Source organism: Rousettus aegyptiacus, unplaced genomic scaffold, assembly GCF_014176215.1.
Source record: "Rousettus aegyptiacus isolate mRouAeg1 unplaced genomic scaffold, mRouAeg1.p scaffold_m13_p_15, whole genome shotgun sequence".
NCBI classification, from domain to species: domain Eukaryota; kingdom Metazoa; phylum Chordata; class Mammalia; order Chiroptera; family Pteropodidae; genus Rousettus; species Rousettus aegyptiacus.
In genome coordinates this window covers 5,805,367-5,877,455 of record NW_023416290.1, presented here as the reverse complement: position 1 = coordinate 5,877,455, position 72,089 = coordinate 5,805,367, and the positions used below count along the sequence as shown (strand labels likewise).

General features: G+C 41.8%; 1 protein-coding gene across 1 annotated transcript; it reads left to right on the top strand.

Moving 5' to 3' along the window:
* The first annotated feature begins 40,502 nt into the window (after nt 1-40,502).
* PI15 (peptidase inhibitor 15) lies at nt 40,503-69,135 on the top strand. Its single transcript, XM_016153686.2, has 6 exons — nt 40,503-40,677; nt 41,270-41,579; nt 59,037-59,155; nt 60,064-60,196; nt 60,318-60,433; nt 63,470-69,135. Exons 2-6 carry the CDS (start codon nt 41,307-41,309, stop codon nt 63,603-63,605), a joined length of 777 nt encoding a protein of 258 aa, XP_016009172.1. The 5' UTR covers nt 40,503-40,677; nt 41,270-41,306; the 3' UTR covers nt 63,606-69,135.
* Nucleotides 69,136-72,089: the final 2,954 nt, after the last annotated feature.

Genomic DNA, 72,089 nt, shown 5'->3' with positions numbered 1-72,089 from the left:
AAGGAAGAAGTGTTTTAGATATTTCGTACTGTTTTGATGTGGTTACGAATTTGTTCCAACATTCCTTTTCTTTTTTCTTTCATGGCATTTTCTAGATTCTTAACTCAGTTTCTGATTGTGTTTAATATACTCATTGTCAAGCGCTTTTGATCTGCCAGTGCACATAGGACTGAGGTGAGCCTGCTGAATATATAAAATATTTTTTTTTCAATGCCTTTGACCAATTAAGTAGTAAAACACAATGGTGCTATTTTGTTTTCTTAGTGACCTGGGAATACGTTGTACATTTAAAAAAAATTGTTCTGAAGTGTCTTGAAATTTATTTCTACAATTGCTATGAGTAGTCTAACTTTTTCTTTTTAGGCCACTTCAAATTTTGACTTAAAAAAAAATAACCCCAAGCATGTTTCTTTCCCAGAAGCTGATCAGATTTTGCCGACTACAGGAGTAGTTCCGACGAAAGTTCAAGTCTCAGAATCAGATCTTGTCAAAACTACGATTTATAGTCCTAAGAACAATCATTCCATTTGATCCTCTTCTAAGAGACAAAGATCATTTGGGGGAGAACTAAGACATTTGAAATGCAAAAGAATTTACAAAATTAAGTTGCCTTTAGGTCAGCATAGAGGTCAAAGTTAATTTTCCCTCAGCAATGCTTATTTTTCTACTCATCTAACTCCTGGGAAAATTAAGTATTTTGATGTCTGAATTCCTTTAAACCTCCTCTCTCTCCAGGAAAATTGCCACACGTCAGAGAAATCAAGATGAATATTTCCCCATTTGACTTTTTTCCTTCTTGGAACTCTGTTCTTACAGTAGAAGTTGGATACTTCAACATTTACAATTTTGATTTCTTCTCAATCATTTAACTTGATTTTAAATTTCTTCTTTGTTCATATTTTTATTTTTTTATTCATTCATTCATTCATTCATTCATTCTTCATTTTTGCTTTGGACCCTACCTGTAGACTTTCTTATACTAGAAATTACGCATTCAATTAAATATTCAATTCAGTGGAACCCTTTATATTGATGAAGCCTTTATATTGATATTGGCTGTGTAGCTATTGACACTTCAGGAAAGCTAATGGAACCCAGATGACTGTGTAGCCAACCAATGATCGCTAAAAGGATGCTTTCTTTTAAAATTGCTATTATATTGTGGGAGATATTTTTGAAATAAGTACAGTACAGTACTGTATAAAATGCTACCTTATTTAAATGGTAGAAGTAATCATTTCATATACTTAATGATAGAAATGACCTTTTAAAGTATTATAACCAAGTTTGGCAGCACATTATAAAACTAAATGTGAAAAGGCTGGAATAAAAAAAGGATAAAAAAATTGATGGAAAACTAGGTGAAGTAACAGATGAAAGAACTGAGTTTCCGAGCCTGAGAAAGTTGTGCAACTTGGTGGTGCTGTGACCGACCAGAGGGGGAGTCGGGCAGAGGGGAGCCCTCCGTTTCGGTTGCTATGCAATTTTTCATCTCTATAGGTATTAAAAGAATAGTAATGTTAACATTTTATCATGAGAAAATTTACATATATATAAGAAATATCTTTGCGTGTCACCCAAGTGCATTGTTAAGGCACATCGCTGTAGGTACACTAATAATAAATCATAAAATGTGGTGAGAACCTTGGGCAGCTGGAGGGTTAGCCTAGCCATGGGGAGGGAGATGGTCCTAAAGAATCCCTATGTGCCCCTTCCAGCTCTGTATTCTGATAACCAATGAGCTGGAACAGAAGAGTTCCATGTCTTAAACATTGGAAATAGAACATATCGAAATCATATTAATTATATTGGTAACTTTAGATTCATTTTAAATTGTTGTATGCTGAATGTTCTGAAGTGGTTTACATGCATTATTTGTATTTTATTGTATCTTCACACTAACCTATGATGGAGGGTTATTTTGCAACAGTTCAAGTGAACCATGGCTTCTTGGGAAGAAACTCCAGACATATCTGTAGTAAGAGTGGACCGAATTCCCCTTTCATGTTGCCAAAGATAGAGAAGCGTATTGGAAGCGGGTGAGTGCACAGGAAGGAACGCTCTCTCTCACCTCCCTCGTGAGCATGTGGCTTCTGGTGACACCATTCGCGATGGCCGTCTCCTTCAGGACCCGAGGAGCCACGTTCCAGCTATACCACTGTCCTCTTACGGGGGTTTGGTCCAAGAACGATGCTTACGAACCCATATTTCTAAAATACTATTATCTCCACTTTGTATGTGACTGAATTCGAGTCTCGTGAGGGTGACTTTGTGAGGGCCACGGTCATGATGTGGTGTGAATCAGGAGCTGAGGCCGGCCCTGGACGCAGTGCCCGGGTACCTCACACACGGCAGCAGCACCGTATGCGACCGCAGGTTGCCGGTCGCCCAGGCATGAACTCGTGACGGAATCGAGCCACTGCTCAGTCCTGTTTCCTACCTCCGTCCACGCGTGGGGGCGCTCCTGTCTGAAAGCTCTGGCAGGCTTATAGTAGTGCTCTTGACACATTAGGTCATAAACATAACACCGACTAAGAAATAGCCATCAACCAGACCACAAACTGGTCCCGACACCTTTTCTCCCTTGCGGCTCTGGGCTGCAGACCCTTATTGGAAAAGGAAGTTCTATCAGTTTCTCTGTTTCCTCATTTGCACTTCTTGGCCTCCTCATCCTTTGTTTGCCCACCCCACCCCACCCCCCAAGATCCCACCGTGACTGAAACTAAGGGGGGGGGGGGGAGGAACGGGGATAAGCAACTCGTCCGGGCACGACAAAATCAGGGCTTGGCCCTGCCTGACTCCTCCCGTCCAACGACACTTCGCGGGTCTCCCAGAGGTCCCTCTGGGCACCCTCCTTTGCAGTCCCTTTATTTCGGGAGGCCACTGGCGGGTCAGCACGACCCTAGCCTCTCCCTGCCGAGGCCCTTCCGCCTGCAGATGGCCCGGCTGCACGGGTTCTAAGAGGGCTGCATTCGGGCGTCCTCGGCCCGCTCCGGGGGCCTGCCGCCTGTCCAGGGGGAGACGCGCGCCCACTCTGTGCTCTCCGCACTGGCGAGGAGGCCCTTCCCCAGACCGCCCCGCGGTCGCCTGTCCTCCCAGCTAGCTCTCCAGCTCTTCTGGGGTCTGACAGCGGTTCATCATGCCCCCAGGTGTGGGAGGCACGGAGCGAGCTCTCACTCGGTCCTGTGCGGGTCCCCTCCCTGTGTGTGAGAAGGGGAAAGCGGCCCGCAATTCCCTCTCGCCTTTGTGGTGTGAAGCGGGCTCATGGTACAGAAACTGCTCTCCCCAAATCCGGTTCCTTCTCACCGTGCGTGGCATTCTGGTCCATAAAGCTGCCACGACACCGAACTGCTGCTCCCGGGGGACAGACAGAAGTAGGCTCCTGCATCTCTGGTCACAGCATCGCCATCGACCCATCAATACACGAACAACTTTGTTTTACGCGTGTGTCTATTGAAAGACCCCCATTTAACATATGTCGCTGCTTCGTTAATTCAGCTCGTGGCCAACAGCGCTGAAGCTCGTGACAGAGCCGGGGTCACCTAACTCAGCTCCCGTCTCCTTACGGTGCTTCATGGCCTTGCTGCGCCTAGAACGCTGGACGGCACGGCCGCGCTAGGCTTTGGGCCATCTTGACAGTAAAGTCACGAAGGAAAAGCACCAGCCCGAGGAGGGCGAGGCGCTGACTTGTTGGCAGGGTGAGAGCCGCGGCGCGTGCTCGACCCCCACTGGGGGACTGACGGTTTTCGCTGCTCTGCGCATGTCCAGAAAGGACCACAAAAGTGCAGCAGGGGTTGTTTCCGGGGTTACAAACACATTTTAGAGAGCAGGCGAATTTACAGTTATGGGATCTGTGAGTAACGAGGACTGACTGAATATTTCAACAGCACCTTCACCAAGCCCTCTCCTGTCTCTGTTTTGTTTGTAAATCCTCGACCGGGAAGCAGCTCCCCCGAGTGGGGAAAGGACCCCGGGGCCTCGCCCTTGGGGGAACTGAACGTGGTGACAGCGAGGAGCCTTGATTTGGAATTTGACGTCCGTTGCCTTTCACTGCCTCATGGGAACATGGGTTTTAACGGGAGGTGAAATACACACTTGAGACTGTACCAGTCAGGGTCTGTCATTGCAAGGGACAAAACCAAATCTGGATGACTTCGGCTAAAGACGTGCTTATTAAAACAACATGGAGAAAAACCCGGACTCTGAGGGAGAGCTGCAGGACCCGGCTCAGAAAACAGGCAGGGGCAAGGGAGGCCGCAGAGGACAACAGGGCGCCACCTCTGCCCGCTGTTCACTGCCTCCGGATCTGAGGGAGCCGTCTGCTCCCAAAGGGGCGTCTTCGACCCCGAACGCTCACCGCACAGAGGCCAGAGCAGGTGCTGCTGCTGGACTGGCGTGAGATCATGAATTCCCTGTCCTCCATGCACAGGAGGCTGTAAAAATAATGATTTGACATTTTTCATTTCTCTAGAGGGAGAAAGGCTCCATCTCCCACTAAGACTCAGAAAGCGAGACATTTAATATGTGTAGAAAGAGGGTTCGGGTGTTTGGCGGCCAGGAAAACAAACGAGCACAAGGATTCGTGCTCGTGGACTTTAGTGGACTGTTAGCATCGGAAGAAAAAGCCAGACTCATCGTTTAGTTGAAGCTCCCTTCCAAGATCAAGAGGTCTCTTTAAGAGTGCTCTGGAAAATAACCTTATAGTCTCTGCTTGAATTTTTAAATGATGGGGAACTTTTCACAGTGCCAGATAAAATGTCCTAATCCTCTGTGATTCTTGTCTGTAAGATTTTATCATGATTTCCAGTTCATGAAATCATTTTCTTCTTGGTTTCCTCCACCAGAGTTTGTCTCTGTCTAGATGCACTGTAGTTTCTCAAGGTCCTGCTACTGGTACGGTACTTGGACATGACTATAACATCGCCACATGGGCTGGCAAACACACGGGCTGTCTATTTCATTAATTTAACCTGAACTTGCATTGGCTTCTTTATGAAACCATAGCGTAATGATGACTCATAGTAAGCCATAAAACATGTAGATAATTTCACAGGAACTGCTACCAAAGCCAGTCCTATAACTGGGACTCTACACTTAATTATTAAAATTAAAAGACAAAGTAGAGGTTTTCACATGTATCTCTTCGGCTTTCTTCTACTTAGTATTAGCTTAATGATTGATCTGGCTTCTTGAGATAATTTGGGGTTTTAAAGATTTTATTGTCTGCGATGGAAGATTCCTTCCAGGATCACGCCACCTATCCATTTGTTTGGCGCCTCTTTATTTTCGTCCAAGTTACTGATACATTACTGAATAGCGCAGGACTACACCAGAGCACGGTGACATTCCAGCAGTCTTTCTTCAAGGCTGATACTTGGTCACTGAGCGACACTTTTTGCATCCCACTGCTCAACTGTGTTCAACCTGATCTTGCAAGTTTCCTGCATAAAAACCATCAGCGGCTTGTCCTTATGTCCTCGTGGCTCCCAGGCGCGGCATCGTCTGCTCCGTGCTGCCTTCTGCTCCTTCCGGGGCCACTCCCGTGATCTGTGTTCGAGCCACCAGGCGCTGCCGATGGAACTCCCCTCCCCGCCCTGCATCGGCTCAGCCCTCAGCTCTCAGCTCCAGCACCATTTCCATGAGGAGCCTCCTCTAGCGCCATAAATTTTGTCAGTTTCCTATGTTGTCTTCTCATAGCATCAAATTCCATTTTTTTTTTAAGGCTCTTGTCTGCAGTTGCATATTCATTACTGCCATAATTTGATTCAACCTCCCCACCAGACTTAAACTTCTTAATGAGGGTGGACACGGTCTGCGCCTGCTCATCATTATGTGACCAGTGCCTGGCACGCTGTAGGTTCACTAAAACATCTTGTTGAATGAATGATGGAAACGCAGCAACTAGAGTGACCATAGATCCTGCTGAGACTGAGAGGTGCAAATGAGAGTAACAGCTTTAGGAAGCAAACCCTCGCCCACAACTTCTATTGTTTTCTAATACTTCCGACTCAGAGTTTCTGAATGCCAGGCCATTGCCACATGGGCTGGCGAACTCTTCGCTGACGGTGACTGGGAGGACAGGTCCTGTGCAGCATCCCTGGAGTCTACCCCCTAAATGACTGAACCACCACCCTTCACAGTTGTAAAAACCCAAAACGTCTTCAGACGGTGCGAATGTCTCGGGGTCGGTGGGGTAGGGAGTAGGGGAGAGCAATACCAGCCCAGCCAAGAGCCACTGCTCTAACTGTGAGAACCTCAATTCTCTCACCAAGGACATGCCAGTTACTTAGATGTAATTATAAAAATAGTATATAGGAAGGGCTCTCACAGGTGTAGAAATTAAATGATACATTTTACTACTGGACAGACAAATATGTGGCCAGAAGTGTTTACTCATATCATATTACGACGTGTAAATTTCCATAGATACTCCGGTCCAAAAGGCTCTCTCGCTTCAACCTCCTAGAAAATCACTTCATTCCACAGTTAATAGAGAAATGTTTTGCTTAAATCTCTTATCTGTACTTCATTAAATAAGCAGAATTTCCTGGGATGTTACAGGAATTTCAAGGGACCTTTCGAGGGTTAGATGACTGAGAGCCTGTTGGACACGGAGTTGCAGACTGTAGGTTGTGACAGGCAGTCTTCAAGACAGGCTCCAAGAGCCCACATTGACTCGTGTCATGAAAAACTAACCAGACCTCCTGGAATATGAGACGGCTCTTAATGTCCTTCGGACATCTTGTTTCCACTGAATGTGAAGAATGACCTGGTAAATGACACGGGGCATGGGAAAATCATCAACTAAGGAGGACGCTACGGGTTTTACAACATTCCCTCCCTTTCTCTCGCCACCGGCCCTGCTAACGCAGTCGTGAGCTAACGGACATTACGCTGGACACCAGGTCTGATATCGGGAGGCGTCAGATTTTAATCAAAACATTCCAAGTCCTCGTTACTACGAGGAGCAATATTTGTTGCCTACCAAACTTTAAGAAAGTGCGGCAAGAAATGTTAGCCTATGTTGTGCTATGTGACATACTAAATTCCCATAGAAAGAAAATGCTTCATATATTACGAAGGAACAAAAAGAGTTAATGGCATTACCCAGTTGAGCCAACTGAAAACCAGGAGCATATTAATTATTATTTTTTTTTCTGGCTATTCCTGGAAGTATTCCTCTTCAAGCTAGTGTTTTCTCACTGAAATAACAAGAGCAACAATGCTGGCTCGTTTGCTCAATTATGTCTAATGCATTTCCCATGTTTATTCTTCCAAGAAAAAGTAGGGAAGGTAGATAATTTAGTGCCACCATCAAGTATATCCCATTATGCTAACGTGAAAAAAATGTGACGTCTCAAGCTTTCACCTTTGTGTCGATTGGCAGGAGGCCATCAGAATAAACTACAGAGATGCATGTGATTTCTAGGTACAAGCTTTGGACTCATATACTGAATTTGAAGTGGAGAGATTAAAGAGAGAACAAAAGCAATCGCTTCAAAAATAATGAGAATTTTAGGTCTACAAAGCACAGATAAGAGATGGAGTGTTAAAAATCAGAGAGGCCTATAACACAAGGCAAACGTGGACATATCCATTGTCTGGACAAATATTTTACTTTGTTTATGGGCCAATCCTTATCAAACTGTTCCACAAGTCTAGAAAAGACCCATGCCAACATGTTCCTCTCAAATGTGAAAGGCTGAATGAAACCTTTAACCCCTTGTTATACAGTAAACTTGCAAGAGCTTTCACACTTCCTGGATGATGCATTCAGTGTTCTGTGGCTGAAACAGACCACGCCAGGTTCCTGGCAAGAAGGATGGTCCCCCAACGCCATCTGCACTGCTACTAGAAGGTGACGGTGAGCTCCTAACCTTCACCTGAGACTCACGCCTCAGCGATGTTACCAGAATAATTGCTTCAAATCAAGTCGCTGCTGTGAACACTTAAATCATGATTCCTTGTCACTAGGAAAACAAACTAATGAAGAAAATAGATCTTCATACTTATTAAATAAAAGAATAAAGTTTGTATTTTGACAGTAAATGGCAGAGACATGGACTGTAATGAGCCACACAAACTACATTATTATAACCTAATTGATTGGTCTGGTGGGAGAGAAAAAAAAAAAAGCCAACTCTATAAAGCAACAGAATTGATGGTTTTAAAAATGGAACTGACTTGCTCATTAACTGGATTGACAAAATGGACTATTTTTTTTTTCATAACGTGCATGATTTGTAAAATTGAAACCAGTCAATGGTATAGGGAGACACAGGAACAACACTTAGAAAGCAGCACCACTTAACCAATGAAATGACGCTTCTTCTCCTGGTGTCTCACTCTCCAATCGCCTTTTTGCTCAGAATTGTACGCGTGGTGAAAACACTGAAGTCATGCAGGGGGAGGGAAAGAAACAGAAACGCTCATGGGAAAATATACCAGGAAAGCTTTTGCAGACTTTCGGGTTGTTTTAACTGGGATAACCTTTACAGTTATCTTCTGGGGCAAATCGGGAACATTTACAAAAGCAACAGCACTAGTAATATCGAGCTCCTACTTTGAAACAAGTTTCCTGCTAGGTGATTTATATATGTTATTGAATTTTGAATCCTAATAACAAGAAGTAGGTGACTATCACTATCCAAATGTTACAGATAAGGAAGGTTAGACTCAGAAGGTTAAATAGCTTGCTCAAGGTCAATGATTACTGAGTAACAAAGCTAAGACTCAGTAGCAGATCTATTTTATACAAATGATACTGCCTTGAACAGCTGTTTAAATATATATGTATATACACATAAAACATAAATATATACATGAATATATATTTATTCATATATGCATGTATGCATATTTTATATAGGTTTTATGGCATGATGTACTAGACACATAAACACTAGCTCTGATGCTAACTTACCATATGATCTTTTTATATCTTTGGCTTTTGTTTTCTTCAAGTTTTCAAACTTGGAACAACTTGTCACCAAATAATACTTAAAACTATTTGAGACTGTTGGCTTAGAGTAGCTGTCAAATTACAGGACAAATCAAGGCCAAGGGAAAAACACACCCCAGGAGAGAGAAGAGATTCCAAAAGCTGAGAAAAGGGGTCGAGGAGGGCACGTGTATTTATTTCTCCGGCCACGGTAGAACGTTCGCACAGGGAGAGAAAGGCTAAGTGGCAATGTTTTACCTGCTTTGTTTGCTCTGCATTTTAAGTATTGACAGAGTGGAGTTTGAGGACAAAGGTCTTTCTGGCTGTACCCTTCTTCCCTTTCTCTGCCAAATTTTTGGAGGCATCAATATCTTGGAAACCGGTTTGTGAAGCTCAAAGGCCCTACTTCGAAATGAATAGACATAGTCATTAACCATATGCAAGGAGGGCCCTTGAATGTGTTTATTAACAACGATGCTCGCTACAGCTTTAGAACACGTTCTTTGCACTGAGACCACCACGGCCCTCTGCTTTCTAAATGCAAGCACACTTGACATTTCTCTTTATGTCCCTATTCTCAGTTGAGATGGGATCCAGACACCTGGGGGCTTGGGAAAATCCCACGTGTGTGTGGCTCCCACACATTCTCCTCCAGGATCCTGTCACACTGCCCCTTTCGCCCTCTACCTCCGCCCCCTCCCCGTGCACGCACCCCGTGGCCAGAGAGACAACAACTACGAGCCAAAAGTATTTTCAATAGAAATACCAGGAAAATGCTGTTTCTAGTGGCACGGAAAAGGCAAACAGAATGAGGGCCAAGTTTACAGTCATCTCAAACGCAGGCCTGTGAAGAAGGAAGGTGTGAGCGCAGCCGAAAACGGTGGGAAGAACACTCCTGCTTTCCAAGAGGAAACGTTCAAGGTAATGTCTCTTTTCATGTTTTAAAAATGAAATATGGCGCAGTTCGTATTTTTAAAACGCGTACCTCCCGAGTAGGTCATCAGAAACCGCACTGCCACGCATCATATGTACACGACTGTTTGAACCTCTTCGTTCAAAAACCAGTGACTAATTGCCTGGTTATACACGAGGTATTCGTGCAGGGGCAGAGGCACCACAGCTTGCTTTCTGTTCTGTAGAGTAATCACGTTATTTTGTCACTGTGTACACATGAGACTCTTCCATCAGGTAAGGTCTCATTCGAGCCAAGGGAGGGCCTGTTTCGCTTATTGTTTCTGCGACTCAAGGCATATTCACTGGTTTATGAAGCCTTGGATTCCAGGGGCTTACCAGGAGCTGGGAAAGTTAATAATTATGCAAATAAGTGTGAAACACGTTAGTGGTGTGAGCAGACTGTGTACTTACAGCTTGGAGATGCCTGCCGCGAGGGGGAGGATGGAATCAGGACACATTCCAAAAGAAGTGACGTTGACGCTGAGCACTCAGAAGGGCAGGGCACCAGGCGGCAGAAGTAATAAGAGCCTGAAATAAGAAGAGGGAACAGGAAATGGAGAATTAATCTCGTTCTGTTAGGTGAAGTGTCATGAAGTGGAATCCTAAGCACGAGCGGAGGGAGCGTGTTGCGGAGCAAGACGAGGAGCACGGGCAAAGCGGAGTCAGAGCCGGGGGACCCCTGGGGCATCCTCGCCTGGCGCTGACTCTCCCTGGCGGGGTACCACGCGCGTGCGCAGCTCGGCCGTCGTGAGGCTGGCGTCTCCGGCTCTGCAATGAGACTGTCTGCACTCTGATAATTATATTCCCGCTGCTCTCATATCGCTTTTCATAAAAAAAGAGGTCAAAATATACATGTGGTGATGAACGCATGCTCACCAAAGGAACAAAAATTAAATAAAATAACGCAGAAGCACCAAGCGTATACTCAGTAGATATTGGTTCTGGAGCTCTCTTTTCTCCTCTCCTGTTTAGAAAACTTTACTGCCTTTGCATGATGTAATCTAGCGTCATTGCATCTTTCCAAACGCATGGCCTATTCTTTTTCTATATTCAACTTACATTCCCTCTATGTATGTTCCTCAGTGTTACCTATAATATTATTCATACATGTCTTAAACTGTCCTCCTTTTCCATGTTATTTTTCCTCTCATCTAAAAACATAATGACTGAAAACTTGCCCATCCTCCAAGATCTGGCTCAGATACCAGCATCACCAAGAACGCCCTGACCCTGAGAGCCAGGCTGGTCCTTCCTGTCTCTGGAACTCCCTAACGATGTACACGCATTCCCTTTGGCTTGTAACCTGCGCACTGTCGTGTTGCGTTTGCTCGTGCTCATGAGGGTACCTTCCTCCACGAGGCCCTGCACTTCCCGAGAACACAGCGCACTTCACGGCCACCTCGCACGTTCCATTAGGTCTCTCCGAGTGCTCTGCAGAGAGCAGCAGACACTGGATATTATTTGAGGAGAAGATTTAAAGTTCCGGTAAAACTTTAGTCATTGCCATTACACTAGAAAAATGTAGGCTGTTTTAATGGCGCCCGCTAAGTTGGGCACTGAGTTCCATTAGGGACTGCTGAGAGTCCCGCCAAAAATGTTCAAGGAAGAACCTCCAGATTCCGACCAAAAAGAATACAACATGTGCAAGGAGGTCTCCCGCTGGAGACGGAGCATTCCATAAGAAGCACGGCCTGGAGCTTCAGCACGGCGATGCTCACGTTCTGCCCAAAGAGCGGATTCCTATTTTAGGAGACAGGAAGTGAATCTCCTGTTAGAAACAGGTGTAGAAAACAGAAAAACAACAAGAACAAAGTAATGGACTCTCAACAAGAATATCCAATTGCATTAGATAATATGAAAGGTGAAGAATGAACAAGAAATAAAAAACGAAAGGGCCAAATGATTTAAAACAACAGTTTCAGGATCAGGCTAGCTGTTGTAGGAAATAATATCGGTAAACAAGAAGGCAAATTCATTTTTTTTTTTTTCTGGAACAAAAACCAGACGAGGATAATAGGGTGAAAGTGATGGTAAATATGGAGAACTCAGCTTAAAAACTCAACATACAGATGAAAGGATGTAAACAAGAGAACAAAAACTTTCACGGGAATTTCAGAATATTTTTCTTATCTAAAGAAACGTATCAGTTTAGACTCTATTGGTAAGCACCCATTATGTTTTAGTCCTGAGGAAGAGAGAATGGCCCCAAACACCACCATGGGGTCTGGCACACCCGCAAAGGAGCAGGGGGACAATGAGGTGTCTTCTAAAGCGAGTACGTTTCTGGTATCAGCCTGGGGCAGGAGATGATGGGAGAGGGGGTGGGGGGTCTACACGGGATGAAGGGTAAGTCTCTATTTCTCAAACCTCAGCCTTAAGGTTTGGAGAGGCTGGTGTATTTCTGGAGGAGGCAGATAAAAATTAAATCAAAAATAAGGAAATCAGGAATGAGATAGTGATTCTCAGAATGGTTCAATTGAGCACTGAAATAATTAACCACAGAGAAATAAGTAACAAAATTACCTGCTGTTTTTCTTTTATAAAGATCAATGCTTTTTTTTTTATTTTGTAAAGTCGAAGCTAACAAAATAAAAAATAAAAATAATAAAAAATTAAATGATCAAGAATATGTGAAATAATCAAGAAATATTAATATTTGATAAAAGTAGACATAGAGCATTTTTTATTGCTAAAGAGTAAAGTTCCCAGTGAAGACTCAACAGTGGTGAGTACAACCATCTACCTAGAAGTAGATCCTAAACATGGCAAACCAAAAGTCACCTGACATAGGAGGAAAAACCGACAAATTCATTCTGGTGGAAGAGTTTAGAATGTATTTTTAATCTACGACTGATTAAGGAGCCCATGTGGATCCTGCTTTCAGTTTCTTGCAGAACTAGACAAATGGTAACACAAAAGTGTTGAAAAATACATTTAATAAAGTTGATTAGTTCATGGGTATAAATTTTCCTTGCAAACTGAGAGATAAAAAAAAATATTTTCTATTGTTCGTGCCACATTGACAAAAATATATCACATCCTAGACCACAAAGAAAACTAAAATAATCTCCGTAAGGCTGTAATGGTGCAAGCTACCTTTTCTGACCATCGAGTGACAAAACTAGAAAATCGTAATAAATTTAAAGATATAAGAAATTTTACAAACAGCACTCCCATAAAAACATTGGATTAAAGACTAAATTGAAATGTAATGACACCTAGTAACATGAAATATCACATCTTAAAGGTTCACACAAAAAGCAAATCATGATCCTAAGTCATTTTATTATTAAAAAAGAAAAATAGAGGAAAGTTTTACAGTTTTTGTTTCCATAGTTTCAATTATTTTCACTTACCATGCATTATATTTTTAAGTTAAAAAGTAAGATTTTTATGTTAGAAATAATTTAACTTTTAAAATGGTTCAGCATTCTAGAAAAACAATACAAACCCAAGGAGAGCAAAAAAAAAAAAAAAGTAGGTTAAAAAAAGTTTATGTAAAGCCTGCACAAACTGATTAAAAAAGAAACACATAGATTTTAATAAGAAATATGAAATAGGTAAGAATCTTGAATATGCAATTCACAAAAGAGAAAATGAAATAGCTAATATTTGTGAGATACTGTTTCAACTTACCATAAATTAAAGAAATGCAAGTCAAAACAGTAATGATATGTCATATATTTTATCAGATTGACAAACTTTTTGACAGCACAATACTCAATGTGACAAGACAACGGTGACTTGGGCTTTCTGTTACAATGCCGATAAATTTATAAATCACTTCAAACTCTCTAGAAAACAGTTTGGCAATATGTATCAAGAGGTTACAACACATTCTTATTGGTTTATAGACTAATTCCACTTCTAGGAATTCATTATAAAGCAGTCTGAAATATGGATACATATCTCTGCCGAAGTTTTTATCTACATGTTCAACAATTGAGAAATTATTAAGATATGATATCTCCAGGTAATGGCATAGTATGGAGAAATTAAAATAATATTTACCAAGATATTTTAATAACATGGGAAAATGAAGTGTAAAATAAAGGACTCAAACTATATTTATAATTATCTGTATTTTAAAAATCCTTTTTGAGATGTCTGCATCTCTTAAAATAAAAATAATGTAATTAATAATTATTTTTCTTTAAACATAAGTTTTCACTTCAAAATTAAGTATTGTAAGCTCCTGCCACCATCACTACCCACGCCATCTTTAAATGCTTCAAGTTTAGGTCAAATGGCCTGTGACGTGTGACAGGAAAAGTCACATTCCCGCAGTGGTCCCGGAAGCAATACCCAGGGGTAAAACCACTTGGAGCAGGCAGGCATAATTCCTGACGGACCTGCCCACAGTAAGGACACATTTCTGAGAGGGGTTGGGGCTACATTGTGGACTAATCCTCCCCGCACAGATACAATCTTGAAATGCAGATAATGAATCTAAAACTCAACCGGTTCCTTGTTCTTAGAGATAACATTCCCTTATTTATAAGTTTGACAAACATCCCAAGGTATTCTGTGTGGTCTCATTTTACACTGGTTTCCTGCCAAAGTTAGTAGGGTTCCTTTATACTTTCGAATGGGTCCTCTTCCGATGAACTATATTATACATCACTCTCTGTGGTCTACAAGTTTTAGGCTGTTTGGCCTCAACAAACCTCCCTAATCTCAGTTTAATTCTACTTTGCTGCTGCTGCTGCCACTCCGGCCTTCTTCAAGACTCTCTTATTTATTCGACTGTCTTCATTGAGCTTTTGATTTTGGGTAGAAGGTTGGCAGCACTGTGTGTTGCTGTGGTGCGGAAGTTAAGTACAAAGAAATGAGCTGAAGAGAATTCTTTGTCTTCCTTGTTACTTTCGATGGGCTTTGGGAAGAAAGACAAAGCATCTGAGTTTGGAGCAGGAGGGGCAGGGCTGCAGTGGAAAGCCGAGGATTACACGTGTTCCCTAAAAGCAGGTGTGAAAATTGACACGGTATCACCGAAGGCCTAGGAGTGTAGATATGTGGACGGGATCACACAGGGATGAGTCACGGCAAGCGAGGCCTCGGTAGTTTCGTTAGTAGAGAGAAGCGAGAAGGAAGCAAAGACGACGCGAGACCTGAGAGGCAGGAAACTGATTTATCCAAGCGGCTGCCCCGAATGAGAGCGGCAGATGGCCAGCTGCTGCACAGGGCGCGCTGAGTATGGGACTGCAGACCTAGTTCAAGCTTTCCTGGGTACAGGGAAGATCGGTGGCCACAAGCCTTCCACTACCAGACTGACTCCCAGAGGCAACATGCTATACTCCGAGTACTACCCATGGCGACGGGAGAACAGCGTCCATTCGCAGGAAGAGACACAGGATGCAGAATCCGGCCTGCCCAGGGAGGGGCCTAGCGAAACCGGAAACGAGTTGAGTTTACGGTGTCTTCATTCTTCCGGGGGAATGAGTTTCTCAGGCAGGAGCACGAGACAGGAACTGTCCCCTGGCTCACAAGTGGAGAGGAAGGAAAGCATCTGTAATCCTGAGATCCAAGGATAGAGCTGGTAACTGGAATTCACCATTAAAGGCAACCAGATTTTAAGAGCCATTAGCTATGGAAGGTGAGGCTTCTGACACTTAATGCTCCAGTCCGGCATGCATTGAGGCCCGTAGGGAGAGCTGAAAAGTAGATCCTGCTGAGGGGACCTGGCTAAGCCGAACGAGGGGCAGCATGGCAGAGGCTGCAATGACGAGGGAGGAGGGCGGAGGGGCCGGATCTTAGGAAGCTCGAAGATAAGGGGAAATGTGTGAGAGAGACTTTCTTCACCTGCAGCAAAAAGTCCACAACTTGTAGAAACTACGCAGTAGGAGAGCTAGTTTCGGTCCTATATTCTTTTGCTTTAATATTTGAAAACTTTCCTTGCTATAAATGCAAAACAGAAAAGCCAGTCTTTTCCCCAGTATTGTCATAATCACTTTAAAGTACAAAACGAGGAGATATGATAAAATAAACAAGGTTTTTTTGAACAGATGTTTTTTGCTACTCTGCCTGGGAACAGCTGATATACATAAGGGTCTAGCTTAAGACCCAGTTCAAAAATAATATTTTAGTTGGATCAAATACTCTTGTGATTTACACCTAACATCGCCCTTTACTCTGACTAAAAGCCAAATTTTAGCAACAAAAAGAAAACGAATGTAATTTCCTGGTTCTGAGCACCACCGAAAAGCTTTGGAGGAGACTAAGCTAAGATCTGACGCTTTCCCATCTGTCATCAGAGGCCTGTGGGTTGATAAACTCTGAGCTGATGCTAAAGTCTACAGTTTCCCATGAATATTGCTAAGTCATTTAAGATAAGTAACTGAGCTGAAAGAACGAATCCTTTGAGCATTTTCAGTAATACTCAGGAGGAGCCGAGCAAGCCAGGTTTGAAAATATTGACCGACTCCTAGCTTTTCTCATGAGTCTCTAATTTTTCTTATTCCCGAGGTTTCATGTAGTCTCCTGAGATTCCAGACTCTGTTAGCCATGCTTCACGGGTCAGAGCTTCTCTCTGGTTCTCCCTCTGCACACTTTTCCCAAGGCGAGGACTCCCTCTCTGAGAGCTTCTGCAATGACCGTTCCATTAAATTTTTCATGTTCGGCTCAAATATGTGGAGTTATTTACTGGACAGAGTTTTTCTGTGGGAAAAATCTGAATTCTTTATTCGGGCTGATCCTTGTTGGCGAACATTGATTTTAATTACTTGCATAAGACAGAAGAAATGAAAAAATAAACCATTTACAAAAAAATAAACCCTCAAAACAAACAAACATAAAAACCGAAATGTAAATTGTGAGCGCAGTGTAACTTATTTTTGCACTATCACCGCATGGATTAGCTATGCCATAGCTCACTTCAATTATGTGAACGTTTCCGAATTAACTATACTGAATTATACCTCTGCTTTACTTTGAATTAATGAAATATACGTTTTACCCTTTAGGGAAAAGTGATACTCCTCTTAAATTCTCTACTAAGTCTCTGAAGAAAATGTTTCTTGGATGGGGAATTCTTTATGTTGCTTAATTGGCTTTGGAATAGGTAGTATTACACCTTTTCCAAGTGCTTTCGGAGGTCAGCTTCAGGAGATAATGTAGAGGGAAAAGTAAGTCGGTCAGAGAAAACACAAATAGAGAAAAGAGAATCATTGGAAAAAATGGAAAGAGCCAGAGACAAGGCAAATTGTAATGCTCGAATAACGTGATATCACGTGTGAGTCTACATTAGCAGAATGTCAGTTTTAAAGAGTCATGATGTTGACCTCCTCATATTTCTTTAGGGTCTTTCTTTGTTTTAAAGAACTGCGTTATCTGTTACTCATGATTTTGAAGGTAAGGAAATATTTATTGGTTAACCATTTATTTCGCCATTATCCTTTATCCTATAGTTTGTGAATTACATTCTTTAAAAAGCCATTTTGATTTTCTTAATGGAATCCATAGAAAAAATAACTCATGAATTGATTAATGTGATATATCTAAACAATTGGGATGGGCTCAAATATTTTGATCTCTTATTAGCGAATTTTTGAGGTCATTTTAATGGCCTGGTCATGTTTCCGTTTTAGACATCTCAGTAGTCTCATAGATTCTGCCCGATGTGAGCATCGAGTCTCTATGAGACCTGAGAAGAACATTCTGACGCTTCATTTAGACCACACTGCACAGCTGGTGCAATTTTTCCTTTACAAACTGTAAATGTTTGTCCTTACTACTTTATTTCTAAAGCCCTGTGGAATTAATTTTATGCAGAAATTTTAGGTCTAAATTAACTCAAATGTTCCCAGTACTACACAACTTATTTAAATTTTTGAAAGCTGGCAATAGTTTCTGAAGTAATTGTTTTTTTGACTAAAAAAATTTTGGTGGGGGGACAGTCAATATACTGTGGCCCTACTAACGCCTGCATCTGTGAGCACAAACACCCTGTTGGAAAACGCAGCTTCTCAACAGCACTGACTTATGGTCAGTGACGTGCCGAGCTCTAAAGATGTTTGGGATACGTTAGCAGGCGAGGTTCTCATACTTATCTGAAACATATCAAAACAATCTCTCTTTTTGGCCTCAGAAACAACCTAGCCATCTAAAAAAGTTTTCAGTTATACCCAATCCAGCAGAGTATAATCAGAAAAAGCAGTGGACTTGAAGTCCAAAGAACTTGGCTGGAATCCCAGCTTCAAATTCATTACCTCATTTAATCTTTGACAAGTTAATTTACCTTCTGAAACCTCAGTGTACTAAAGTGTAAATTGAGGATAACAACGCTACTTTTAAGGGCAATTTCAGAATGTTCCTGGTACAGATCTAGTAGGTATTAGATGCGCAATATGTGGTAATATGCTCTTAGTTGGATGCTACGTTGATATGATAGAAATATCCAATATGATTGACAACAGGTGATCTTATTTTTCTGTGTACTTTGATTTTTTACTCTGAGTCATCTGGAATATTACGTCTCATACCCAAATTATTTTTATTCCAAAATTAATATTATCCATGTTTAGTTTGGAGAATCGGGAAGAGTGGACATTTGTTTGAATTTATCTAAATCCATGGGTTTTGGATGGATGACTAATAAATTCTATTATTTTAAACCTTTCCATTACCTTTTCCAGAATTCTAGAAGCTTTTAAGTACTTCTTGTTTCTTACATTTATGTTGTTGGTAGAAAAAAACTGACCCATATTAATAAAATAATTATATGACATTGTAAAGTGAGAATCATGACTTGTCACATTGCTAACATGAGATAGCATTACAGTAATTTTAGTTATTGAGACCGAAAGAAGGAAAATTCACTTTGAAAGAAGACCTGAGACCCAGGCCCGTGTAAGAAGCAAATGGGAAAATGATATTGACTTAACGTCTCTCCAAATATTTGAGTTTTCCTCTTCACATATTTCTCCCTTCTCTTCCTTCTTTGTCTCAAAAATTTCACATCGCTTCCCTGCACTTAAAGAAATAACTGGCAGGAAGCAAAAAATCAACACCCAAACACTATTTGCCTTCCTTATTCTCTGCTCTACTCCCTTCTGCTAATTTTTCAGTAATACAGAGAATTTCTACATTACACTGACTTTTACAGCATGCGCTTCTTTTATATCCTCTTCATTTCCATTTCTGTCCATTCTCCGGGGCTCGTTTAACTTTGGGACGCCACTGGTTAAGTCATTTTCCAAAACCGACATGACCGTCTGCTGTCCCTATTATGCAAGGCAATGTCAGAGGCAACGAGATTAAGAATGTGTGATTTCATCAATGTGCTTTCAACGTGAGTAAAATCAGACATATTACTCATATGTATTTTTAAGGATTCTTCAGAGAGACAGTGTATAGTGTATACACAGACAGAGAGAGAGGGAAAGATTGCTTTATCGCGAGGGACTGGTTCGTGTGATTTGGAGGCTAATGAGTCCCAGGATTTACAAGCTGGCACCCATGGTAGGTGATGGCATAGTTCCAGCCTGAACACCCTCAGGCTCAAGACCCAGGAAGGGCCAATGTTTCAGTTTGGGTCTGAAGGCAGGAAAAACCCCTGAGAACCAGTCTTCTTTACTAGCAAGAGGGTAGACCTTTAGTTCTATTTACGTCTTCAACTGACTGAATGGGTCTCACCTACATTAGGGAGGGCTGTCTACTTTACTCAGTCTACCAGTTCAAACATTAATCTCGTCCAGAAAATCCCTCACCGGTACACCCAAAATGCTTGACCAACTGTCTGGGCACTACATGGTCCCATCGAGCTGACATGAAATTAACCATCACACCACAATACAGGGGGGAATGAGCCATGAGCTAAGAAGTGTAACCATTTATTACTTCTGTGTAAGTGATGCTCAGATCAACATTTAGCAGCCCTGACCTCTGGTCTCTATTTCAAACTTATATTCCTCACTTCTTATAAAACACCTCCATGCAGATATCCTTTGTTCACTATAAATTCCTTCATGTTTAAATAAAAATGAAGATGTTGTAAGCACTCTCCAAGCGCTGTCATGTCTTTGTTAAGTGGTACTATTGATCTTTTCTTTTTCTAGCTTTACTGTTTTACTTTTCAATGTCTCTTGTATTTACTTACTTATTCCCGCTCTCAGCATGCTAGGGTCATGATTTTGTAATTCCACATCTGTATTATACGCTGCAACAGCATCCAGATTCAACATGTGCCACTAATTTCTTTTACTGCCATCGATTTGCATTTCAGACCAGACTTTCTAAAACTCAAGTTCTCTCTTGTGATCTCTCAGTCCCAGGAAATACGCAGGGCTCGTAACGGCCTGACATAGCGTGTCTAACCTCTTTGTTAAACCGTTTGCTTAAATTAAATCACGAAATCTCCAAAATCAGACCTTGGTCATCGATCCACTCTTCTCTCCATCCTTCCCAACTTCAGCTCTCGATACAGTCTCCACGGGTCTCCTAGCTTGTGTTTCTAACCCCGCTATCTGATTTTACTTTCATGTCACTGCTCACGCCAATTTCCGGCCATGTTCTTCCTCTTTAATCCCAATCCAAATTCTATTCACTTAATTACACCTTTAATTAAGGTCAACCCCTCCTTGCCTCAATGCAAACTTCCTTTGACTACTTAGATTCTCAGTCATATCTGAATTTGTGTTGTATTTATAACCTGTCTCAGTTACCGTGTGATCATGTTTCTATGTATTGTTGCATCATTATTTTACATTTATTAGCTTAATTCCTCTTAAATACAACATCTATGTGTTATACTTAATAATACACATAAAGATTCTATGTATTATACTTAGTAATGCCCGTAAGACCCTTATTAACTGGTAAATATGCTCATTCTTAATAATACACATAAAGATTCTATGTATTATACTCAGTAATGCATGCAAAACCTTGATTAACTGGTAAATATGCTCATTCTACTTTTTCAGTATAAAATATCACAGACTTTTCCAAAGATAATTTCAGACTTTTAGACTGTGGTACTTGTGTTATTTTAAGCCTTTTAGTATTCTACTCCCAAAATATAATACTTTAGCGGGAAATGACCTACAGTATCTGTGTATGTAGCTCATGAGTCAGGAGAGGCATGAGGTCATTTCCCAGCGGAGGGAGAGAAAGACTAAATATCTACGTCTGGGATTTACTTAGTCAATAAAAGAGAGAAGAAAGGCGGGAAAAGCAAGTAGACACCTGTTTCCCTGCGGGGTGTCTAGATGAAATGGGGTGGTGCGGGATATGCATACATATTCCTAACCAGGGGAACATATCTGAAGTATTTATTCTACACTTTATATTCTAAAATGTTTCTAAATGAGTTTATGAGATGAATCAAAAGTAATGCAGAAAAATAGGATCATGAAATCCCACTGAATAGACTTGCAGGACTGGGCCGAGGACTTGCCATTTACATTGAAGGAGGAAATGAGCAGGTGATCTGTGACTTGCTGTGAAAGTTACTGCACCGTGAAAACCACCTGCCCTGACAGGTGGCCTAAAATCCACTACGAGCACCCCAACTTTGACTTCTGTACTAAATCATCCAAACAAAGCTCAAACGCGACCTTCCTTTCTCTGCCAAAAGTATACATACGGTGGTTTCTTTTATCTTTTTAGAATATTCATGTTTTGTTTTAATAATAATTGATATTTGGTTATCTCTATTATTATTATATTATTAGTTAGATAATTCAATTAAAGAAATATTGCAATTAGACACCTTTTAACATTTATCTCTCTGAGGTTCTCTGATTCAGTAGATTATCCAGCGAGCAGATCTTCCTTTTCCCACGTACCAGTGAAGCAACAATGTACATTAATCATGTGAGTAGATGGTGGATTTCTGCAAATCTGCCTTGGTACACGTGTGGTGTGTGTGAGTCGGCGAGGACACGTGGGCACTCCGCAACAGTCAGGAAGAGGAACTCGGCCTAGTATCTAGCAGAGGCTTAACCGTCTGGGGTAAGTAAGTGCTATGACCTACTCTGAGTACCCAGAACTCTTCGAATTGCTTCCTCATAAGCCCCTGTGACATCTCTGGCACCCTTTGCACTAATTTCAAAGCTGCTTCTATAGACTGCTGAGCCACTTAGATGGATTTTAACCTAAGCAGATGACAAAATAAGATATCTTAGGGTATCTCACAGCCACATAATGTGTGGGTTACTTCCCGAGGTGGCTTGATGGCTGAGAGCTTTGAATATCATATATGCTAAAACTAAGAAGGCAACAGTCAGATTTTGTACACCACAGTGTTCTGGGGGTTCTAAATCCATTTTGATCAGTCTGTCCCAATCTTCCTGGAAAGAAACACTCATCTGCTTTTCAATCTCTCTTTTAAAATGTCACTGTTATTGTGTGGAACATCTGTGTGGTAAAATAAATCATATTTATTCACTATGTATCTATTCATAAAAGAAATCTTCCCGACTCCATTAACTCCAGGGAAAATTCCTTGAAAATGTTATGATTTTTATCTACCGTTGTTTGTCACAAGGTCTTAGACTCCAGACCGTACTGAACATTTCCAGTGTTATTTTGTTGTTGTTTGCTTGCTTTTTGCTTCCTGTTAGTCTGAGATTCCATTAGGTATCATTTCTCATCTTGGAGAACTTCCTTTAGTGTTGCTTGTAGTGCAGGTTTACTAGTGCTGGATTTTCTCAAGTCCTGTGATCTGAAAATGCCTTTATTTCCTTTTCATATTTGAAGGACGATTTCATTGGACATAGAATTCTGGGTTAAGTTTTTCTCACCCAGCAATTTAAAGATGTCACTTCATTGTCTTTTGGTCTGTTAGTATTATCTTCTTCCCTTTTGACTAATATTGTCTTTTTTTTTTTTCCTCTCTCTCTCTGGCTGCTTCTAAAATTTTTCTCTTTGTTTTTATCCCTTATCAGTCTCTGATATGACTGTATGTGGTTCTCTTAATGTTTATCCTTCTTCAGGTTCTCTGAGGTTGGAATTCTTTGAGTTCACAATCTCACCATTTTGGTCCACTCTTCTGGATAATCAGAGGATGTTATTAGTTAAAAAAAAAAAAAAAATTCCCAGAATTAGACACAAACACACGTTTTATTTTCCCAGCAACACTTTTATTTCATTAATTCTGAGGATTTTACTACACAACTGTTGCCACAAAATAGGATATTGAAAATTAAGATTTTTTTTTGACATATTACAGTTCCTATAGATGATAAGACCCACAATGTGACTCTGGGAAAGGGAATGCATAGAATGTGGGGAAGGTGAAAACTGCTAAGATCAGAGTAAAAATATGGGATTTAGTAAGAATTTTTTATAAAGTAAAAACATTAGGATGGATTTCTTATGACAGACTGTCCTACGATTACGTCAGATAGAAAAAATACAATTGATCAAGTATTAATTTCTTCATGACTGAGGGTGAGTTACCAGGAGGTCAGAACATGACGATGACGAAGAGAGAAGCCACATATTCCTTGGCTTTTAAATCTAATCCACTTTTATGTCATTAGTTGTTAATTTCTTCACTAGTTGATTTACTGAAAGTGCTTAGTTGAGAATCTTCTAAGAGTGACCCACTTTTCTAGCTTTGCTTCCTTCCCTATACCATTTTCTTCCTCCTGTAATGGTTTGCTTTGTCGCCTTCTACACTCAGCAGAGATCACCCTTCAACACGATGTTATATTAAATAGCACGACTCTGAAGAAAATTTATGGGTAACTTCTATGTTCAATTTTAACTCAATAATCAGCTTAGTAAATTTCTATATCCTGACACTCTAGCAATCACTTCTTGTCATCTGATAACATCTCATTCCATACTCTAAGCTAGAAAAAAAATTTACAACTCATTTTCCACTATTTATCACTTGTTTTCCATCCTCTGGGTCATAAATATGCTACCTTCTCTGTACGGAATATGCACTTAACCTATCACTGAATCTTCCACAACTCCTGAATCTGAGCTAAGTGTAAAAATAACACCTTTCCCAAAACACTCCTAGACTAAACTCCACCATCACAGACATCAGACAAACTCTGGTCAGATTATCCTGGTCTCGTCTCGGCAAGGCGCTCTCCCTTTGCTCAGGTGACACTGTTTTGTCTGAAGCTGCTGTTTCTTTGGGGTGCATGGCCTGATGGTGTGTTTCAGGTTATATACCCTTATTGCACAGCATGCGTCTGATTTTCTTCTTATCGTTCATTTCCCATCTATAAATAAAAATGGTACAAATATTCAGAAACCTCTTTGTCATTTTTTCCCCCACTTATTAACATTTACTGAGCATGAATTACGTCCAATTTTATTATTATACCATGGAGAGAAACTTAAGTTAAATTGGGTAGATATGTTTGTTTGCCTATTTTCCCAAGGAAAATTGGATGGGGCAATTTCTAAGATAATTTTAGTTCTCACATATAATTGTTGAAGGTAAATGCACAGTAGGTCTCTTCTGCTTTTCTCTGAAAGAACAATCATTGTCCAGTCTTAATTTCATTAAAACGAGCTCAATGGCATTAGCTAATCAGCTATTGCCTTCCTAAACTCATTATTGTCCGGACTACTCGTCTCTTCTTTTTGTCTACGCTCACTTTTTTTGTAATACATTACCGGACTTTAACATTCCCTAGCAACCCCACTCAAACTAATTGCCTTTAAGAGAAAAGAATACCAAAAAAAAAAAAAAAAGGTATTTGACAGGCAGGTCTAAGAATGTACCCGCAGCCGCCCGAGCTGTCCTCTCGCAGAAGCGGCTTACATCCGCCGCCTCTGCCTCCATTCACCTCTGCAGCTCGCTGCCCTCGGGTTCTTGTCCCACTGATCCACTGACACTGTTTCAGAAGCTTATACGAGCGTTATTATTTCTCAGTGCAACCGTCCCTTTTCAAACCTCATCCAACATGATCAAAACCAAATTCTGATGTCCCGGCTCTAACTGGCTTCTCCTCCTGCCTTTGATCTAAGAAATACTGTCTTCTCACTCACCAGCCTTGACATTGTCCCTTATTTTTATTTCATTTTTTAGATGTGTTTTTATTAAATCAACTCTACCTTCCACCGAGTTTATCTATGGAGTTTGTCCCACCGAACAGCACTGTTACTCTCCGGGTTTGACCATTGATGATCTGTCACCTGGACTATTACAGCGATTCTTTAAAATGCTTTCGTGCCTGCCTCTCAACCTGTGTAGTCACATGAGTTACCTTCTTTTAACACAACTGTCACCATGCCATGTACTCACTCGAAACATTTAATGGCTCCTCACTTAGAAGAGACTAACGTTCAAGTTTCTCAGCACCATAGGGACTTCTCTAGTTTGGACATGACAAAACTTTCCACCCTCAGCTCCCCGCTTTCTCCTCCTCAATTAGAACTTCACATTCTAATCGCATCATTCAACTTTCTGTGCCCGGAACTCTTTAGCTCCTTCAGAGCCTCCTGCCTGTTTGCTTCTGATCTTTGCCCCCAACATGTTTAAATGCTACTTTTCTCTCAAGGTTCAGATAAAATGTTTTTCTCCTATGAGGCTGTCCCTATTGTACTAGTCAGAAATTATCACTCATATTGTGTATCTCACAGTGTTATAATTTTACTGTTTCAGAAATTGACCTCTGCTTGACCTGTGGCTACGGTGTTCATGTATCTTTGGCTTTACCAGAGTCTGAGTGGCTTGAAGGACAGACTGGGTCTTTTCACATGTGTTGCACGAGTGGCCAGGACTTGTTTCTAATTTGTAGATGTTTACTCAAACTTTTCAATTGCCCTTTAAATGGTATTTTTCAAAGGTATCATATTCACAATATATATTAAGTATTTTGGCTAGCTACATATTAAAGAATGGCTTATCCATGGGAAAACAGCCACATGAACCATCTTGACTTAACCCAAAAGGATCTGTGAGGAGCAAACAGTTCTAGCCCGTTGTACTCCAGACTGTTTACTGTAGATAAGGGCATGACGGGCCCATGACACAGCTTTCTAACGAACTCTGTAGGTATGTGCCAGCCCACGTGTCGATATGTATCTTTAGCAAAAATGTAGAAGAAAAAAGACCTTATACCGTGAAAATCGACACTTAACAATTGTTAGTGAAACTTGGAATTAGTGGTATTTGTAAATGGTTTGAGACCACTGTTTCCCCATGTTGAAAAGAGGGCACGATTACCTCACATCACCTTAATATATCAAAGGAAAAAAATGACACTTCGGCTCTCCTTTCCCCCTTGATAATTTTGCCTTCTCCTTACCTCAAAAACGGACCCTGGGAGCTGCCCCCTCCCAGCAGCCTCACGCGCAGGGGGCCGCGCTCGTGGCAAAGAAGTCGGCTGCTCTCTGCAGTGATCACCACCGACAAATCTCCCCCGGCCGCATTTCCACATGTGTTTAAGCCCTCGACGCAACCCCATTTGGCTAATATTTTATTAGAGATCACGTCTGACGTTGAGACCCAGCCTCGGCCAGAACGACGGAGTTGGGACATGTCCAAGGATTATCTTGTCCTCTGAATACGGAGGAAGGAGAGGCCGGGTGACCCGAGGGGCTGGATCCCCGCGCTGCCCTCGAGCTCATGTTCTCAGGGATTTTGGCTCAGCACCTCTGCCAGAGTGAGGTTGTGGTTCCCCGAAGGATGGGCTCATTGTTGTTACTCTTCCAGCCTCCAAGGCAAAATACATCGTGTGACCAGCCATGGAGGCGGTGCCAAAAACCACCTGGAAAAGACCCACGGCTGTCACAGGGCCATGTTGAAATGGGAATCATTGAAACTGCTGACCACTATAAAACCATGACAATTTTGTTTTTTACCCTTAGCCAGACGATGGTTAAATAAAAGGACCGAAGAGAAGGCATTTAGAGGAAGAATTCAACTTGCTAAAAGTGACATTTATTTTCTTCTGACTTACTATGGCCCACATGATGTTATTCTAACTGACCTATTTAGAAATATTTAAGAGTAATATAACAAGCAGTTGGTGGAGGACTGGCAATTTTCTTAAGCTGGTTCATGCGTCACTCTGCCTTTGTTTGTCCAGCTGCCAGTATAAATTATGATCTGTTGAAGTGGATCTCGCTTGGCGCCCTCGAAAGTTGGCCCAAACGTCTGGACGGTCACATGTGTCTCTCTGAACAAGTGCATCATTCAAGGGACTCACGCAGCGCAGACAATGCCGGAGATCCTGCGAGCTCACAGGCAGGCACTGTTGGTGGGAAAACGAAGCAAGGAGAGAGACCAAAGGACGGTCGCGTCTGTCCAGTTCCGACTGTCACTCGTCGTGCTGGGACAGCGCGACGCCGAGACCTCGCGGGCGCCCGCACACGTCCCGCCCCCGGCCCGGCGCCCGCGGCCCCGCTGCCCGCTTCTCCCGAGCGGTCCCGCCCCCCGCCCCGCCTACTGCGACCGCCCCGGGGGTTCGGGGGTTCGGCCCGCGCCGCTCGGTCGGGGCGCCCCCCGGACGGCCGGTCCCCTCTGACCCTGCGCCTCCTTCCATCACGGTAAATCCAAGCACAGTGGATTCGGAATTTGATTTCGTCGCTCTCTTTATGATTATCTTCTCAGCGCTGCACCATTTAAAGAAAGCGGAACGCCGTGAGAACACGGGCCGCATGGACGGCTGGGGGTACACACCGAAGGAAAGAACTTTAACAAACAAGTGAAGATTGCAGCAAAACGGGTATGATGCGATGACTTTCCCACGACAACGCTGGGAAACTGTCCTCTCTGCTCTAGCCAACGTCGGTTAGAGATACAGACGTCTCTGCAGTTTCACTTCAAATGCTAAAGGGCGGCCACTTAAAAAAGGAGCCTTTTACTTAAGTTTCTAAGTGTTTATATTAATCACAATTTAAACCTTTTATGTATTTTCTTTCACTCCTAGCATGAGCTGTACTCCTCGTTAAGCCAAGCTACGCTCCTTTTGACTTTCGGTTATAGAGGAGGTAAGGGTTGGTGTGCACTTCTTCATGTGGTCCCCGAAGGGATGTGAAACAATCTGTGGAAGTAGCCGAGGAGCCCAGAGCAAAGGTCTGCAGCGGTGAAGAGGATGCAGGTTTATGCCATTGGGGACCCAACCTGAGCAGAGCCAGAGGCTGGACTGAGCCGAAGTATCGCCTCATATCGGAGGCAACTGACCTGACCAGCTTGGCATTCATAGGAAATAGGAACAGATAGTGTGGTGGGGAAAGGATTTACATTCACGAAGTAAGAGTCTTCCAGAACTTTAAAGAGAGGAATTACAAGGTGTAAGGGCATATATGAAATTCTGAAAATAACTGGTTACACAGCATTAGGAAAGACTGAAGTTAAATGGTTAAGCGCTTATTTGACCATCCCACACCCTGGGTGCCTAAGATGGGGTGATGAAAGTTCAAATGGAGTGCGGTAAAGGGAAATGCAGACCCCTTCGGAGGGAAACTGGCAGGTTTGGGCTACGTTATGTGCTGGAAACGAAGAGGAGGCCAAAGGTGACAATAGTGGAGACAGAGGTTGAAACAAAATATTTTGTGACGCCTTTGGTAACCAGCCTATTAACTGAGTTTGAATTTATGTAACAGAAGGTCGTATGGAGCATGAGGCCGGGATTGGAGCGAGAGGTTCGGTCTCAAGGTGGAGCCTCTGGACGGCGTTCGTAAGGAGGCAATGTGAAGAGAGGAGGGACGCGAGGCCTGGCAGCGACACAGAAGGTAAGCGTGGAGGGGGAAAGGAGATTAAAGGGCTAGGAAACACTGCTATGTAAAAGCGGCTCTGAAACAAGCAAGACGTGTGCGAATCTGAGTGAGGGAATCGTAAACGAGTAGAGAAAGAAAAAACACTGAACATCCTGGAAGCGGGGAAGGAATAATCGTGGAAATGGGAGTCTTCATTTCCAAAATCATCGCCTTCAGAAAAGGATGAAATTAAAGGTATAAGTTTGAAGATTCAATGTTTAAGAGAAAGATAGCTCTTCTTATAAGAAAAAAAGAGGGAAACTAAATTACAGGGTAGGTGTACACATGAAAAAAGTGTCTTGAGACAGAATGAGGGTAAATTCATCCATCCTTCCGTTCATTTATACGGCCCAGGTTTGCTGTTGTATCAGGCAGATCAGAGATGAGCAAGAGAGTCTTCTTGCCTTATTGCCTAGTGAAGGAGACACGTGTGAAATCCACTAGCGACTCTAACCATACAAATAACTAGTCTTCTGAGTCAGTGGTTCTCACAGTATCACTATGACCTGAGAATACAGTCCTACTGAAACTGGACCAGCAACCTGTGTTTTAAAAGCCCTCAGGTGATCCCGATCATGCTAAAATTTGAGAACCTCTGCTCCAAGAGAATTGGGAAGGTAAGACGAATTACAAGCGTGTAGGCCCTCCCATCCCCTAGAAGGCCCTGTGGGTGGGGTGGCGTTTGGGAGGCCCTTGGTGAAGCCCATCTATGCCTTTCAAGGGGTACAAAGCAAAATTAATTAGTGTGCTGATGGGAAAGATGATGAAAAATTTATTCTATGTATCATAAATGCATGTTAGTTACCATTAGTCTTTTGGACGCATTTGTTGCCTATTTTATTAGGGATTCTGTTTGGGCATTTCCTGTCAGAAAAGGAGAAGTGGGGGTTACGCCGCAGTAGAGAGTGGGGAGATTAAGTGGTAAGTGCAGTCTTGAAGTTTCTTCAAAACACACATTATAAGCAGTCACCATCCATGCATGGAACATCAGCCCTACACAGCGACAACTTCCAATCAGGCAAGGCCTTTATTTTCTAGCATAGTTTTAGCACATTAGGTCGAACAGCTTATTACACTATGTTCACTCATTCTTATGTAATCTCGAAACGCAGATAAGCTGGGGTGAAACAGACGGATGATCCTAGTTAAAGAATGCTAGCGCGCGCAGTCCCTTGTTCTCCTTCTCTCAGTCATTCCTCCTCTTTGATTTTCTCCCTCAGACTTCCTAACACCTTTCCTTTTCCAAGGACTACTCAATGACCTGTCTATTTCTCTCTGTACTCTTGTGTCCTTAAATGGCTAGCACGCTTTCAAGGATTCCACTTGCATCTCTACTTTGAAGATTATCTTTGTTTATTTCTAGTCTTCTGCGAGTATTTTGAAGGTCCAGCAGTCTTCTTCGGAATCATAGTCTACTACATCTCATTGGATTCAGTCTTCGTTTGCTTCCAAATGCACACTCTCTTATCTAACCAGCCACATAGAGCCAGAGACACTGAACCATTTCCCTGCCTGGACTGAGAAGATATGCCGTTACTTATTCACTTATGACCTGATTCTCCAGTGTCAGCTGGTTTCTGGGTTCAACCTGCCCTGCGGTGTATTCTGTGCACTGCCTGCATCTGCCCCAGCATAATAAATCCTGGCCACTATCCAGTTCGCAGTTCTCCACGGCCCGATATTTCTAATTGGATAGCATTTCAAACTCAACATACAAATTAAGCTTCTCATTTTACTCTTTAAATGGGATTTTCTTCCCAAATTCTTGGTCAAAGATATATTTTTCCAAGCTTCCCAGCTTAGAACTTTTGAGATATTTGAACTATATTAAGATCTACTTATTAAAACCTCTTCCTTGGCTAGAGCTAATCAGTTTGTCCCACAAGACAATCAGTTTTGTCCCTGTGTCTAAGTTCTACCTATTTCCCTTGTTTGGAAGGGCAGAGCCCTGTGAAGGCTGTTTTTACCTCCTTAAAATTTATTCTTAACCATCCTTTATGTTCACTTACTTTCATCATTTTAATTTATTGATAAGTAATCCTCGATTAATGTTTGAAGATTTCCCTTCATTCAACAATTCTTGATGACTTTCTTCTACTGCTTAGTCTATGAATATATTTAGTTATAAATTCTATTCTATAATTTTTAACAATTTATTTCTACAACTTACATATAAGATACTTAAGAGCATAGGCTGATTCTTTTATTATTTCTGTTATCTTTAGTACACAGCAGAGGATTGAAAATTGATAAGCATCTAATAATTATTTAATAATTGGTAATTCATTTATAAAAAGCTCACTTTGTTCTAGAAGGATGGTATAGTATAGCAACTAAGAAAACAGACTTTGCCCTCAGAAAGACATAACTTTCTCATAGGTAGTGGATTGTTGTGAAGATTAAATTTCACCTTAGGAGAGCTCCTGTTATAGGAAGTCTCAGTATGTCATATAAATTATTATTTGTATCATTATTTGCTATTATTAAAGAATACTGGGTGACACTGAAAAATGAGTAAGAGCAATATTTAAAGAAAAGTAATAATATAAAACCATGGCCAGCAAAAGCACAAATAGACCAGAGACATAAAACCACAAGGACGTGCAGATATGCAGTTCTAGGGTCAGCGGTGGGCACTAAAATTGAATATCAGGGTTTTCTGTTCACCGAAGCCGAAAGGAAACATAAGTGTAAGGTTTGCAATGGTCATAAAGGAAAAACAGGCAAAATCTGTCGTAGAGATGAAGATCTTCCTGTCACCTCTCGGCACACGCTGAGACGAGGCGGGAACACTGACTGAGGGGGTTGGCGGCACCTCACAACAGCTCTGCTCCCACCGAGATGGCGCCGTGTCCCCCTGAGTCAGCACTTCTACGCCCAGGCACGGTGCCAGAGCGCACGTCACTGCCAGCAGTACTACCGGGGCGTGCTGCAAGAAATGTGGTTCGAAGCGTGGCTCTCTGGTGACATACAGCTTCCTCCAGAAATAACAGCTACATGATCTAGATAGGCCCTCTGAACAATCCTGTAGAAATACTGAGAGCGTTTTTGAAAGTTTACATACCACAAATTGAGATTGTTTCAAAAATGTTTTAGCTCCTTTCTTTTCTCTTCCTCCAAAGCCCTCACTCTGCTAGGTCATTGGATTTGGGGGCAAACATATCCTTACATTTGCCAATTAAGAAAATCTCAGACCCTCACAGGTTGAGTTGATCTGTTTTGGGTAGATACTCAGTAGTTCAGGGCTTCTCCCCTAAATGCCCACCCAAGATGACATCAGGGGGTTGAGGAAATCTTATATGACTTCATGAGGATAGAGCTTTTTGTCTGTCATTATGTCCCGGGGATGCTAATTAGCTTGTTTCAAAGTCCGTATGCCTGGTGGCTGGACATTATGTTAATGTCTGCTCTTGAAATTGCAGTGGGTGACACTTGCGTCTGTCAATCACTCAGGAAAGTCCGCGTCCAGTGGTCCTCCCTTGCTGATTTGTCTTCACTTTAGCATCGCAGGTCTTCTGGATTTTAGTCAGGTGATTCATCTCCATTCTTTGGTTGGGATCTCCAATCCCACCTGCGACCTCTGTTACAAGGTTACCTCATCCTTCCTCATCGTCTCTCTTCGGTCCACCTCCCTCTCCACCACTGGAAGATGCTGAAGATTGCTTTCTGTGATATTTGTGATCGGAGGAAAATTTGGCACATGCTGTATTTGCTCGGCTCTCTGCTCAGGAATGGCATGCTACCAACGCCATCACTCCGCCAGCTGTGGGGATCACGTGTGGGTATGGGACACCATGCAATGTGCTCTCCTCCTAAAAGCCCAAACAAGACGTGAGTCAAAGCCTTTCTACTTTTGTCCGTCTGCTTCGTTCGTGTGAAGTGCTGCCCACCTTTAGCCATTATGCTTTATCTCCCAAAATTGTAACCTGGAGGGATGAGTTATGGCTGTTGCCTCTCTCTTCCTGTTTCTCTTCTTATTACATTCTCTGCTTTCGTTTTGTTCCTCTTCTGTCTAGAAGGGACTTCTCTTACATGACTACCTCCTCATCCTTAAGGGTCATTAACTCATTCGCTTCCTTGGGGTCATAAATGGCAAACGGGCTTTGCAGGAACATGACTTACAGGAAAGAATAATTATTTCAGTCCATTATTTTCAGAATATTAACCCATTATGTATAATTTTGCTCAGCAGAATTTTTCTTAACTGTTGATTACTAGTCTCAGGTTTCTGTGAAATGTCTGAAATGGAACATTTTCAAGGGAGTTTAATGCTATTTTCATCACCCTTCCCAAGGGTGGCCTGATTGCAAAACTCTAATCATGGCCTTTGTGAAGGACAATGATGGACTCTCTGATAGACAATCTGCCTAATGGCTCTGGGCACCCTAATACTACCATCCCACATGTGAATTTCTAAAGGTTTATGGAGCAGCTAACAAGAGTTTCCCACAAAGTTTATCCAGACCTTCTTTTCAGTGAAAGGACCAAAGAGAAGGAGAATTGATGACTCTGGCCAGAGTGCAGATGGCTTTTGGAGAGCCCAAGTTTTTTCTGGCTGTATGCTGAGGTCCTGGATTAGAAAAAGGCCATGCTGATATAGTATCTGTTCATTTATCAAATTTAACAAACATCTTTTGAACGCCTACTATAGGCGAAGTCTGAAAAGATGCCACAAATAAGTGTGTGAAAATCTCTTGGTCTACTGCCCACAACAGAGACCTCTTGGGCTTTATTTTGATATATTCTTGGCACATGATAATATCCTACCCTTTGGTCACTCTACTGTTCTTTTCTAGCATCAAGTTTATCCTAAAAATTATGGTGGTGGGAAAGAATAAATAAATACTTTTTTACCTAAAATAGAACTTTAAGGCTCTTTGTCTCTATAGGGTGACCATGTAATTTCTGAAGAATCCAAACATCCAGGTCCTTTTTCCTTTCAGTAAAGAACCAACACTCATACCATCTCCAACCATCTTCCTCTGAAGTGTGCTTGGTTCTTCGTGTGTTTCACCAGATATAATCCATATTTTAAACCAGAATTTACCAATGTAGACTGCATCTCTTCTCTGCTCAGCATGGGTGTGATTTTTAGGCCTTCTGGAGCCAGATGAGTATACGTGCAATTATACAATCTTTCACACCCAATAAATCCCAATGGATCTCCACGCCTCTGAGTGGGGAACAGCAGAGTTCTCTAACTGGCTGTTTCGCTGACACCGCACAGGCACACCGACTGCGTGAAGAGCTCCTTGGTGCTGGTCAGGGAGGGCCTAGTCCATAAACTCATAAAATCTAGTTAAGTCATGCGATTCTTCTTGGTCAACCACATGCTTTGGTCTTAAGAACCCTGAGATTATTACCCAAGATTTCTGAAGTCTAGAGGTAGAAAAAAAAATATGTACCCATTTTAAGAATTAATTAGACAACTGAAGGGGTGCCTTCATCTTTTACTACCCTACGGGGTTCATACACTTTGCTTTGCAGCCACCACACAAGCCCTGAGATGAAAAGCTAGGGTGACCTCCACTTTACCTAGGGCCATGAAATATCCAGACTATCAGCCCATTAAATCTACAGTAGCAGCTGCTAACTGTGTTCATATGGGCCTCATTTCCTGCGCTGAATCACAGGAAGATGGACGTACAGCCTCAAACTCAGTAGGACATGGAAGGTAGACAAAGAGCCTTTAAGACGTAGATGGTTTATTCCAGGAGTAAGGCTACCGGATTATTAAGATGAAAGTTTCTCATCAGAAGCTCCTATAACACAACTGCCCAAGCTGCATCTTCAACTCTGACATCTGTTTGTTTGCTCGGTAAATACTTTAATATGCACTGTTTACCAAATTAATTTAATTAACTTGTAGTTTCATTAGGTTATAAGTACATATACTTCCCCAAATCAAATACTTCTATAAAGTTAAAATGAAAAATACGGCAGCCCCATGTTCCCCACTCACACCTACAGCTCTGCTACCCAGAAGCGACCACTTTCATCTTTTAAGAGTTTCTCTATGGCCGTTAACTCCTTTTTCCAAGTACTATGTGCACTTCTTGATTTTTAAAAATTAGCCGTTTTCCAAAAATGTCTTTTGGTATCTAGCCTTCCAGATGATTCTCACCTACTGGTCCACGGCCTTGCAGAGTCTCGTCCCACCCTGGATAGGTCTGAGTGGCTTGCGTACTCACTCAAACGGTGCGGAGCTGCTGGCGTGGGACATCCTCAGGTCGGCCGTCAACACGCTGGACCTTCCGCCTTGCTCCCTCTCAGCTGCCTCACTCTGGGGGCAGCTAGCTTCAGTGTTCTAAGGACACTCAAGGAGCTCTCTGGAGAGGCCCACGTGGGGAGGATCATGTGTGTTGGCCTCCTGCCAACAGCACCATCTTGCCAGCCAAGCGAATGAGCCATCTTGGAAGCTAATCCTCCAGCCCCATTGAGGTCCCGGCCAACATCTGACTGCAACCTTCTGAGAGCCCCCGAGCCAGAACACCAACTAAGCCACTCTCAAATTCCTGACCCACGGAAACTGTGTGAGATGATATTGTTGTTTTAACCTCTAAGTTTTGAAATAATTTGTTATACAGTGGTCGATAAGTCATAGTATATTTCCTCTAGAAGAAGGCAGGTATTTAGCTTTCTTTCAAGGTCCACCCCCTTCTCTATAAACATACAAATTCATACTTCTTTCTTCATCCTTCCAACAGAATCATTTCATATCTTTGGGTGATAGCACTAGTCATTGTTTTTATTATTATGCACATATAAATATTCATAACAGGGCCACTTAGAAGTCTGTGTTATTTCCTTTCTCCGGCAACGTTTTATAATTATGCTCTTGACATGTTCAAAAGTATCACGATATCTATCAATTTCATTTTTTCCCCCTGGGAAACGCTACTGGAGTTCTTTGTGCTTCGAGCCCAGTCTAGGACGGCTGCTCCCTAGGCGGTGACGAAGCTTCCGCTGTGGGCCTTCCCTCACCTTCGTCGTGGAGCCCTCCGCTCTCTTCCTGCACCAGATTCTGGGACTGTTTACCTATCCCCTTCTCGACGTCTTTCCTCATTCTGCGGTAGCAAATTCTTTGATGACTTTCCAAAAAAGGTACATGAATGGCAAGGTTTTAAAACCTTGTGTAAATATAAGACAATTTTGTTCTTCTCTTACATTAAATATTCCGTTGAACAGTTGTTCTTTATTATTGTGTATTATATGTTTATTTTAGAATCGAGCTGTGTCACAGACTTAAAAAGAAAGCTTTGGAAACGTGCTTTTCAGAATGATTTCCAATGGGAAAGCTCAACTTTGGTCATACTTAAAGTTGTTATAGTTTATGCTTTTCCAGTGGAGAAAACCAAAAGTGTGTTTCTTTTTTTCTTTAGTTTTTTTTTTATTTGAAGAAAAATAAACACACAAAAGTTGGAATAATCACAGAAATATCATTAGGTGATATTTAGTTCCTAATCACTTTTTGTAAGAAAGACAAAAAGAAGAGATAATGATAAGTTAAAGCACTGATACTTTAATCTGGTTTCACCACACTATGTAATAAGCTACATTATGAAATATGCACAGCTGGTATCACATAGGTATTTTATAGAATTTCTCAAATACTTTGAAAATGTAGTATTTTGGTATTACATGTCATAATTATGTATGTTTATAATATATATATATAACTACATATATAGTCATATATAGCATTAGAGGGCTCAAATATATTGTATAAATGTCCTGCACATTTTCTGAATCCAATAAATTCATGATCCTCTACAACACTACAAAATAGAAATACATACTGACACCAAAACTCTTTTCCATTCTCACAAGGCCTCCACCTTTTATTAAATTATCCCCTCCATATACTCTAGATTGATTAGTGGTTATAAATGGCTAAATAAGGTTAAAAAAAGTTTGCAAAGATCATTTAGACATTTGAAAATGTTGATGACTTTAGAATACTATATGAGACCTACAATTAAAAAAATAATTTATTAAAGAGATGTTAATGCACAGCTAATGCAATGTTCTTTTACTGTTTGCTAAGCTCTTTTATAATAACTCACAATTATTTGTAATAATGACATTACCAGAGGCAAAAAGGCTGCCACTCTACCCACTGCACACCACACCTGGGCTTCTCAATTTACCGAAGCTTATGGAAAAGGAGAGTGGTTAAGTGCAATTGGGACGTAGGTGTGGCTGGGGGACAGAAATAGAAATGGATGGCTGCAGCAAATTAGGCTTAAAAGGTAAAGTGATTCAAGTTCAAGGAAATTGAACTTGACCCCAAGGACAATGGAGAGCGTGCAGAGAGTTCCATGTGAATGAGTGAAATGATTCAATTCAATTTTTAGGAGGGTCACCAAAGGCAACTCTGATAATGAATGAGATGAGAGACACTAGAGTAATCGTAGAAAAAGATAAGGGGATTAGCTTCAAGCAGTCATAATAATTATAAAAGAGAAAAGGAGCGGATCGCTGACATTTTAGGAATAAAAATCCACATGCTTGGCAGAGCTAGCAGATACACAAAACAAAGTGAGAAAGAGGGAGGGCCAAAGGACAATTTAGGACTCTGTCCTAGGATGACAGAGTAAAGTTATGGCTTCTGTTTATGTGGCATGTCACGATTTACCTAACATTTTCATTTATATGGCATTCCATTGTTTCAACAACCTTGTGATAAATTAATATGTATTAAATAACAAATAGTTGGTTTATACAGTAACCTTCAAAAGGCTCTGACCTCTACTAAATCATTTCTTTGTGAGATGCCACATGTATATACTTTTCCCAGTCATCTTTTTTTTTTTTTCCTTATACAGAAGACGCTGACTTGTGTTTCCTTCTTCGAAGATACTTGTATACACCTATATCGCCTTTGACTTTCCCCACGATACTAGATAAATGGGCTTTTACAAATAGTTTATTTAATGGGCATGTGTGTATTAGGTTTGTCTGTGAGTCTCAGGAAAAAAAGTGATTTCGATAGTTCCTCAAACTCTGACCATATGAATCATCTGAGGATTCTGACAAGATGCAGAATCTGATTCAGTGGGTCTTGGATGCGGCCTTGAGGTTCTGCACTGCCAATAGTTCCCCGCGACGTCAATGCTACTGGTCTACAGAACACGGTTTGATTAGAAAAAAATTTAGACTGAAGATACACGCATCTCTACACACGGGCGCGCGCACACACACACCCTCCAAGTACCTTTGCAGGTGTGCTACTCTGAGACAATTACAACGTATCCGATTCCAATTTTGAAACCACAACCATTTTCTCACAGGTTTCGAGGTGGACAACAGCTGCTGCCAAGTGCGTATACATTTCCTTTCGGTGACGTCAGGGCATTCCGCTGCCGTCCCTGCTGGCAAGCGTTCCCCTCAATGTGACTAACCATGTCAGCGGTCCTTTCCAAGAAGAGATCTCCTGAAGACCACCCTCACTGTCAGTTGTTCATTCATAGTTCTTTTAATTACAACCTGGAGGACTGCTCTTAATTTTGTATGTATTTTAAAATTAAAATTACTTTCAAAGCATTTCAAATACCTCTTCTGGCAATAGAATTGGCTTGAAAGCTGAAATCATCACTCTCCCCCGCCGGATCTTTTATTTATGGTTCCGCAGCTTTGCAGGCGTCCTGCATGGTCTGCGACGTAACCCACGTGTGTTGGAAGATGTCTGAGATCAGCAACGGGCCTCGGGGTCTCAAGATGAAGCAACCTCCAGCTCTACCCGCACACTGGGGATAGAAATTCCTTCTCTTCGACCTCCTCCATCCCTCAGTTTCTCTCAAAGGAAAGCCACTAAGGTTCAGACGAGTTTCTCAAGGAATACTTTCTTATTTGTATGAGAGTTTCTCAAGTCAAACTCTAAGAGATGGACAATACCTCTCTGTGTGCGTGAAAAAGAGGTGACCTTGGAGGCAAAGGCTGTTATTTAGGAGAGCCTAAGCAAGAACTCAGCCACCCCGGAGGAAGGAAGGCTCATGCTCACTACTTAGGCATTAACAGTCCTGTAGTCTCCCACGTGCCAGGCAGCTACATGACGCGTGCTGAAAAGCACAGGTCATGAGCGCTGGCACGCATTTCTCACCAGGTTCTGGGGCCTTCGTGCTGGGCGGCCCATACAGAGGGCATCGTCTGACCTCCCATGTGATTCAGGAATCCTTACGTGGCATCCTTGAATTTCATTCGAGGCGCCATGAGCCCTTTCTGAAGGGTGAGACCCTCGCTGGACAGCTCCAGCGGTCAAACACCTGCAGCTGTGGGCGGTCACGTGCATGTCCTCCAGCCGCTGACATCTCACACGATCCCGCTCGCCTCTGGCACGTGTAGGGTTTTGCCTCTTCAATTCTACAGTGTTAATTAAGTCCTATTTATAGTTTTCAGTATTGCAACTCGAGCTCTCCGAAAATGACTTCACTTTAGTTAGGAGACTGATACTCATCAAAATACAGTGAAACCTGAACACGTGCTATCGACCTCTCAGACTGTGTCTCGTCACTGTACTTTGAACTTCAATGACACCTCTGGCTTCCAACATTTTTCTGCTCTCTCTGGAGGTTTGACGAAAGCAGTCTCACCATAGGATATACATCTTTCCCCTCTCTCATTTTTAGATGTACCAGTGAAGAGTTAAACAACACGCATCAGGCCACACATATTGCTGGAGACCCAACTGGGAATACAGCCCAGGAAACTTGGCTCTTACCCCGGTGTGCTTCTAACCACGTGACCACGCTTTCTGACGACTGTAAGTTCTCGTAGTACTCCTCCTGCAGACACATGCAGGAGACAAGCACATCGGGACACTGGACAAGTCAGTACATTGTTAAGTAAGTTTCTGAACTGAATAATGTGTGTTTTCTAGGATCCCTGTTGCCCTTGACTGTGAACGGGCCATGTTTTGTTATCGGAATATATGGCATTTTTAAGGGTCCCCTTTTATTACGCATTGCCTTAAAATGCACATTCTTGGCTCTTGTGTTGCTGGACACAGATTTCGCTCCCATGGCATCCTTCTAAGAAGGCCCTTCTGACTGCTGGCAGCTGCTGCTGTTAAATTCTTCACGGACTCTGTGCGGTGCCCTCCAACATGCTTCCTGAGAAGCTGAGCCGCTCTCTGCTTAAAATTTCAACTATACGCTTCTAACCTGAAACAGATGTTATCTTGGCCGCTGTCATTTGTCATGGGCTTGTCTATTTGCATTATATACAAGGCAGATTAAAGGCAGGTAATTTGCTGCCTCATGTCGTAGAGAAAGGAAAAAGGGAGAGGATGAAATGAGAGAGAAAGAGAGAGAGAGAGACAGAGACAGAGAGACAGAGAGAGACAGAGACAGAGACAGAGACAGGGAGGAAGGATAAATGTAGAAATTAAAGGCATAAAGCCACATGGAGAAAAAGCACAAACACTCGAGCATAGCCATCCCAGCATCACACGCTGCAGCCCGGCTCCTGCTGGCCTGCCCAGCATCCCTCGTGAGCCACGTCTGTGGCCATGCGGACTGACTGTGTGAGCTGCTCTTCTGCTTTAGCATCAGCTTGCTCTTTTCAGCTCCCATGTCATGTACTGTCTTAAAAAAAAAAAGTGTACTGCTTGTTACTCATTCGTCTGTGTTTTCAAGAAGTCATAGTCTCCCCCCACCCCCGCCCCTTCTTCTTTTTGGTATGGGAATCAGGAACTAGGAACTATTAAATGGGAAAAATTAACCACTCGCAGAAAATGTGGAAGCCCAGAGAAAAAGGGGTTTGTCTTTTATGGTTTGTACTTTGTAAGCTGTGGGTGTGACTCAATTTCCTCACCACCCACATAAAAAAGGTTGCCACCCAATCACTGTTTTTTCTACCCCTAACCCCTCCCCTTGGATTTTGGCTAGGAGAGACCCTAAGAAAGCCTGCCCCTCCTGGACGCTGCCGACTGTGACATATAAAAGCTGTTAGCTGCTCCTGTGGCCAGCAGCACTGAAACCTTGCAGGCTTTTGCTCTCTGAGAGTTTGTAATAAGACACACTTCTCTTACAAGAGTTCATATACTACAACCTAGCAAAGAACTTTAAATTTTTGGAAGAACAAAATATTCATTTTGGCATTGTGCAGAGGTAAGCTATTTAGCTCAAAGAGTTTATTTTGCATGCATTGATTTTAAAGTAGCTCACATTTTTTTTTTTTTTTTACTTTTAGAAATGAGGTTGGGTTATTATGATTTTTTTTTTTTTTTTGTATGTGTTCTATCAATCGGTGTCCATATATATCTGGGAGACATTATCAGCACATTCTCTGTTGTTACCTGGGATGCATTTTTCCTCTTCACTCTCCAGATGAATTTCAATTCCTAAAGATTTCCCTCTGAAAATCACTCTGCAGAGATGCATTCTGTGGTTCAGGCATCGGGGGCAGATGGCTCACATTCACTTTAGAATTAGTGGTCATGCATTCATGTTTCTCTAGCTATAGAAACTGCCTCTCAGGAACCTGCCTCATAACACCAAGTAAAACGTAAAGAGACCGTTACAGGTCATCACTTAGGCTTGAGACTTCAACACTTGTTTGGATTTTTTTTTTTTTTTTTTTTTGAGAAAATCGAATCAAACAATGCTCCCACACAGTGCCTTGTAAACCCAGACTCTCTGGACCTACTTTTTTTTTTTTTTTCTTTCCATCAACCCTAACTCTGCCTTTCTGATTTCAAAGCAAAGTGACCTCGGTGGCCTCTCCTCCACCCCTCAAAATGACAGCAGTCTCTGCGGCCAGCAGCGCCGTCCTGTTCTCCCTTCTCTGCGAAGCCAGTGCTGTCGTCTTACTCAACTCCACTGACTCATCCTCGCCAGCCAATAATTTCACTGATATCGAAGCAGCTCTCTCGGCGCAGCTGGACTCTGCGGACGTCCCCAAGGCGCGGCGGAAGCGCTACATTTCGCAGAACGACATGATCGCGATTCTTGATTACCACAACCAAGTTCGGGGCAAAGTGTTCCCACCAGCAGCCAATATGGAATACATGGTAAGCGGGATTCGTTTTCTTTGAGTTCTGAGTGAGAACGCTTTATTTGAATCGTATGTTGGAAGACTCTAATGAGTGTTTAGACGTGATGAGATACAGGAGTGGGGAACTTTTTACACATTTTAACTTACAGAAGGTTCTTATGTGCCTCGTGAGCTTAAGTACTGTTCCAGCATAGAATTAAAAAGGAGGGGAGGTCTAAATATCTTTTGTGGGTCCCACAACCATCGATAAATCAGGTCTTATATAAGAAACGTAGATAAAGAGTGGGGGATGTTGACTGATTACATCCGGAAGGTCCACTTTTAAAACAAATTTCACGTGAAAGTTTTTCTGTACTTTGTCTAATAGCCATATGTATTAGCTAAAACATTTCTTGAAAGTAATTTTTAAAAATTATAGGTTTCCTGTGCATGATTTATTCTCTGGGTAGGTGTTTCTTCCCTTTCTTGGACGGAGCTCTTTCTGATGCTAATGTATCCGTGTTCTCGGAGAACACGCTGACTTCGTCCTCCTTGTGATTTAATGCTTTGTCACTCAGACAGCAGTGAACCCAATGCATCTGCACACTGTTCCAACTAGCGATGAACACATTCTTTGCTCTCTCTTAAAAGTAGGCTCTCTGTGTTTAAATCATTAGAAAGTTTTTTTTTTTAAATTGGTATTGAAAGGATGGATGTCTTTTTAAAGTTTCTCTGTTTTGGTTTTGGATTTATGCAAGGTTATGGTTTAAATTCCAGCACTTTCAAGAGCACAGCTTGGAGCCTGTGGAAGGCAATGAAGACCACCAATATGGATTTCTAAGTTGGGTGGGCGGGTGCTGGTACCACTAACAATTTTTCTTATGTGCTGACCTAAAATTTTGGGATTTCTATCAGATTATAAATTCGTCTACTTTATTTACAGAAGCTTTTTAAGTTTGACTAGATGCAGCTATCAGTGTCACAGGAAAAATAAAGGCTTGCCAAATATATCCATAGAAGTATAATTTAGTCTCTATAAAAATGTATTTTTCTAGGATTTTTGTAGAAAGAGAAAAAGAAAAAGGGTGTATGAGGGGCACAGCCAGGTGATTAAGAGTGTGAGCTCTGGAATCTAAATGTCTGGGTTCAAATTCTAGTCCCAGAATGTAAGCGGAGTGAACTCGTTGCCTCATGTTTCATTTTTGTTGTCTGTGAGATAAGGATAAAGGCAGCGACCACCACAAAGAGCTGTTAAGAGGAACGTTATGTGTTGCGTGGTAGAGCAATTAGACCAGAGCCTACCGCAAAATAGGTGTTAAATAAACGTTAGCTTTTATGGGTTTTTGTGAACTTATGAAAGGTGCCCAGTGAAAACCTATTTAAGATCTAAAAGCAGAAATAGTTACGCACACCGAAGAGGTGTTTTTAGAAGGTGATGTACAGATGTAGTAAGGACAGGAAGAAACACGTTTTCAAAATTACCATAAATTATGAGAGAAATGTGCGTGAGATGCTATGTGAGCTCAAAAAGGTATTATGCCCAGAGTGTGGGTTCAGGCACTGCTTCCTGGAGGTGACTGCATTGCTAAGACTAAGGTGAGAATCGAGACACCTGAGCCCGCTTTGGAAACAAGCTCCTCTGGGCTGAAATCTTAACTCTGCTGCTTACTTGTGGCCTTGTGAAGTTACTCAAGATGTTAAGACTCCATTTCTTTATCTGTAAAGTGGGGATGATAATTTACATAATAACCAATTGGCATATAATGCGATTCACTATTTCAATGGTACCAAGGGAAGAGGAAGTCTCATGAGTAAAGACGTAGGTGAGGTACGACACAATAGAAATAGACTGAAAAAAGCCACGTTTTTCTAGTTATATCTTTCCCCACTGATCAAGAATTAATTCATTCCACATGCATTTATTTAGTTGCTTCTATGTGCCAAGGACTTGGCTAACTGTTTCCACAGATGATCTCATTTGATAGCTCACATTTTCCCTGTGAGGTCAAGATGGTGATCTCCATTTTACGAATGAAATCACTGAGACCCAGAGAAGTTCATGTCTAGGCCAAGGGGGAATGGGTCATTATCCATATGGAACAATACCCTTGCGCGATTTCAGGTCTGCGTGATTTCAAAGCCCATGCTAATATTGGGAGCATCTTTTCATCTGCTAGATCTAGCAGATGCTCCACTGTTGGAAACCCCTGGAGATGTCAGGATATCTTTGTTTCTTTCTTTAAAATGCCAGCTAAAATCCTACAGTAGTCATAGTCTATTTGTCATCCCTGTCTTGTCTGCTTTTCAAACGCAGGAGCTATTACATATGATTTATTTTGTAAGAAACAGATACAACACTGGTTACATAGTTGATGTTTTATAAATCCTCCTTAACTCAGTAAAGTCAATGAGAAATAGTATTTAGAACAATTAAGTTCTAAAAAGTAACATATGACTGTCTCAAATTATCAATGTAAACACCCCATGTAGTTCATTTGTGCATATATTTATTCATTTACTATTTATTGAGCATTTACTATATGTTAGGCACTATTCTAAGCATGAACAAAACAGTCAATCCTTGGCCATCTGGGTGGGAAATCAGACAACAAACAAGATAAATCAATAAATTACATACTACCTTAAAAGGTAGTAAGTTTATGAAGAAAAATAAAGCCCGTGTGCCGGTGAAGCTGTGATATTTAATAAGGTGGTCAGGGAACTGCTTAGTGAGAGTGTCCTGGAGAGAGGTGAGGGAGTGCCCCCCCGGAGGGGCATGGACGCACCGTTCCGGGCATAGAGGAGAGCGAGGGCAAAGTCCCTGACCAGGAGAAAACCGATTTGTTCAAAAAAAACATGCTCAATTTAATGAAGTCATAGAACTCTTTGAGTGAATTGAGCCATTGAAATTAATTCATTGGCCCTCGTGAAGACTCAGAAAAACTCCGAGGGCAGTATAACATAGTAGGCAGCTTGCAGATCAGAGCGGGGGTGAAAGTGCCTTCATTCTCTAGGTCGGGTGGAAAGTACAGATCTCAATCGAACACTGTTACTTTATTTTAACTTGTTCGACATTGATTTGGATTGTGAGCAATTTGAAAGTAAGTGCTACGGTGCACCTCAAAAACTTAGGACACTTGGCTCGCTCTGGCCACCGGCCACGTGTTTAAATTATCCCCGCCCGTGAGTGATGTCACCCCAGGAGCCTCATGGAGGACGGATGCAGCTCGGGGCCTTTCCTAATTGCACCGGCCTGATCAGCAATCGCTTTCATGCCCAGCTTTTCTCTCTGCACCTTTCCCCATGCCATTTCCTCTCCTTCTGACGTCACCTCGTTAACGTCTTCCACTATTTACAACCCTACCCTTCAGGTTTTAATCAGAATGTTGTGTCCTTTGCTGATATTTCTTACAATCACAACCATATTTGCCTCCTCCTCCTTTTGAAGCACCGTGACCTTTAATGTCTAGCTCTCATCAAAATCGAACTTCATTTATAGTTATTTGTATATTTCTTGCACACTTCCTAACTTTAAGCTTTCAGGATGCTAAGTATATGTTTGTCCACCTTTGTATTATATTTTCTTGGGCAATTTCTTGCATGTAGACAGTGATCTACCATTATTTCATGAATTTAATTGAATCCCTATGAACTGTTGTGTATTGAAATTGTAGTATTAATTTCAATATTATAGTTGGCCCTTCACATCCCAGGTTCTCCACTGATGTATTCAACCAACTACGGATCAAAATTATTCAAGAAAATGTTATGGTGACGCTGTTGTGTACTGTGTAGCCATACCTACTGATGTATAGACTTTTTATTTCTTGTCATTATTCTCTAAACAATACAGTATAACAACTATTTACATAGCACTCACATTGCGTTAGGTATTATAAGTAATCTAGAAATATGTGTGTAGGTTATATGCGAATACTATACCATTTAACCTAAGGGACTTGAACACCTGCAGATTTTAGTATCTATGGGTGTCCTGGAACCAATTCCCCATGGATAATAAGGGAAGACTGTATTATTTACATTTTAACAGAAGTTTCCTAATCATTTATAATAATATTTTATTTCATGCATATGAGTTTTTCCATAAATTTCAAAAAAGTAATAATATAGATAGAGCTTAAGATATGCAAGTCAAACTTCTTTACTCTTGGCTTCCGTTCTACAATTAGTTTATAGACAAATTTCCAGAGTTCCTTGGCCACCAGCTGTTTCTCATTCTTCCTAGGGGCAGTTTAAACCATGACTCTAAACCACAAACCACACTAGTTTCTTAGAATAAGAATTATCCCCAAAAGAATGAAATTGCAAGACTCACACATGGAGTAAAATTTGTAGGATATTCTCTGAATTCGACTCAATTTAATAAATTAATTTAAAATTTTTGAAGTCCCTTCATGAGATGAGATTCAAAGAAATCTTTGTCTTGTGAACAAAATGGTGAAAAACAAAAACAAACAGGAAAACCCACTAAGCGTATAGATCACTATAATACACTGCTGTGTAAGATCGATGTAATAAAAGAGGTCCAGATAAACACCATGGAGAAGTCGAAGAGGAAGTGATAATCTCTAGTTGGCGAAATCAGGAAAGGCTTCTTGGAGGAAGGACATTAGAGATGGACCCTCAGGAAGGGGAAGGGCTGGCTTGACGGCAGGTAAAGCCGGCACGGACAGACTGCCAGGAGGGAGGAAGCACAGCATGTGGGCCTTGTTTTCGAGGAGTTTGAGGAAAGACTGAGGACCGCTTAACACAAGAGCATCAGGGAGGCTGTGGCGGTTTCAGAGCGGGGCCGGAGGTGCCTTTCAGAACAGGGACCCTGGCGGCTGGTGCGGTTTAGATCAGCAGTGAACATGACAGGCAGGTGGCAAGCAGCGGGTCCGCGGGGCCACTGCTTCAGGCAGAGGCGGGAGGAGACGGGCGGCTCCACGCACGACCTGGTGCGCGGCACCAGACGCGGGCCTCGCGGTGGTGACGTGTGGAAAGGCAGGTGAGCGGCCGGGTGAAGACGAAGAGGGCGATGCCGATAACGTGGCGCATCTCGTCTGTTTGGTGCTGTAAATGCTACTGGCTGGGCTAAGGGATATGGCTTCCTGCGCGCTTCTGGAGAAGGGAAAAGTCCTTGTTACTGAGTCAGGGCCGGCGGCAGCACAGCAGTACGCAGGACCTGGATGGACGGACGGACTCTCTGCCTTCTGGAACTTAGGACTTGGGGATGAGGAAAAATGCTGATTTTGTTTACCTGGGCTTCACGTGGGAGGGCGTGTCTACATGGAAACCACATTTTCCCTTTATTCTATAGCCGACTGAACACTTCCGATGCCCACCGTGACTATATTGCAAACAATGACACCCTGTGCTGTCCCAGACGGCACCTTTTCCTCACATGGGGAGGAGAACTCAATTTTCTTGTTAGAACATGAGAAATTGGAGGTGCCTACCCTAAACCTTTTCAATGGACACTTTCGTGTGCCCTGGAACGTGTCCTGACTGGCAGTCAGGACTGGCAGATGGCGGCAGGAAGGCCTCTCCCCAGCACGCTCGGACGCGGCACTCCCGGGCCAGCTGTCGAGCCTTTTAAGCGTCTTGGCTGCAGATGGAGACCAGGGACGTTCCGTAGGAATTTTCTTTCAAGGTGCACAGTGCTTAGTATCACTCAGAATTGTAGACAACTGCTCAGTTCTCCGTGTGTGGAGCCAGCTGGAGGTTAAGAACATTTTGTTTGTGACCGTTTTGAGCACAGGCTCTAAGGAAATAATGCGAAACATGATCAGACTCCGAACGGCACTGCGGGGTGGTGGACACAAGAGCTGTGGAACCCACGGAGGCCACAGGCATGGTGGCCATATTTCCTAATACTCAACACTGCCTTTTGGACGGCCAGTGATATCTGACCTGACACAATAGCACAGAACAAGAATTTCATTGTGTTCCTGCCAAGTGTTGGTAGGACATAGCATCATGTCTGTTCCACAGAGAACACTCAGTTCGTATTTGTGGAACAACTGAATGATGTCTTCTGACTTCTTCTGGGCACCCACGTAAAGTGCGTGTGGCTGTGGGCAAAAGGCCGTCGATATCAGTCACTCCGCAGCGTCTGCTCACGTGCCTGGCCCTGGGCCGAGGGGAGCGAGCGGGCAGGGAGGAAGCACTCCTCACTGACAGGGACTGTCGGCGGACAAGCAAGTGGCAAAGCGGTGAGCCGAGTGCCACAGTGAATGAGCCCAGGGGCTCTGACAGCACATGGGGTGAGCCCAGCCCAGACTCGGACTTCGGGTACACAGGCAGGGAAGGCTTCCAGAAAGAAATGATTTCAAATATTAAATGTGAAAACTAAACACAAGTCACAGAGAAGGGAGCTAAGGAAAGAGGCAGCCAGTAACCCTGAGAAGATGCACGGTGTCCTGAAGAGAGATGAGTGTGGCTTGCTGGGGTGTTTCACGGCAAAAGCGATGCGTGCGGAGGCTGGGGAAGGCATGAAGAAATCTGCTGTATCTTACTCTGAGATCGAAGGCGGTGACTGAAGGTCTGAGGCAGGAAAGGTGTATCATGAATTCGCATTGAGGAAAGGTGGTTCTGGTCACGGGGTGAGGAGGAGACTGGAGGCGGGCGGAGTGGAGGCAGGGACCACAGGCCAGGGCAGTTATTTACTCTGGCCATCCGGTGAGAGGTGACTGAAGAAGTCCCAATGAAGGTCAAGGCCAGAGGGATGTGAGAAAGGAAGCCTGAGATGAAGTCGACCGCAGCAAGCGATCCACACAGCGAAGCAAAACGAGGCTTCGGGTGCCGAAGCGGTGGAGGAGGAAGCCTTCGTTCTGACTGGGACAGCGGGCCTCTGAGGCGGGGGACGCCAAACAAAGAGCAGGTTTCAGGCAGCTTTTCGTGGCTGCGGGTTATGACCCAGGGTCCACATCTACCGAGGCTGAAAAGGGTAGCCAGTGTGTGAGAGGGGACATTCTTCTACTACGAAGCATTTCGGGCGGGAATCTGCTTTGGTAATCAGAATGGACCGCTTCGCATAACAGGGGTAGCACAGCGTCACGGGGGTGGCGTGGATGGGTGACTTTATGTCTGAGAATCTGCTTGGTCATCTCAGAAAGTTTGTGTTTGTTTTTCTTTTAAATAAGTGCTAAGACTTAAATCAACACAAATCCATGTCTGTTTCAGGGGCCTAAACAGCACCAGGCCCACGGAGTCCTACTGACACGTTCTGAACAAGGGCTTTCTGGAAACTAATCAAAGAACTGCAGAAAAACAGAGGTTGACTAGCCTGGCTGGCCTGGCGTCCTGAGTTTAGTTTATCTGAAAACCATTTACTAGCCAGTCAGTGGCCACGGAACAGTTCCGAACTCGAGATGTTGAATTGTCTATGAGAATTTCCGAAGAAGGGGAAGGGGAGGGGCAAAGGGAAGAAAGGCTAATGGCTTTAATTGGCCAAGGAAAAACGTTTGGCACAAAATGCATCCTGGAGTGAGGTTTGGAGAGGTGGGATGCAAATGTTTCCAGTCCATGTTACCCACGGCGTCTCAAATCAGGTACCAGGCATTTTTTTGACAGTTATGAAAGCATGCCCAATAAGTTATGTTTTCAGACTAAACTTTTCATGACTTTTAAAATTTCACAGCACATACTCTAAACTGAAACAGTTCAGAAATGTTACTTAAGGACACATGTTTTTTTCTCCTAAGAAGTGCATCAAATTCAATTTCATAATTTCACTAAATGTGAACATTCTCGCAAGTCTGTCCCTCTGCATTCCAGGGAGATCATGTTTGCAGCAGGCAGCAGGTAGGCGGAAAGGCATTTGGATTCTTCTGACCAAGTGGGCAATGGCAAAATACTGGGCTTGCGTGTGTATCCCAGGAGAGTTTAACAATCAAGCATCCGTTTTTAGATTATTGTAACACTGACTTTGTGGGAAAAAAAAAAATAACCATGCATGAAAATATCTTCCTGGCTCATAAAACCAGTATTAAGTGATAGCTGATGGGTGTTATATTTCACTGGTGAGAAGGCCTATTGCTAGAATACAATGATAAAGGGTCTGTAAAGATAAAACGTATCTCAAAGAGGGATTTAAGTTGGGAAATTAGCAAGTTTTAAAACTTCTAAAATATTCTCTAGTTTTTATCTTCCACTGCCTGATGGTATTTTCCCTGGAGCAAGCTTTTTGTTATCTATACGCAATTCCGTTTCTGATTATTTCCTTGCTTTAGGATTTATCTGTTTTCACTTTATCTGATGGCAGCTCAGCTGAAATTAAAGCTTGATGTCTCTTAAACCCCTGGCTACCAGATAACATGATCAAAAGGGCACATTTTAGGGACCTTTCTCCTTCCCTGACACCACCACTTTTCAGCGCTCGAATCCCCAAACTAATATCTTCCATTGAGCACACCTTCGAGCCGGGGGAGCTGGGCTGAACGCTTTTCGGCAGTGGCCGAAACCAAACCTTCACGACAGTCAAGAGAGGGGGACAATTTTCCTCATTTAGAGACTGGAAACCAGACGCTTGGAGAGCACGAGCCACAGAGCGAACACATCGGGATGATGAGAACGCAGTTCTATCGACGGCAAAGCCCACACTTGGAGAGACCGGGCCATACGCACTTCCTTCACGCATTTGTCCAAAGCCGGCTTGAGGAAATTTCCCTACACGCGGCTTATCGGCGGACATCACTGAGTACGAGAAAGTGACTTCTTCACATGGGAGCCTATCTCGCTCCCTGAATGTTCTTGGAGGCCATACAGGAAAACTGCGTTATACCAACGCTTCCAGTCTCTGAAAGCTGTTAAGCAACTATGTCTCGGACCCTTGACCCCCACCCAGCTCTTCCTTAGCCTCCAGCTCCTTTGTGCTAAATACCTGTGTGGCCACGCCTAACGTCCAAGAGTTTTGCCAGCAGAGCCCATCAGGAAGATATCTGCTTTCTGAAAGTCCTGGAAGAGGTGAGTTGTGTCATTAAGGACATGGAGAATCAGGGGACTCCCTCAGCCCTTCTGCTACACACACACGAGCCATGCCAAGTAGACCGTCTTGGGGACGGGCTGCAGCGCATCCCTGGTCAACGGCTCTCAGCTGGTCGTCGTACTGGCTGGGTTCCAACACGTGTGTGGGGTTCTGACAGCCAGGCGCCTGCAGCTGCTGCGGCCTGGGCAGCGCGGGGCGGTGGCGGCGCCTTCTCCACGCGCCCTGCTCCTGCGGGCGGGTTCTGCTGTGGGGCTGGCAGGTTTGCCGGGCATGGCCTCCTGCTGGGTCACGTCATGAACTAAGTCACGTGCAGGTCGAATGTGCATTTTAAAGACAGGTTTGATGTTTTTACGATGGAAAGAGACTGACTTCTTTAGAAATTTTTCATGTATTTTTTTCAAGATTTTAGATTTTCAGAAAGTTACGTATATAGCTCTTCCGCATGTTACTTCTTGTATTGGTCAGTAAAGCCATGTAGAATTCCTATGATTTCTAAATGAGCAGCACGAACACCATCTGTTACCTCTACATCTGTATCTGCGTAGCTGCGGGCAACAGGCCCCCTCACTGGACCTGTTCTCAGAAGGACTGAGAACAGTGGGTCTGCAACGTGGATCGACGCTCGCTTGGAACGTACTCGGGTGGCTAAGCACACTCCAAAAGAAGCGAACTTTCAGCAGCACAGTGCTTTCAGAGCATCTTTACATAATGCACCATGTATTTTATATACGTGACAATGACTTTATATAACGTGTTCTGATTTTCAACTTTCTGCTTGTTCGGTAGTGTTTTTCTTGCCTGTCTCTTTCCTAGACTGTAAGGCAGAGTCCTTCTCACTCTTGCTGACTGATGAGGTGACAGTATCCAGTGACTCCCAATAAATATCCATTTACTGGCTGCCTAGATGAATGAATTACCTAGGATCCTACCGGTGAATCCGGAAAGTTACATTTCTTGAATTTTGCATTGTCGAAGAAAAAACAGTACTCCCCATGTGGTAAGTTTGTTGTAGGGAGGTTTGGGGCAAACATAGTTTCCAGGGTCACTCTATCGTGCCACTATCCATGGACAGTACACGACATATCCGTGTAAGTGTGATGCTGATAATGATACCTTGGATCAGAGTTCGTGAACTGTGGGCCCGTCAACCCCTCTAATTAGCGGGTATGTTTAGTTTGCTCTGTGTAGTATTAAACTCTACAGAATTTTACATTTAAAAAACTATTTCTCAACATGTAGAAGTTAACATACATAAACATCAGGATTTCTAGATTATTCTGAAAAGTGGTAAGGTCTAGAGACTCTGGGTCCGCTTCCTCCTTGCCATCAGTTGCGCAGAAAGGAGCCTCTCGGGTGGGCGTGTCTGCTCGCGTGAGTGTCTCTTTCCTCCCATGTAACTGGCCAGAGGTCGAGTGGCAGTTGCACTTTGTCATCCTACACCCAGGGCTACTTTAGTCCGACCCCCTACACAGTTACTTGAGTTTGATTACTTTTATCTAGAGGTTGAGTGCTCTCAAAGTACTTGACTGACATACAATTTCACAGTGTAGATTTAGTCATGCATATATTTAAAGCACTGAAAATTTTCCTTTATTTCCTGATCACCAATCTTATTTAAACACTCTTATCTTAAATTCCAAATTTTTTTCTTTTCATACATGACTCCATTAATTTATATATCAAGGTTTTACACACATGAGGCATGACCTCAGTTAGACATCTCTTTCAATAATCCAGATAACAGGACGTTGGCTTTGACCAAGGTGGTGGCAGTAGTGGTGATGATCCACAGCTACCTTCTGGGTATACAACATTTTGAAGGCAGGAGCAACAAGATTTGCTGACGAGGCAGATAAGATTATGAAAAAATAAACAGCAAACATTTTCAGCCTAGATTCGGCCTGCTAGATTTTGAGCAATTACCGCAGCAACCTGTGAACTTTTTTTGTAAAGGGTCAGGTAGCGAGTATGTCCAGCTGCGCACGCTTTATGTTTTATGTTGCAACTACTTAACTCTGACTTGGTAGCATGGAAACAACCATAGATGATACACAGACAGGCAGTGGGACAGATCTGGTGACCCCTGACCTAGAAGATGGGCAATGCCATTCGCTGATAGGAGGAAGACTCCAGGACCAGCTGGCTGGGGGTGGGCGGCGGGGGAAGGCTGGAGATAACTGGAGCTCAATTTCAACAAGTTAAGAAGACATTTAAATTAGGCAGGTGGATGACTTGGTCTGGAATTCAACGAAGAGCTTTAGAGATATAACTTGGAGTAATAATACCACCAGCATTTAATGAATATCAATCCATGAGACGGGATGAGATTACGTAGGCAGTGAATGTAGATAAAACAGAAAAGAACAAAAAGAGGGAGAGAGAGAAGTGGGCGTGGCCTGAGCCCTGGGAACCCTCTGGCTCGGAGAGGTTGCAGAGGTGAGGAGGACTCAGCAAACATGTAGAGAACCAGCAGCCAGAGGAACACAAGGCAAGTGTGAGGCCACGTGGCCAAGAGCTGGGGGTGTGTCCAGGAGGACCAAGAAGCCAAGCATGCCGAAAGCTGCTGACAGACCGAGGACACTGGCGACCAGGAAAGGGCCATGTCTGAGAGCCGTGGGGTGGAGTGGAGATGGGGTGGGGACCCGGCCTGGGGAAGGGCTCAGAAAAGAATGGAAGAAGAGAGATCGTAAATGCTCAGTTAAGACAATTCTCAAGGAATTTCACTGTTACAGGAAAGAGAAGAACAGTACAATGATTAGAAGATGAACAGGGATCAAGGAAGGGCTTTTTCTGTTTGTTTTAAAGAAATGTATTCTGTTGGCGATGGTCCTCTCTAAAATGAAGTATGCTTCACACCATCTCTTTACAGAAATTTACCTTTCTCGCCTACATGTACCTGAGGGAATTCTTCATCATCCTCTTTTAAATGTTTTAGAGATGCTGAGGACCCCACTTTGATACTTTATGACATAATGTGATCCCATATTTTATAGTTACTTTTGTGGCCTGAGGGATTCTTTTTTTTATCAAGTCCCTTTAATTCTCTCTTGTCTTATAAAGTATAAACAGTTTAACAGCATTCAATTAATCTGATCAATGGTGGGACTTCCCCATGTGATGACGTCGCTCTGCCTCTGCGCCCCCCACACCTGACCCCACCCCTCCCCAGCCTGCCGGCGCTCACTCCTGCCCGCCCCCCCGCCCCGTCTGGTTAACACCAGGTCTTGTCTATTCAGCTCTGAGCTTCTCAGCATTTCACGGGCATTTCTACGTAATGGGAATAAATTCACCCATTTCAAAACAGATCCACAATCATGCCCGTAACTGAAAGTGGTTTTTACATGTTTTAGAAACTTTGCTGCCCTTGGGGGAAAAAGTTTCGTCGTCACTTAATTTCTTTTTAACAGTTCTTCCTCACTTCTGCAAGTCAGCACTTCTTTTCCAATCTGACTAACCCAGTAAAAGATCAAACGTTTCTAGCTAAATTATGTTTTGAAACTTCAAAACTTATTGAAATTGACTGCTTTTTAACTGAACATACCGGAAATGACCAAATACGTGTCCAAGAAAACGAACATCTAGCACGTGCCGCGCCGTCTCCGGTGGCACCGCTGTCAGAGCACCTGTGCCAACAGCAGCTTAGAGACATGTCTCCCGAAACCCGGTGTGATGTTTTCATTGTCACAGTTTAAGGATTCCATGTGCATAACAGATTTTTCAAAAGGTCACTTTTGTTTGTAAAAGTAATATTCCTTATTCTTTCTTAATTTAGCTCTGAATTACAAATCTTTTGTCCTAGTTGTAAATCTAGCAAGTTTTGACAATTACAGTTGTTTAACGTTTACTAGTAAATTTAATTATTAAATTTCACAAGCTACATTTAGGTTTAATATATTTGTTTTTTTAGAGTATTTCAATTGATTCATCGAAAATAATAATTTTCATATATTTAAATGTCTTAAAAGTTTAAGAAATGCAGTGACCCTTAAGTTGTAGATTTTGCAACACTAAAAAAATTTAACAAGGTTTCTTGTAAAATTCGACTTAAAATTGCAAGTATGAATCATTACTCATTGATACATTTATGCGGAAATGACAAGGCTGACCTGTTGCTTTAATGGGCAACATTCTCTTAACCATTACCAATCTTAATAGTATCAAATACGCACAGGTTCCTCAGCCACAAATCTCTATCCTTTGTAATACCTTAATGTGGTTCTTGTGAACACTTCTACATTTAATTCTTCTGTTTAGAATTGACAGATGTTGCCCACATTTAAAATGAAAAAAACCAGTATGTCATTGCAATGTTGGGGATACATTCCCAAGAAATTTTTAGGATGCCTTCCAATTTGACTGCGGTTCTCGTCCAGAGATACGACTGGGCTTGAGGGGGGGCTTCGGACGTCAGTGTGCTCCCTGAACCTGGCTGCCACTGTGTTGTGGATACCAGAACTTAGGAAACGACCGATAAAACCACCTCATCCCTGGCTGGAGCGTGTCATTCTCTAACTCGTCTGTCTGCTTGTGAAAGTCAACAGCCTTCTCCCATTCTGCAACATTCTTTGACTCAGTCCTGTATTTCTTTGGCTCAAGCTCCGAAGACCTCTGAACTCGATGAGGATCTGCACTCTTTTCATAACCCTCCTATCTCTTGGAGCCACATGTCTTTCAGATATTTAAATAGCATCATTTTGAATTCTAGATCTCTCTCCCGTGCCTTAGTCCAACTATGTGGCTGCCACAGACATGGCACTGACTCGATAAGCACAATAGCTTGTGAACATTTTAGTCCAATGCTAAATCAATCACTTTATGAGCTGACCAACTACCATGACTCTTAACAGCAAAGAATGGAAGCAAACCATGTAGGGTGACAGGGCAAACCTCTAAGCACGTGGATGTACAGACGCTGCTGTACGCCGTCCTTGTTTTGTGATTTATCTAATTTAATCAAAATATCTAACATTTAAAGTGTCCTGTAAATATTTTTGAGTATCCATACATAATATTCTTAAGTTTTACCTCAATTTTAGGAGGCAGGATCGGATTTGAAGTGTTTAAAACTAAATTATCTGTGAAAGTACCTTATCTGTTTAGAGGGAATACAGAATGTTGAAGCTGGTTGAATAAAAGTTAAGTAAGTATAAGGTGTTTAGTTTTTCCGACCAAAAATTTTGCATATTTCCTAGGCACTTCATAGAATGTTAAGTAGAGGCACATGTGTGCCTTCCCTTTTCTGTTGCTGTCTCTGTAGACTATAATATTGAAATCATTTCAAATAAATGTCACAGATACTCAGAAAAAGTTGGCAGATGCCCATCAAGTATCCAGAAACATATATATTAAGTTAAATGCTTAATAGCAATTTACGTCTCCATTCTCTGACCTTTTATAAGTTGTTCAAATCCTTTCACATGGCTACACTGGCAAATTTCATTGCAATTTAGAGCTTCTGGATGGAAAATAAGAGGTCATATTGGGTGACCCCCTATAGCCTCCAATTATTGTTGAAATTTCCTACTGTTATTAAATTAAATAAAGTTATCATTGCTTGCCATTGTCAAACCTCAAAGACCTCTCATCATATTAATCAATTTAACTATTCCTGGAGGCTAAAGGGATAAATAATGTACCCATCTTCTCTGGGGAGCTGGCATCAATGGAGAAAGACAGAAGCAGCAAATGCAGATCTCAGGTTTACTGATGGATGTGACTGATGTAATCCCTCAGTCAGAGCTTCCCTTCTCCACAGAATCAGTATGAGACTTGATTGGCGACAAAGATGCAAAAAAGAGGACAGAACCTCTGACTTACCCTACAGTGGGCATTGAAGGGACAGTGGATGTCTTCCAGAGAGAGGCAAATGGCCCACGCTCTCTGTGTGGGCTCCGGCCATTGCCCATCAGGCTCTTTAGCATCTTTCTTCAGGAGCCTTGAGACAGAAATGCCTCCCATCGGTTCCCTAAAGACAAACACCACAGAGAGAGAAAGAAAGTGATCATTCCTCCCTCCCATGGCTGTCCTCTCCAAAGCTTTAATTGCGACACGTGTACATAGAAACCCCTGAAAAAATGTAGGCGTTGGTACTGCTAAATACATTGTCTTCCTGTCAGGATCCCTCATCACAGTTAACGGAGTGTGTTTATGTTAGATATTTTTCAGGCATGAACTTTTTGGTTCATCTTGTTGACATGTACAATACTTAGTTTTTAAATACGTGAATGAATATAACAAAAAGATTACATATGCTAAATTCTTAAATTCTTAACTCACATATTTCCGATAACTTTGAAAAGGATCAAGTTTACTCTCTGTGGAGTTAGAACTGGGCAATTCGTAGCCCAATATAACATAGATCTTCCTGGCTCTAATGCTGGGCTACTCGGGTAATTAAATGAGAGGACATCATCCCATCTTAATTTTCAGATGTGTTAACTGGGAGATACAATAACTGACATGCCCTCGGTCACAGATGATCTTAGCAGTAGAATTAGAGTGAGAATCCATTTAAAAATTTTTAGGTCAATGTTATTTGTGTCATACTGTGCTGATATTTTAGACCAAGACTCTAATAAAGCATTTTTAGCAGTTTTGATCTGAGTGCACACTGTATTTCAATAAGTAAATGACACTTAGATATATTTTTTTCCTCCAGTGACTGTATTATTTAAGAACTCTTCAGGGGACATAATTTATTGATGTTCCATCTAGAATTTCTTTGTGAATTAATCTTGCTGTTTTGTATTTTGAGGAACTGTAACCCATGTGTCATAAATCTGTATTTCCTTCAAAAATATCAGAAGAATAACTAATAGATAAATTTACTATTAGCCAAACAAAAAGCATTTAAAAGTTAATTTCAGCCCTAAGAGTCTATGATTTTCATTATAAATTTGTTTTGAATGGCTGATTTACTTTATCCAGATTTTTACAAACAAAACAAAGAAGTTTGAAGTAATAACTCATAAAATTTATACCCAATAATTATTTTACTAAACTATGTATTTATTTAAAAAGTAGTACAAAATCTTTTTGTAATTGTAAAAGAGTATGATATTAATTCAGAGGGAAAAATATATAAAGAAATGGACACTAGTCATAAATTACAGGATGAGTATTATCCATTTTTGATACTGCACTTAACATCGACTATTTATTAAAATGGTTTTATGTAAAATTTTTCCACATTAAGTTTAATCCACAAAATGGGGAGATTATATTCTGAATGACTGAACCGGCCCCTTGAGTAATCTCTGTTACTCTAGGATGTGGACAAAGGAGAAGTGGCCACCGCAGAATTGCTCCAGATCCTTCCTAAATAATTCTAATTTTATATAAACTTTGGGAATGAGTATATTTTAATGCAATTCTGGATAAATCCATGTAACAAGATTTTGTTTTTCTAATTTAAAATAACTTTTGAGTAACTAATGAATTTCTTTTGAGGGTGGCTGCCATGGCCTCCTAGAGCAAACGTGTCTCCGGAAGGACTCATCGATTATTTTTTTTTCTTATTTTATTTCAAAGTCACTAAATTGATTTCCTTTCATTTAAATACACTGATTACTAAGTAAGTCTATGTGCCCCACGATCCCCGAGGAAAGCTGTGCCTTTTCAGTGTTCCAGCCACGCGGTCCCCAGGGTTCGCTTGGAAGCTTGTAAGGCACAGCGAACTCGTGGCCACTGACCCTAATGGAGGTGTCTGCGGTGTACCTCCACACAACTGGGCGGAGGAGAAAGTCACCGAGAGACTGCTAAAATAAGGGAAACTATGAAAAGCAGAAAGACAAAGATTAGTAGAAGGACGTGTATAAGCCTTCCCATACAGAGTTTGAGTAATAAAACCATCCTTTCCTCCTTCAAATAAGGTCTTACCTTCTAAAATATACCAGTGCCCACTATCACAATTCAAACAAAATTTTCAGAACAATATATAAATATTCAAATAACAGAAAATAATATCATGATATATAAGACTCAATAAAAATCATTTTTTTTTTTTTTACAACAGATTAAGTCCTTCAGTAAATTATATTTTCACAAGGGGGAAATTTTGAAAGCATGTTTTCTATATTTACGTTCAAGAATTATAAACATTTTCTACTTTGTGTTTTGTACCTTGTAATTTCCTAGAAAGTGGTCTCTAGGGAAATCAATTGACTTTGGTGGATTCCAGTTTCAGTGGTCTGAGGTGTCCTCAGGCTACACCTAGACATGGTATTTTTGCTAACCCATCCGTTACAAAAAGCTGATGTCTAGACTTTGGATCTAGATGCAATGTAAAAACAATAGTCCCCCCACCCCCTGCCCCGGTACAATCACGATTATATTGCATTACAGAACTGAACTATCAATGGTTTTAATTTGCTTTCTTTTAGTTAAAATAGTCTCAGGAACCAGAATTGAAAAAAAAAGTTAGGAATTAGTAGCACCATTTCTTTTCTTATTTTCTGTGTCTTATCAGCAAACTTGATAAAACTGAAAGCTTTTTCCCCTTCACAGGTTTGGGATGAAAATCTTGCAAAATCTGCAGAGGCTTGGGCAGCTACCTGCATTTGGGACCATGGACCTTCTTACTTACTGAGATTTTTGGGCCAAAATCTATCTGTACGAACTGGAAGGTAGGAGGCAGGTTCACTGATTCCATTTGTCCATGCAACTTCATTGCCAAGAGGGTGACATAGATTTCCAGTAATATCGGCAGCAGTTTATTGAGTGCTTACTATGTGTCAGGCGTGGGTGCTTGGCCTATGACTGTTTTAGATGTCCTCGAGGATTGTGTAATTGGTTCAAAGGGCCCAGCAAGACCAGTTTTCCCTTTCGCCCTCAGAACACTCTCCCTTAGTCCATAACCTCCACTTAAGACACAGCATCTCTAAAAGGATCAGATATATGCTCTATCCTTTATTCTGATCCTTCCACCTCGAGAAGATCCCTTGACATGTGTGCAACTTTCTCATGGTCGCATATATCGATATGTGTGTGTTGTACAAATTATATATGTGCAAGTATGCACAACTGTAGAAAGCTGTTCCCAGTCGTTATCCAACATCCCAAAGACCCATTCTCTTCCATGTAGGAGAGGAAGGTCAGGTATGCTATTGTTAAAATCAAAGCGATCTAAGTTTAAGAGGGAACAAAAACACTGGGTTATAGTATCATACTCCTTTTATATAGCTAATTCTTAATTGTGTATAAGATTCTAATGGAAGAAATTTTTGACATAAATGAAATAAGATAAAAATGATAAATCTTGAAATATTTGCCTTTCTGTTTCTGAAACAACCAGACCCATACTTAAACAAAGACAAGACCACCTGTCCCAGTCCTGGGCATTTTTATGGTGGCCCTACTTGGAAGAATAGAGGATTGTACTAGGAGGTGATGGTAATGGTGAGGGGTGGATATGCACTTGACTCATCATGAGTAATCTGCAAAAAGAACAATAAACTTACGGTCTCACATGAGCTCACTCGACCCTACCACTGCCGTACTCATTGTTTCTCTCATTGTTTTTCTTCATATCTAGATATCGCTCTATTCTCCAATTGGTCAAGCCATGGTATGACGAAGTGAAGGACTATGCCTTCCCATACCCCCAGGACTGCAATCCTCGGTGTCCTATGAGGTGCTTCGGCCCCATGTGCACGCATTATACGCAGGTTATTGCAATTGCCTTGTTAATACTGATTCATATTTTTTAAAAATGCTCTTAACTATTTCGGCAAACACACATTCTCTTAGCTCTGCCTTTGCTAATGATATATGGGTGCATTTTCACAGATGGTTTGGGCCACCTCCAATCGAATAGGATGTGCAATTCACACTTGCCAAAACATGAATGTGTGGGGAGCCGTGTGGCGACGGGCAGTTTACCTGGTGTGCAACTATGCCCCAAAGTAAGTAGCCGGTGGCGCTCTGTCTGGTGGGTATTTTCATATGAGTAAGACTTAACTGCAGTGGCCTCTAAGCTTGAAATCTTTCATCATTCCCATATGCCTGAAAAAATGAGGAGCTGAAAGGCTTCTTTTCACAAGGTAAGGGATTCTAGGGTAACAGCAGGCAAAGCAGATTGAGTATGGAGAGTCGCTGAACTCTCCCCGCCATGCTTCTCCTGTCGTGGCAATTGTAAAGTATGCGCAATCGACACTTTAGTTCCAGGCTTCTGATAGCTATATAAAAAGGCTTCAGAAAAGACTCTTCCAGGGAATTTATCAACACCACGATACCCTCATCTCTCAGCACTGGAACGACTGCTGGCTTACGTTTTTCACTAGGAAAGCAAAACAAGCTTTTCTTCCTTTTTCGTTTTAAGAGTAAAATTTAAAATTATAGATTAATTCCATAGATGTTTAAGGAGACATTCATTATCGGAAGAGCAAATTTACATGCTATGGTTTCTTTTTAAATTAAGGCTTCGTCATGATTTAAATTTCAGTGTTAAAAATTATTACTTTCATATTCTGGCATACATAAAAAGTATTATGAAAATTGATTAAAGATTATAAAAAGTGGCCATATTTATGAACATTTTTCTACAATATGAGGATATATAAGCATGTACTAACATTTGATAAAATGCCTTCTTGGTAACAATAACTCTTTCAGATGATAAAAGGTCGCAGTATTTGTTCATGAGTCTGTTCCTATTTGGAGTAAATACCAAAATGTGCAAAAGATTTATGACACTCTTGGTGTCTTCCAAAGTAAGTCCCAAACAAAGATTTTCTCCAGCATTGCCAGTATGGGGAGGCAATGAGAAAATGTTTCACAAACAACGGCATTACTCATTTTATGGTAGTATGCCAGTGTTTTTACAAAGTTAGAAAAATAGCTATTTCTCCAATGGCCCCCTCTTTACAATTATTACAACAGCAAAATTTGTAAAGTAGAACGTGTCTGCATTATGAAAAGCATTAAATTGTGCATTTGTTTGATATTTTCGTTTTCACACCTTATATTTCCTATTAAGCTTTTACCCTTCTTCCTGACATAAATGGGCCAAATAGTACCCACGGGGTGAAAGAAATTTTTATTTCATTCATTTAACTTTTCTGGTTTTGGCCAATGATTAGAATTTTCTAATACTATTGATGAAAGGTTTGATTGTTTTATGGGTCCAAGTGATTAAGATATTGTACTAATATGCTATATTTGTTGTAATGAAAAGTCATTATTTTGAAACCTAGGCAATGAGGAAAGTTTTGAAATCCTGAGTTATATTTGGATATGATTCTTCCAATGCTAGTATGAAGTTATCTCAAATCAAGCTTGTTTTTCAGGAGGGCAAAAAAGGAAAAGGGGGGGGGTAGGAGAGAGAGAGAGAAAACGAGACAGAGAGAGAGAGAGAAAGAGAGAGAGAGAAAATTTAATTACATGGAATAAGACCAAAAAAAGAGAGAATAATGTATTAACTGACTGATTTATTATTGAATATAATTATATTCTATTCAATAAAAATCTGTGATTAATGTAAAGGTTTATAATACATCCTAATTTTTACATATAAAAAAATTATGTTTATGTTTTCAAAAATATGTACTGTATAATTTCAAAAAGTTATATAAAATAAAAGATACGAAATTAAAATAGCATAGGCTGGGTCCAAATACATTTACCACTCTGGGTAAAGATACAGAAGGAAGTAAGATTATGAATATAGAATGACCGAGACCAGGACAAAGGAGGGTGCTATGCTCATAGGAGAATGGGCCTCGGTGAATGTTTCTGGGCAAGCTTACGCCTGACCAAAATCACGCTGGAGGAAGCTTATCCAGAGGGTAGACTGCAGAATAAACTGAACAGAGTGGACAGTCTTGGAATCTCATCTCAGTTTCAGCATAAGTAGTTGTCAGCATGTTTTTGATGTTTATGAATACGTTTTCTTCTACGGACATTTTATAGATTTAAGTCTATGATTTAAGCAGATATTTTCAGGTCTTACAGATACATTTTCTAAGGCACTGCTTGGTCTTATTCAGGTCTTCAAAAAGATAAGAACCACCTGTTTCCTATTTTAGCCTCTTACCTACTGTCTTGTCTTCAACCTGGACCTTTTACTACTAACCATTCCAGCTGCTTCACAATGTTGCCATTCTTAGTACTCTAGTTATTGCTCGCCATGCTATGAAAATACATTTATTACCTTCTTTAGTAAGGCAGGTGACTGTTTTTAATTATTTTAAATGGTGAATTGTTATACTATTTTGATCATCAATACAGATAAAAATATTGAGAACACAAAGTCGTTCAGTTAAATGTGTTCATTATCAAAAAATGAATAGCATTACTAAAAATCAAAAAGGCTATGAGTTTACATATGGGAAAATGTTTTACAATCACCATTATAACTCCTTTAGAAGCCATTTTCCTTTTACTATGAGTGGAGTTTTTCACCCATCATTTTTTGAATACTGAGAATCTAAAATATTTCACAACTTTAGAAACAAGACTTGTGAACATTCATAACCCATTTTTTTGTGCTTATGACAACTTGCTGCTCATTTCATCATTTCTAAGGCCTCTTAGAAAATACTACAATCCTTAGAATAGCATCAGTGTGAGTTTTTAGAAAGGGAATATGGCCTGACTGTGCGCTCCAGGAGGTGGCTGTGGGAAGACGGACGTGGTGACTGAATGAGCACCAAGCCTGGTGGCACATGGCCCATCACGTCACTGTTTGGCGTAGTGTCTCACTTCATATCTGCAAGTTAAGGTAATATGAACTCAGAGAGAAAACTCTGAAAAAGTAAGATATATAAAGTAAATTACTGTAGAAATAAGAAATGGATATAACTTTTAGTGCCTTTGGAAAATGACAGACTTCTCAAAAAGATCATTACGTGTCCACACATGTGGTCACGTACTTAAGGACAAATTCTTTTAAATGGGTGAGTAACGCCAGTGCTACCTCCCCCCCTCTTTTTTTTTCCTAGGGGCAACTGGATTGGAGAAGCACCATATAAAGTAGGGGTACCGTGCTCAGCTTGTCCCCCAAGTTATGGGGCGTCCTGTACTGACAATCTGTGTTTTCCAGGAGTGACGTCAAACTACCTATACTGGTTTAAATAAGCTTGTCTTTTCCTCCCAGAAACGGAATGGTTTCTGGGAATCATAGGTCTATATATATGTTGAGTTTTGCACATATTATACATATTTTATAGTAATCTTGTTTTCCTTTTATTATTCATTGTATAAATTAGTGTTTGTCTAGTATGTTTGTTTAATCTTTTGAGGTGATCAAAACATCCGTTTCTATTTTCTTACTGCTAAGCCTAAATTAAAATATTGTGTACGTAGTACTGACAAAATTGATTCATCTAAGTCCAAACTTTACTTTCCAAAAGAATTATGATCCTAAGGCATAAAAAATCTATTTTACCCGTAATGTATGTGTGTGTGTGTGTGTATACGTATACACACACACATACACACACACACACGTAACACATGATGTAACAGTTAATAATATGATTAGTAGTTAACTTGAGGGAAACAAAAAAAAAGTATTCAAAATTATATATGAGCTGGTGAGACATCTTCAGTAACTATTTTTGTAATACCCACAGGAGAGTTTGCAAAATAACTCTCAGAGATATCTGGATTTAATTTAATTAAGAGACCATGGGTTTCATTCTGGAGATACTTTATCTTATTTGGGTTCACAAAAGGATATGCTCAAACTCATGTAAGTTTCCAATCATGTCTTTTGCTTGATCTCTGCTTTTGAATCAGTAATGGTGTGTTGAGTGCTTACTATGTGCAAGGCACTCTGATAGTTATGTTCTGATAATGCAAAGATTTTAAGATATGGTTTCTGCCTTCAAGGAGCTCACAAAAATATTCAGGACATAAAGCAGCCTAATGATTTCACTGTAAAATTTTTATCTTTTAACAAAGGGATTTTCAGGTTGCTCTGAGGAAGTGAACCCAACAAGAACATTGCTGTGTGATGTGTGAGGCTCCTGATCAGCACTAAAATTCAGCTACAGCCCTTGGAACTAAAAGAGACAGGGATGACTTAAAAGTGCCCAGAGGCTTCTGGATTAGAGTAATAGTTACGATTTTGGAAGGCAGAAAGCAAGACACTAAGAAACTGATGAGGCCCAAGAGAAGTAAGACTTAGGGGATTGGTGTGAAAAGTCACAGAAGTAGGGTTATTGCACAAAAAATTTAGGTGGAGGGCCCATCCTGAGCCTTGAGGCCTGCTGGCAGGAGGTGCAGTAGCCAGACACAATCATCGGGGTGACCAAGACACCTCCTATTCTTCGTTGTCATTACTTGGTGAGTCTCGACCTAGTCATGGGTCCGTGTGTATCACACAAAAGACCATCATGCACATCACAGACAGTCACAAGTCATTCAGGAGTCTGTGTCACACGATTTTCTAAGGACTAAGCACCAAATTCTATTTCTGTGCCTAACATAGAGGAATAATTTTCCGTTCTCGATTAAGTTCAAGTAATCAAAGCCACTATGAAGGTTTCACTTATGTTACTTTGGAAATACAACGTTTTCTTAGAGAGAACTCAAGTGTCACCTGCGTCAAGACACCTGATGTGATGCATTTTGTGTGTGTGCGTGAGAAGGCGAGGGAGGAGAGAGACAGAGAGAGAGGCGCGGCTTATGTAATTCCTCCCTCGCGTTGCAGAATAACTAAACAGGGTTAGTTACAGAGTGCAAAAAAACAGAAGGAAGCTACTTATTTAAAACCCCTACACATTTGCGGTTTTTTGGGTGGATGCACTGAAAGATGGAAAGTAGTTAATAAAATCCATTCAATGCGGGAGGAATCCACCATCTGTAGTTTCAGTTTACGTGATGACAAACAAGTGGCCTGATTCCCTTTACGAATATGGGGACCAAATGTTTTGATATCATACTACTCTGCTTTTGTGAGCATGTACAGACTTTATAAAAACTAAATATATTGGAGACTTAAATAAAGAACAGAAATAATTATGAAGCAGGCCCCCAAATCCAACTTTTATCTAATGTACAATAGGTGACCAAGAGAAATCTCATTAGTAGGATGTTTGCTTGAATTATCTAGAAAGTGTTTCCATCCTTGACTTTGCTAAACTAGTTCTACAGAAGTGGTGAAAGTACTGTTAAGTCAAAGATGGATATTTTAGTGCCAGTTTTGTTGCTGGTTTGCTCGTGTGGCTTAGTCACTCAGGTTTAAAAAAGAATACTTGCAATATATTTCACAGAGTTTTCTATGAAGGTAAAATTGCCACATGAACAGAATTTATAAATATTAAAATTATCAGTAGTGTAAAACTTGTTTAAAATAAAATTAAGTTTTTATGAGCTTCTCTTGGGCAGAAACTCTAAATCTTTGTATTTATCCCAGTTTCCTCTGTAGTGACCGTAATGTGATAAATGAATGGCTTGTTAGAGATAACTAAAAGTCTAGAATTGTAATGATTTAGAAGAATCCTACCTTTCCGTGTTTTATAAAGACAAAATGTCCTAAATGCAAAGCTCTAAATGCATTGAAAATGCAGATAAATTTTCAAATACATCAGATGAGACTAGGGTCTAAACACATAACTGACATAATAGTCCGTTCCGAACTACAACTAGAAGTGTACATTTATTTATAATTTAACAACTCAGCTGAAGATGTAACGGGTATATTTGTTATTCTATCTGTACTTTTTAAAGTTAGTAAGATAAGGTGGCCACGTGAAATGTTTTATTTTCCAGGCTGGAGCAAAGGAAAGTTTGTTAGTATCAACAAGCATGTCATATTTTTCATAGCATGCAACAATGGTGCTTGGAGAGCTACTTCTCAGTGTAATTCCCAGAGGCAGAAACGGTCTGGGGCTAAGCTATTTCATAAGAGCAGCTTTAAATAGTCAGTATTGAGGTTTTCATTTCAAAAGGTTTCATTCAAAAGAAACAGTACTTGGCATACATATTCTATAGCACTGATCTTTTCTATGGTATAGAGTTTTCATACCACCTTTTCTTTCGGTAGAAAAATAAAAAAAGAAAGAAAGAAGAAAATCTGTGGTTGCGTAGGCGCTGTCGTGACGCTCCTGGTTATGATCGGTGAGCTTGCTTCCGAAACGTGGCAGAACAGTTACTACTGCCCTTTTGGCCTCTGTTCAGTAGTCCCGGTCCCGCCACTTCTGTGGCCCGTCAGCGTCCGCTCTAGCGTCACGGGGCAGTGCGGCAACGTCCACCTGGAACCCGGGCACGCGCGCTCCAGAGCTCCACGCAGCCGGAGTCCAGTTCGCCAGGCGCTGGCGCGAGCCCGACCAACACACTTCACTGCGCATGTGCGAACCAAGGCAGCGTGTGCATTTTCCCACAGGGGCGTGCCCGCGTGAGGTCAGGGCACCGGCTCTGCGCCAGCAAACCTCATCCACGTTTGGGCCAGTTTGTGTGCTCCGTGTCCGTGCCCTGCTCAGTGAACGAAGGCCTGAGCTAAAGCGAACAGGTCGCTTGAAGGAGCCCACGCAGGGAGGGGCCGCTAGGCCTGCAGTCCGCGTCCCGTCCTTGTACAACACGCCCTCGGTTCTGCAGACTCTGGACGTGGAGCAAAGCCTTTGCCTACCGAAGTGTTTGAGGACAGTAAAGTTAGATTCCGTCAAAGTCTAACTTTATCTTCACTTTTATGTATGTTTTATTTTATTTTTTTGTACTGTCATATGTATGGGTGAAGGCATATTTAAACACGCAAAATGATTTTTAAAAATTGTGTCATTATAACTGACTTATGAGAGGTCAGTCAAAAACTTAGGAAGTTTAATAATTAACTGGCTAATGGTGCTGAAAACGCATTACAACCACCAAAATTGCTACAATTTTGAGGTTTCTTTGTAATTAAAATTTTACGAAGTGTGAGCTATCATCTGTTCTGGTGCTAAATACTTGGTGCTAAACGAACTGCTGGTGTTAACAGCTCTAGTGACGCTCTTTCTATTCACTGTCGAAAGTGTCAGCCATTCAATTCCTGATTCAGAAACAGTGATACAATCTTGCTAAATTAATCTTAACCAAAAATTGGCCAATGAACTCTATTTTTACTCCAAAAGTCCAAAATTAGTTAGTTGCTGCCAAATGTAAATATGATTTTTGAGAAGTTATCAATTTTCTTTTTTTTAAGGTATTTCTCAGCTGAGCAATGTCGAAGAATCACCTAAAGGTTAGATTACACCTACACCAACCATGCGGCAGGCACTGGCGCCCTCTGGTGGTGGCCAAAACCAATTCTTGATGGCTACTTGGCCTGCAACAAAAGCTATTTCTTTTGTTCGATAAAAATTTAAGTTGTATAATTTTAGAATTCTCAGATACTCTTTAAATCTGGCAGCATCTAAAAACATTTGAATCTACTGACTTACATTTCTCAGAGCATAAGAATAAATATTACATCTTGGTATCTATTTTCCTGAATAATAATGTTTTTCATGATTTTCCAGTTCTGAGGTGCTTATTGCAGTGTTTTTCTTTTTTTCTTTAACAAGGCATTACTAAAATACATTTTCTCACTAGGTTTACATTTTAAATACAATTAGAATTGAAATTGCCAAACAGAATTATAAGTGTGTCTCATTTTCAGAAGCAATAATTTATTATTTTACAGAGTACATATAATAAAAAGGAAATATGTTAAAATAGTTAATTCCATATGTAAAAAGATTATATTTCTACCTTTACTTGTTGATCTATAATTTGATAATGTTTGTTGGTCATACTACTGAGCTAATAATAAGGTTGTATCATTCCAAATCCTTTTAGCCTAACAAATGAACATAAGAGCTTAGGATCGATTACACTACCTGTGACTCACAAAGGCCGTATTTGTAGGTAAGCTTTCAGGTGGGTTATGCCACTGACCAAGTGTACGCATCTGTTTTGAAAGAGATGTTTCTTAAACTATGTCAGCGGAACCAAATGAAATATGCTTTGAAGTGATTTTCCAAATAAGTATTTTCAAACTGATTTTAAAGCAACGAGAACCCTCTGTATGAACTCAGACACAAAGCTCTGACATGCAATGCACGTAAAGTGACCCTGTTTGTCCCCTAAACTCTCCCTAGGGCCTCGAATGTTTCTTCCGAGAGCCCTGGGATTCCATCAAACAGAAAAACACTGGTCTGAATCATCCAGTTCCCCTATTTTCTCTGAAATAATTAGCTAATTAAAGATAAAACTTGAGGCCCTTAATTATTTCAATGGCTATTTTAAATACCCCCTTGACTTGGTATGTGTTAGTTTGATGGAGAATTAAATGCTGACTTTAACTGGTGCTTAGTTACAGATTACATCACCTTGTGTTATGTTACTTGACAAACAGAATTTTGGTACCACACTATTTTGAGAATTAGAGATCGCTGTGATGCACATAGGAAAATAATGTTTTTAAAATATCTAAATGTTCTGAATATGTACATAATCCTAAAAAATACTGTATCATTTTAGATATTTTTTACTGAAAAGATCAATGTGGATGAGTTTCATTCATTACCTAGCAGCAGTGAAAGGCGCCTTTGATGTCGCGATGTGTCGTGAACGTGTACACACCTGGAACTTGTGTCAGCCTCTGTCCTCACCAAGCATAACAACTGCAGCTTTCTGAGCTCAGCCATACTATTTTTTTCTTTAAATAAAATATTATAATTAATCGTTTTGTTTTTTAAATCGTTTGTTTTTAATAGAGTTTTAAAATAGATTCGGAATGACAGGGGCATAATAATTTTGATAAGAAATTACCTATTTTTCTAAAGCAACAATGATTATATTTTAATGCATCACTGAAATACATGAAGTCTTCTATTTTCCCTTTTTTTCTTTCCTTCTTTCTTTTTCTACTTAATTCCAAAAAACATTTCGAAGTACCACTATAATAGACATTTCCACGCAGAAAGAGGAAAAGAACAACATATCAAGAAGTTCTTTCTGAGGAAAACCGCGTCAGTTGACCGTGAATATTTTTCTGCTCCCCACACAGAGGGCCGGAATGAAAGCAGAGGCCTTTCTCAGGGAGGGGTGCTGTCTCTGACCACCCGAGGCTGTGATTCCTGGGGGGCTCTGTCTGGCAGAGGGGTCACTCCCTCCTGGGGAGATGGTCGGTCTCGCAGGCCAGTTTGCTGAGGGCCCGAATCCAGGACTTTAAATTTCTTCTCACCACATGTTTACACACGACGAGGAGGCCTTGCGAACTCGAGCCCTTGCAGGGGTCTCCACAGGAGCCCTGGAGCTCTCTCCCAGCTTCTCCTTCTCTCGCGGGTCCTTTCAGTTCCTTTCTTCCTCTTTCAAACCTCCAGTCTCCTAGCCACATGTTTGGGAAGTTCCATCCATCCCCATAGAGACAGGGCTTCATGCACTGTGAATGTGTATGTGTGTGTGTTGCAGAGTCTAGCCTCCGGCTAGGCCTGTTGGATGTTAATGAAGTCTCGTCCCTCTGGTCCTGCAGTTCTCTGAACGTGAAGAAATAGGGAGTCAGGGGGGTGCCTGATCCCATTCCTCCTTCCCCCACCAATGAGAGTTATGGCCGATGACTCATGAGAAGTGAGTGTTTACCCTGACAAGACAAACATTGACCTTCCCAGAAACAGCACACTACGCTATTGGGAGCCAAGCCTATTCACTGTCGATGACTCTGACCCAGTTCCTCCTGAGACAGCCGCCTTGACATTGTGGTGCCAGGGGCGCAGACTCCTTCCTGAACCAGGCGTACACTGTTGAGCCAACACCAGAGGAGTGGCTGGCCTGCCGCAGGCCACGGGAGACACCTCACCACCCCGCTGCACCTCTCTGGCCCCAGCTCGCTCCCCTGACGAGAGGGGAGTGGGGTCCTGGCACGCCGCTTTCATTAACAGCCTGTTAATTGAAGGGAACAGGCCAGCCAGTCAGGGACACGTAAGCTTTATTAAACGAGTGCAGACAGAGACTTCTTCTCTGAGTTTCTACATAATCAACTGAACAATGTTCTTAATTATCATTTCTGAAGGATTTTTTTCCAAAAATAAAAAGTTCAAGAAAATGGAGCAATGCCACTTAATTCTAAAAATTAAAAGGCATGTGAAAATCCTACAAGCCCTGTGAGTAAGCTGAAAAATCACACACACGTTTATCCTTTGATTTAGCGATTCTCCCGCAACCCCTTCCCTGAGATACGCTGGCAACATGTGACATGGGACGTGCGCAGCGAGAACCGTCCCAGCACCGTCTGCACTAGCGAAAGTAGAAACTATCATGACCTAATCAGCTACGAGAAACTGCCATTTGGAATGGTAAATGCGCTATTATTCATTAATAATGAACATTTGTCTTAGTGTATTAGCTGTTGGCAGGTAAGCTGTTAGGATTAGCAAATGTTTTTACATCAACAGAAATGTAAAAGGATGCTTGAAGTTATGTACTAAATAAAACGTTCCAAAATTATTGAGCAAACTTTGTCATTTTAAAACGAATAATTTAAAAATTCAAGTTAAAACAAGAGAAAGATTGGAACAATATTTTCCTGAAGGCAAAATGCTTTCATAACTGACTTTTTAATTTTTAAAAATTTTACTCTTCATATTTTATTTTTATTTCATCAGGCGTACACTACGTTAGTGCCTGGTGTAACGTCTAAGACATACTAGGAAACTGTGCTTTACAGAGTGGGGTGCCCGATGAGGACTTTTTGCAGGTAAGGGCGCAGCACCAGGGTGTTGGCAGGTGTCAGGGCTGGACGCTGGCGGCTCCCAGCCTCTCTCTCTGCCTCCGCTCTGCTGCCCAGGGTCCACGCCACACACTTGCTGGGCGGCTCTCCTCCCAGGCGAAGCACACCCAGTGACTCTCCTGCCCCAAGTCTCCTCCGCCGTGCCCGCCCTCAGGAAGACCACGGCTTTGCCACCGCCCCCGAGTCGTCCTGCGCTGGCCTCCGCCTCGCGCTCCAGCCTTCTCCCCTGCATCCCTCCCTGCGGGCCGCTCTGCGCCCAGGCACCCTCACTTTCCTCCTGCTAAGTTCCTCCCCCACCTCAAACTTGCTCTTGTCGTTTGCTCTGACCGGGACTTTCCCCTCCCACAGGGCCACGTGGCTCGTGGCTTTCCGCGTTCTCACTTCGGTCCGCACCGCACGCCCCGCTGGCACGCTGCCCCCTCCATATCCCAGGCAGCTCTCTCCACCTCCACCCCGTCTTCCTTCGCCTTTGCGTGTTTGCCTCCATAGCACTGACACGGATGGCCGAGCTAAGATCCGTGGTGTGCGTGCTGTTAGGGGGCATCGCAGACCCTGGCCAGCGGCCGTCTTTCCCCCTAGACACTCAAGGTCCCACTGCAATGCACGCTTCGCGAAGGCAGGGACTTGACCTTGTTTGGCGCTATGTTTCCAGGGCCTACAACTGGACTTCGTATGTTGTACGTGCCCAGTAAACATTTATTACATAGACTTATGACTGAACAGAGCTGTAAAGATTAACTAAGGCAAAGCACGTACAGCATTACATACACACAGTCCCTGAGAAGGAACGTACACAAATCATTTTACCATCACCGCTACTTTTTCATGACGTTCTGAAAAATAACTGGGAAAACATAGGATCTATATTT

What these genes read in the sequence shown, in the direction of transcription:
- PI15 (XM_016153686.2), top strand. Translation starts at nt 41,307, where the DNA reads ATGACAGCAGTCTCTGCGGCCAGCAGCGCCGTCCTGTTCTCCCTTCTC. An exon ending in CAGCCAATATGGAATACATG is followed by an intron (nt 41,580 to 59,036) that starts GTAAGCGGGATT and finishes TCCCCTTCACAG; the next exon opens with GTTTGGGATGAAAATCTTGC. An exon ending in TGTGCACGCATTATACGCAG is followed by an intron (nt 60,197 to 60,317) that starts GTTATTGCAATT and finishes GCATTTTCACAG; the next exon opens with ATGGTTTGGGCCACCTCCAA.